We start from the raw sequence: 70,828 nt of genomic DNA on the forward strand, positions 1-70,828 counted from the left end.
ATTGCAATACATAACATACATTACACATAACTTTTTATTTACTTGAAATGTTCAGAGTAACCTAAGCCCTAAGCAGTCCTGGGTTAGCCCATAAGCAAACTAAGCAATTGCTTAGGGCATCAATGCAGTGCAATCATTACCCAAGTGGCCCCTATGTATTGAAAGATTGTGATTAACTTAAACTAACGCACTTAAATATCTATAACAATGTTTAAAGTCAGTAAAATACGTTATTTGGTGGGTTTCCCGTTGAAAAATTATAAGACACTTTCCATATGTAAGCAAGCGCGAGCGGAGCGAGCGCGAAATTTTTATTTTTAAAGGATACAAAACAAATAAAAATCACTGTAAATTAATAAAGCAAAGTCAAAAAGTAAGATATGCACAGAAGTGAAGTGCAAAAGCCGCGAGCGAAGCGAGCGCGATTTTTTCCTTATGCTCCTGCTCCACCTGCGTTAGCGTTAACGTTAATGTCAATGGCCAACTACACGTTACTTATTGCATTAAAAATGCGTGTTGGCTACACTTAGGTTACAATGCCGCAAGAGTTAATCCCTCATGAAGTAACGCGTTAACACACATTAAAGAGGTTAAACTTAGGCACACAAAATAATTCTAAAAACTAAAGCTTTCTCATTTGACCATTCCATTATCGTGCTCGTAAAATGCAGTTACCGCTTAAACAAAGTATCTACACTCGTCCTTGCATGCGTGCAATGAGATGGCATTAATGTAGCCAACATCACTAAGCGCGCTAAACTACGCACTAAAACCCTTTGATGTGTCCAAAAAACCGACACCCGAGTTATCGCTTAGCGTTTAATGCTATTAATAATGCCATTTGTATAAAATGCCATTAAAACGTTGGCCACATCTGCGTAACGCCAAAATTTTACGCGTTAAGACGCAGGTGGAGCAGGAGCATTAGAGTTTTCATGAAGTGAACATATCATAAAAAGCCATAACGGACGTGCGCGAAAAATGTTTATTCGGAATTGAATGCCTCAACAATTAAACAAAGATAAAATGCGATATCTGACATGGAGCCGCGAGCGCAGCGAGCGCGAATTTTTTTGGGGATGCAAAGGGTGAAACAGTCAAAATTGATAGGAGACGACCAAAGCTAGGGCGGCTTTTTCCGAAATTTTATTGGTTTAATTTTGCCGCCCCCTAAATAGCATTTGCCCCACGCTACGCCACTGGTTGATCTTAAATCGTTTTTAAGAATCTTTAATTTTGAAAATGTCCTTTCAACAGATGTACCTAACTGAAACCGGCAGTATAAGTAATATTCTTAGCGCTATTGCTGAGTTCGGAAATATTGAAATCAAATCATTAGTAAAAAGATATTGTATTTTTTAAATATTACGTGATAACTCGCTAGATTTGCCGCCCCCTAGGACGTGCCGCCCGCGTGCTGTGCACGCGCTGCACGCCCGCTTCCGGCGGGCCTGGGAGGATGTCTTCGTTTGTTGCTCTTCTGTCCGTTTTCCGAGTTTGTCTCTCTCTGACGTTTCTGAAGTCTTAAGTACTTCCATCTCGAGAGCGCAAGTGAGGTATAAAGAGCTAAGCACTTATCTTCAGAGACGGTACTTAGGCTCTGCTTTTTGAATAGTCGCTCGTGTACTTGGGATAGCGTTTCCGGATTACTGGAAAGGTATTCGACTACTTTTGCCAGATTCGTTTTGCCGTTGTCTTTCAATTTTGTTAAAAAAAATTACAGCCAATCAGAGACGAGCATTTTTCGATGACTAATTAGTTGTGCGCTTAGACGAGCGCACAAACAAATGAGTCATCAATCACAATCCAGGTGCCACCGATAACATGCAATAATAACAAAACCTCTGCTAGAATTACTAGTTGTGAGTACCTATGTGCCATTAAAACTATATATTTAACCTTTCTAAGTCTGTATGTACTTTCTAAGTATATCTTAGACACCATTGGCTGTGTTTCGGATGGCACGTTAAACTGTAGGTCCCGGCTGTCATTGAACATCCTTGGCAGTCGTTACGGGTAGTCAGAAGCCAGTAAGTCTGACACCAGTCTAACCAAGGGGTATCGGGTTGCCCGGGTAACTGGGTTGAGGAGGTCAGATAGGCAGTCGCTTCTTGTAAAGCACTGGTACTCAGCCGAATCCGGTTAGACTGGAAGCCGACCCCAACATGATTGGGAAAAAGGCTCGGAGGATGAGGATGAGATTTAACCAAAAATAAGGTGAAAACAGCCAGAGCAAGTGAGACAGAAAATATACTTTGAATTGATCTTAAAAGGCAAAAAATGTCATAGAAAATATTATTTTTTTACCGAATGATTACTCGCGCGGCTGCAGATGGCCGGCGCTGATATATTTTTTCTTGGATAGAGAATGACCCTAGGTATCATATACTCACGCCACAGACCTAACATATTCGTACAATTGAAGAAAAAAAAATAAACGTGATTCGCTCCATACAAAAAAATCTAATTTATTTTTTTTCAGACAAACGATCGACTTTAGAAGAAATTTCACAAGAGTAAAAGTTGTCTGGAATATCCTGTAGAATCACATAAAAAATATCGAATCGATATTGGAACTTTGTTGCCTATGTCCACTAATTTTCAATTTGGATCCACTGTGCGGCGGGGCGGTCGTAGTAGACGCAGTAAGTTTGGTTTTCGGTAATTTTGAATTGCGTAAACCGATTTGAATAATTCTTATTTATTTGAAAGAAAATACGTTAAGGAGCATACATTATATGTAAGCTAAGTTAAAAAACGTTTGCGAATGTTTAGATTACAAATTCTTTTAAAACTACGCAACGGACTTTGATCTGATTGTCTTTATTTAGATAAGAGTGATTGAAGAGGAAGGTTTACATATGTACTAGCTTCCGCCCGCGTCAAGTTCGGTTATATCGCGTTTCCAAGAGAACTCTTCAAAAGTCCGGGACACAAACTATCCTATGTTCTTTCTCAAGGTCAACTCTATCTCTGTACCAAATATTAAAATCAGTTCAGTGGTTTAGACGTGAAAGCGTAACAGACAGACAGAGTTACTTTCGCATTTATAATATTAGTAGGGATTTAGAGTATTTAATATCGACATTGTACCCGTGCGAAGTCGGAGCGGGTCGCTGGTAATATATAAAATGGACAATAATAAACAACAAATATTAAGAAAACTTAATGTTTTATTCAGAAATTGTCTAATTTTAAATTAAATACATCACTTTTCAGTCGCAACATAGATCGATATGATTGAACACGAAATCAAAATATATTAAATGCACAAAATATATCTACACCACTAATATTAATGCTACAAGAGATTATAATTGCATTAAACCATAAATACACATGAGACATCCGAAATAAAGATTTAATCTAATAAATACTCTTAGACTGTCGTCAATCATCAAATAATAAATAACTTAGCGAATAGCACATCACATAGTGGGACATCGTCACGGCGACAGTCGCCGCTGCTACCTAAATATACCATTATACTTCATGTATCAAATCTAAATATTTTCCAAAGATAAATTGCATCTATATATAAACTTATTGATAGGAAGGCCGTCCTCTGGTCTCTGTAGCCGCGGGTCAGTGCTGGCGGCTCCAGGGCGACGCCACTCGTGCCCACATTGCCCGCTCAGCTTCCAAGAGAGCAATGTCTACATGAGCCGTCCGCTGTACGCTAATTAGATAGTATCCTTTACACCAACATATTAAAGACAAAACATTTCTTGTTTGCACTCTAAAGGCTACTGGACCGATAAAACTATTATTATATACTAGCTATTTTGTCGCGGGTTCATCCGAATCTCGCAAGATCCTCTTCCTGTTCCCTATAATATAGCCTATGTCACTCGGGAATAGTCTAGCTAGCACCAGTGAATAATTTTGTGATTTTATTTACTCAAATGGGTTCAACAGTAGCCTGTAGGATACAAGAAACGATTCCTCCTCAATATATTAGTATAGATGTATATTTACTTTAATTATTTAACACCAGTATGTTCGAGTTGCACGAGTTATAATGTTAGACTTGTCGTTTTTTACGATTTACGCTTACTTTACTAGTATAACGTAAATAGCATAAACATTACTTAGGTAAACAAAATTAATTTAAAGTATAGTTATCGTGCCAAGCACCCGCCAAACCTTAGGGCGGAGGCATTTTAAAAGTTATCTACTCGGAATACTCGTGAGTTCGCGTGGGGCCGGAGTGTGTGTGTGTGTGTGTGTGTGTGCCGGCGGGTGGTGGCGGGGAGGGGGGGGGACTCATCGCGCCTCCTTGGCGGTGAGTTTCTCGATGAGTTCCTGCAGCGGCGCCAGCTCCCGTCGCTCGATCAGGTTGAATTCCTGCAAGTAAATAACAATAGTCAATACAACCTTACAACAGTAGTACATCCATGAAGACAGTTAGCCTTTAACTACTATTGTAGTACTTTTATTCACAGCTGCAAATCTAACTCGTTACACAGGAGAGTGTCACCTGCACGAAGAAGATGAAGTGCTTGAACGAGGTGTTGAGGTGCGCCTCCTCGCCGAGCTGCACCACCTCGGGGAAGTGCTGGTGGTAGATGTGCGCGTACACGCGGAACAGCCGCTTCAGGATCGTCTTCGCCATCGCCAGGAAGTTCTTGGGGAACGGCACTCCTGCAAGAGCAGACACACTGTCACACGAGTGCTGACTGCCGGCCTGGCGCAGTCTGTACCTACCTACTCACTTAGCAGTCCCCGTCTATGATCTGTCTAGTGACGATAGTTTGTTATGTACATACTTGTTAAACGATGTCTATTTTGTCTATCTCTTATTTTTGTGATACGTGATAGGTACATAACTATATCACAGACAGTACAAGACTTATATACTTCTTAGATTATATCACAGTAAGACAAAGTATTATAATCTATACTTCTATTCTAAAGAGAAAAACATTTTTGTTTGTACCCTAACTATAGGCACAGAAGATACTGGATCGATTTGAGAAATTCCTTCACTATTGGAAAAGGTACATTGTTTCCGAGTGACATAAGCTACATTTTATCCCGGTACGGACAGCAGCTCCCATGGGATGCGGGTGAATCCCCGAGGAAGCGGCGAGTGTGTAATATTGAACAACTAGACCAGTGGTTCCCAAACTTATTTTGTCTAATGCCCACTTTGAGAATAAATATTTTTTTAGCGCCCCCATTTTTTAGGGTTCCTTATCCAAGGAGTAAAACGGGACCCTATTGTTTTCGCTCCTCTGTCCCTCCGTGCGTCCGTCCGTCTGTCACCAGGCGGTATCTCAGGAACCGTGGTAGTTAGAGAGTTGAAATTTTCACAGATGATGGATTCAGTGCCTTTTTTAACTCTACCAGCGCCCTGGGCAAGATTTCTATGGCGCCCTCTAACTGCAATTCAAACCCATACGAAAAACAGACACATTATGTAGTTACCGAAAGCGCGAGCGAAGCGAGCGCAAATTTTTTTTTTATAGATAACAAGTCTTAAAAAATTACGTAAAATGTAGCTCAATCGTACATAAGTTATTGCTGGTTGGTGAATGCAAAAACACGGGAACATAGCTTCTGATAGCGCGAGCGAAGCGAGCGTGAAAATTTTTGTTATATTTTAGAATTCAAAACCAAAATTAATTAAAATGTAGCCCAAACGTACATAACTCTTTGTTGGTGTTGGCTCCTATGTATTAAAATTTTGGGACTTAATAGTACCGTTTTGGGACTAAGTTGGGACATAAAAGTAGTGTTTGTTCGAGAATTTCTCAAATTTAACGCGGAATTAAACACAAATTAAAAGAAACCCTGACGGGATCGACAGTCAGCTGTATGTCTTTGTTTCTTCGGCGCTCCAATTTTCCGAGTTTGAGCAATCTTTGAATTCATATTAGTTGATGTTCACAAGTTGTTGTTGAGAGTAAATAAAATTACAAATGACCCGCCAGGCCGCTACACAACGCCCCCATTTTCTTTCTGGGTCTCTTACCGCCCCCCTTGAGACCTGCAGCGCCCACAAGGGGGCGTTATCGCCCACTTTGGGAAAGACTGAACTAGACGGAGTCGTACCTATCTTGGAGGGGAAGAGTGTCTCGTCGTCGAGCTGGTCCTGCGCCCACGTCATGAGGTAGTCGATGTACTTGGGCGCGGAGCACTTGATGGGCTTCTTGACGGTGTGTCCGTCAGCCCAGTGGTACTCGTACTTGGGCCCCGCCGACATCACGGCGCACGAGTCCTCCGTGCAGAACTCCGTGATGGTGCCGTACAGCATGTTGATCTGGTTGAAGAAGTCCACCGCTGCACACATGCACAACCGTCACTAATTATTATCATTGATCATCTTTTAATAAAAGATAATCAGTAGAATATAATTCTTCCATATGGTTTCCAATTTGGATATAGTCTTGTCTGGTCCCTATGGAGTAACAGCTGTAGGGAGTCAGTGAGTTATTGTTGTATCATGGATAGATTGAATCCTAGCATTGTGTAAGGATACTGTGTCCAGGTGCATGACATAGTTCATTGGGAGGTGAGTTCAATCACCAATAGCAGTATGATGTTTTTCAATTATTCATTTTTATTACTGAAGGAATATTCACCAATGTGCGAAAGTCTATTGTGTATTTATAAATGCAGAACTACACATAATTAAACTCTCAAATAAGTTTTAGTGATGAATGTGAACATAGCAGCATTTAAATAAAGTTAATCTACCTATGGAGTTATATTCATGGTCAGGGCTAAACATATCTATGTAAGTTCATCTACTTGTATTGTATGTCATTCAAATAAATGTATTGTTTTCCTTGCAACAATAGACATTTAGTCATATAACATGGAAAGGAAACAGTAGAGGAAGTTGGCTCGATAGCGGCGCGAGCGGCGCGCGTGAGTCAGCCGCCCGCGGCACTGTGCACCACGTTATGTTGACACCACAGAGACAGTGCACTCACATCATATCCCACCTCCCACGTCAGCCCTCCAGGACTTACTGTCACAACATTCCTAGCCTTACTACAATGTCATGACAACAGCCACATGATGCTCATCTACACTGGAGCTGAGCTGTGTACCAGCACTCCTAAAAATAATGACTAAGGTAGCTGGTAAATATTTGATATTTTAAATTGATACGGGTATTTCCTGCATTATGACCTACCAGTTGTTACTTATTAGGAGTACAAGGCTCAGCTCTAGTGTAGATGAGGGCATCATGTGGCTGTTGTCATGTCATCATCCTCCAAGACTTTTACCCAACTATGTAACTATGTTGGGGTCCGCTTCCAGCCTCCCTATCTGACCTCTTCAACCCAGTTACCCGGGCAACCCATAACCCCTTGGTTAGAATGGTGTCAGACTTACTGGCTTCTGACTACCCCTAACGACTGCCAAGGATGTTCAATAACAGCCGGAACCTACAGTTTAACGTGCCATCGAAAACACAGTCATTGGTGTCTAAGATATACTTAGAAAAGTTGCAAGGGTACTTGCCTGACCTGGAATCAAACCTGCACACTCATACTTGAGAGGTTGGTTTGTTTCCCACTAGGCCACCACCACTTTTATCATTTATTATTAAAGTCTAAACTGGGTCCCTTGGAGACACAAAATACAATTCTGTCTGAAATGCGTTGTTCCACTTGATATTCATCATTAGCGTAATCAAAGTGAACACAGTAGGTGGTACTAACTGTTGACGGCCACCCACTCGTTGAGGTCCTCGCCCTCCGGCAGCATGACGGCCAGGCGCAGGTTGCCGGAGCCCAGCGTGGCCGCCGCGTGCCGCATCAAGTCGTACTGGTGCGTGCCTTCCGGTATGTTCTTCTTCGGTTTGAAAGTCTTGTTGGAACGACTCCCACTGCAACAGGATAGTCACCGATTGTCTTGCGGTAAACAGACCAAATTTATGCTGCATTGTTAGTCATTGTTAGCACAAAGACTACAATATAATATAGGGGTCATGCAGCAAGCTGCGCCTCGTAGGTAATGCCCCCCGGCACCTCTTATGGTCACGACGCCTAATACTAGCGCCGTAAGCGCAACGAATAAATGATCCATTTTGTAACTGCACCATGAAGGTAAACAAGACGTCAGCGCAGTACAACGGAAGACATTTAGTTATAAATAGACACACACATGACTTATTCACTGCAACCTCAGATTACTTACAATAAAAAGCTCATTTTGAAAGCGTTATTCCAGCTTTCGATGGTAATAGGTATTTTTTTCACTAGGATAGCACCGAAACATTAAAATTAGGTTATTTCTATAAAATTAAATCTTTGCAGTTGTCAAACAGTCACAAGTAGTACCTATTTCTTCTCTGTGCAATGTTATTTTTTTTATTTTAATTTTGTTATTTTTTAGCAATATTGCCAATAGAAAAAAAAAACAGAATAAGCTACATGCATGGTTTTGCGCAATTTAATTGGTCGTTCGTCTAAGGGGTACCTAACGTAAGAAAGAGTCGGTTTTGAATCGCGGGATGACACTTTATAAATTTTAATTTAAATCGCTTTTAGTATTTTTTAACTATAGTGTAAATTATCGTTGTATATCGTGTTAATTTAAGTGTTGTTAAAAAAATATTTGACTAATGAATCGACTATCTACTTATAAAAAATACTAAATTGACCGACTAACTTACTAATGTCATTGTCAGATTTTCAGCAAGAAATAAAATCGCTATTGAAAAAGGGCCTGACTGCACTGCACCAGAGTATACTTGCTTGTATTTCAGCCTTTTGGGCGTATTATTGTGATTTCTTTAATATAAAGTTACCAAAATGCAAGGTTTATCAATTGAAAGCTTGAAGAAGCACAAGGCCGTAAGTTACACGATTCTTTGTTGATCAACGTTACTTCTCGTCTTTACAGTTCTTACATTACATAATTAACCTCTTACGTTTATGTTATCAACCGTGTATTTTAATTCTCATTGTTGTTGATTACGTTCTTGAATAAATAAATTTGTGTAGTCTTGTCGGTACTTCTTGAAAATATGTGATAGTATAAAATAAAGGGCTATCAAATACCCATTGGCTGCCATTTGTAAAATCTAATCTGAGTGCTGAACGTTGCAGTAGGGTAGAGCTCGAGTACCGAAACTGTAAAAACTACAAATGTATGCCTTTTATCAGAGGCATGTGAACATTTTCTTATATATGGGATGTTGCCTTGCCAGCATTGAGCAGCTGCAACTTAGATTTATTTTATCACTCTATCAATGGAAAAATATATTAGAATCCAGATTAGATTACCAAGTCGCTATAATTATAGTATAAATAAAATAATGACAGTTTCTAAATATTGATTTAAACTACAAAATACTGTTGGACAGAACATGGCTTTCATGAGATCTTCAACTGCCGCTTAGATGTCCCACTGACTGAGATTTGTTGATTTTTTGTATGTTTTAGGTAGGATAGACATATTGTTTTAGTGTAAAGACAAGTTTTGGGCTGCACAGTAGACAACTTGGTTTAGAATTTTAGAAGAAGCTCACAACCAGCACTGTGTAGTGTTCTGTGACTATACAGAGTCTAACTAACTAAAGAAACCTGTTATCAGATACTAGAGTCTTATTTGTAAAATTATTTCAACAATGTACAATAGTTAGAGTAGTAGCTTTACTGCATAGCAGTTCTATCTGGGCTAACAATTGAATACCTGTCTCCAGCTGATCCCATTGTACGTGTGTGTGGGCATTGGGTGCGCAGGGGCAGTGTTCTACATCGGCAGGTTGGCCACACGCAACCCTGATGTCTCCTGGAATAAGAAGACCAACCCTGAGCCCTGGGAAGAATACAGGGCCAAGCAGTACAAGGTATGCAAGTTGTCCAGTTTCATGTGTGCTAGTCAACTGGTAGTCACAGTTCCACCTGCAACTCAGAGAAGTACTTCCTGTTCTGGGATAAGTTGTACCATTTGTTAATCAGTCTATAAAGAGCTTGGCAAGCTTGTTAAAGAAACTCCCCTGGTCCATGCGGGGAGCGGGATCTAGGTGACGGTGGTGATTATAGGGCATGCAGGATGGTGACATACAGCTCACAGGACAGAGGTTTACTTTAATTTTTTGTCATATTGAAAATAGTTTTATGAATGGCAATGAGAACAATGAAAGGCAATTGAAAATTCTTTCACTACTATATAGCTTGTTTATCAATATTCCTATTTATTCAGGGTGCGCACAGTAGTCCCAAAACATTAAAAGTGCTATAATTTCGACACCTCCTACGTATATTATCGTAACCATCAAAATGACGATTTTGCTTTTTTTACATAAAACGACTTATTTTTATTTCCATTTATTTATTTTTAAACATATATTTTACATTTATATTTAAAAAAATATATAACGACTTATTTTTATTTCCATAATAAATATAAAATATATATTTTAAATAAGAATTATCAGTACATTAAATAACTTCCTGTGCTTGGAATAAAAGTATTGTCCTGTGATGTCACCAGGACCAGTCAGCAGTGTACGCACATTCTGCACTGTCACAATGAACTTGTTGCTTGTTTCAGTTCTACTCGCCCATCAGAGACTACTCGAAGGAGGAGTCTCCCGCACCCAAGTACTAGCCTACTGCATACAAGCTAACTTAATCAAGTGTTAACGCGAACTTTAGATGGTATAATTTAATAAATAGCAACAATTATGTGATAAAAATAATTGTTTTATTGAGTTACCCAACTTCGGGAATAGGATAATAAACATTGGAACTTCAAATTGTTAGTTTGTTCTGTTGTTCTTGTTTAAAAAAAAAAAGACAAAATGTGTAAAAAATCAGTGGTTCTTCTGCGGGACCTGATTGACGGCAGCACAGTGGCGTACCTAGGTAAGCAAAGGCCTTGGGAAAATAAAAAAAATGGAGCCCCATCAGTCGGTGCAGTCCGCAGCTTGCTTCCAAAACTTCCCTTTAACTAGGTTTAATAGGCCTGGTCAAAATCTGTAGACATTTGAAATAACAATAATTTCCGGAAAGCCAAATTGTGGTGGAGAGCTTGGGTTTACTACCTATTTCAAATAAAATATTAAAAGTCCCCATCAATCTCATGTGTGCACAATTGAAGGGCAAAATTTACAAATCCGTCATAAGACCAGGGGCCCGATTCTCCTAATTTTACTTAAGCAAGATACGATTCACGTTCGACTGCGATCCAATCCCGACTCGATTACGATTGAAACGTATGTGGCATTCCGCTATTAACATTTAACATTATTTAATCCTAATCGAAAAGAAATTGAATCGCAATATGATCGCAATAGCAGTTTTAACCATCGGGCATTCTGCTACTAATACAAGACCAATCGTATCCAACGACATTCGTTGGTTTGCGGTTGGTCTGCTATTTTAGTGATATTGGTCTATACAGTAGTTGGCTCTACAATCATATTGCAACCGTAAATCATTTGCAGACAAAATGATTCATTATTGAATGACAGAAAAGGATAAAAATGTTTATTTTAAAGAAAAAATATAGCGGAATGCCACATACGCTTCAATCGGGATTGGATCTCAGTCGAATGTGAATCGTATATCGCTTAAGTAAAATTAGGAGAATCGGGCCCCTGTCGTCCTGTATGGATCGGAGTGTTGGGCATTGAAAAAGAGGGATGAGAAGAGAGTGCATGTAGCAGAAATGAGAATGCTGAGATGGAAGTGTGGTGTTACAAGAATGGATAAAGTGAGGAATGATTACATTAGAGCAGTGGTTCTTAACCTTTTTGACATGAGGAACCATTTTAACTAAAGTTTGTCTTGCCGGGGACCACCCCATCGGTTTACCTAAATTGAGAGTTCTTTGATAAAGAATACAAGCATACTTTATAATTAGCACTCATTTCTTTATTATTTAATGAGATTTTTGTGACTGCATTCTCTTTACTAATTTCAGAATTTTTGGTTCAGTAGGTACTACTCAAAGCTAAACTCATGTCGGCAGTTGTAGATAAGCAAATGCAAAGAAAGATAAACAAACGCCCATGTAGTTTCCAAATGCGCGAGCGAACCGAGCGCGAAATTTTGAGCGAAATATTACGTAAAATTTAGCCCAAACGTACTTAACTTTTTGTTTGTTGACAAATGCAAAAATAAGGGCATATAGTTTCTGAATACGCGAGCGCAGCGAGCGCGAAATTTCAATTATTTTTTAAGACTCAAAACCAAAATTACGTAAAATGTTGCGAAAATAAGATAAGTCGATAAAAATAAAGTTAGATAACGTATAGCAACGTTGGAATGCCTCCAGGGACCACCAGTGGTCCGCGGACCACCGGTTAAGAACCACTGCATTAGAGGAAGTCTGAAAGTAGCGCCAGTTACAGAAAAGATGAGAAGTAGAAGATTGTCGTGGTATGGGCATGTAATGTGGAGGGATGATAATGCAACAAAGTGTGTGCTAAGTAAGAATGGATGGAGAGAAAGACCTAAGAAAAGATGGATGGATTGCCTGAAAGATGACATGAATAGGATAGGAAGGGAGTGAGTGTCAGTGGTGACAGGGGAGATGGAAGAGAATGACATAGGTATTGCACCGACCTCTAATTAAATTGGGAACAGGGCAGGAGGAAGAAGATCTCATGTGTGTGTCAAAACTTATTCGAGGTCAAAAGTAAAAATATGAGGTTTTTTTTTTCAAAAAATAAGTTTTATCAAAAAAACACATCAGCCACAGTTGTAGATCTTATAATTGTCTACAAATTGTTTTTTTTTATTTTATTTATGAAAGTTACCATTCGTATTCTGAAATCGCGTTTCTTAGCGTCACACTATACATGTCATGCACAATTGCATACTCGGCGCGTTACGTACCTACTTGATTGGTTAGGTAATTGCGTCAGTCGCAGTGGCGTAGCGTGGGTATCTGCCGCCCGGGGCAGTTGTCGATTTTGCCGCCCCTTCCCGTGTATTTTTTTTAACAAGTGTTACTGGCCGTTTGTTATTTTTTACCGACTTCAAAAAAAGGGATTTTTTTTTGTATCGACGTTAAAAATCATGAAATGACCATTCCCGCTGTGGGTTAGCAGCGGTGAGGGAGTGTCAGACTCTTACTGACTAAAAACCGTCGTGTTCCGTCGAAGGCCTTTTATGTTCCAGAGCCGCGGTAATCTTTCGAACATCCCGCAGCCCCGGCAGAAGGGCAAGTAGACTATTTTATATCTTTGTTACTTGATTTCTTGAAGGTTTTAAAATTCTTTTAGGTACGCAGGCTAGCGAAGTAGGTACCTATAAGTATATATGAAATTGAAATAATTTAAAAGCGGGGCTACTTTAAACTGTTTAACTAATTAATTTAATTTACGGACTTAAACTAGTTTCCATGGAACTATACCTAAGCGTGAAATTTGGCCTGTATCTAGGTAGGTATTGCTTACCTATAGCATTCAAGTTTATCTAAACCAGTGGTTCTTAACCTTTTAGTCATGAGGGACCACCTCATTGGTTTACCTAAATTAGCACTCTGCTAAACGCATGTCGGCAGTTGTGTAGGTAAGCAAATGCAATAAAGAAAAACTTGCCTATGTAGTTTCCAAATGCGCGAGCGAAGCGAGCGCGAAATTTTTATCGGACTTAAACCAAATATTACGTAAAATGTAGCCCAAACGTACTTAACTTTTTGTTTGTTGACAGATGCAAAAATAAGGGCATATCGTTTTTAAATAGGCGAGCGAAGCGAGCGCGAAATTTTAATCGGACTTAAAACAAAAATTACGTAAAATTTAGCCCAAACGTACTTAACTTTTTGTTTGTTGACAAATGCAAACATAAGTGCATATCGTTTTTGAATACGCGAGCGAAGCGAGCGCGAAATTTTTATCGGACTTAAAACAAAAATTACGTAAAATTTAGCCCAAACGTACTTAACTTTTTGTTTGTTGACAGATGCAAAAATAAGCGTACACTGTTTCTGAATACGCGAGCGAAGCGAGCGCGAAATTTTAATTATTTTTTATTTAAGGCTCAAAACCAAAATTACGTAAAATGTAGTGTCACGTTTGTTTTAAGTACCAAATTTTAACAATAATTAATTTTAAGTTTAAAAAGTTTCAACTTTCTTGTTTAATGTTTTGTTATTGTTAGACAGTTTTATGTAGCGGCGCAGATACTAGTTGCGAACAATTTTTTTTTAATTGGTTAAATTTTGCCGCCCCCTAAAAGCTGCCGCCCGGGGAATTTGCCCCCCCTGCCCCCCCCCCCACGCTACGCCACTGGTCAGTCGTGATTGGATCTCAGTCGAATGTGAATCGTATGTCGGTTAAGTAAAATTATATTTTATTTGTAATGGTAAAGCCAAGCTCTCCATCAAAATTTGGCTTTCTGGGAATGATTGTTATTTGACCACTACTTTTGTCTAAATTGACCGGACTATATATAGCTCCATGGACCAGGTCACTTCAGCGAAGCCTGATTTATTTTTGAATTAGCAAGGGGTCCCAAAAAATAACACAATAATCTTAAAAAAATTGTCTCTTCCACATTTTATTTACGAAAATAATAACAAATATATTTTTTTACATAGTTACAAATGAGGTTGCTGTTTACCAGTGAGAAATATATTCTTATAAAGCACCAGCGTGCGCGGGCGACGTCCCGGCGCCGGCATGCGGCGGTCCACACCTTCCCGCGCGGCATATCCTTAATACTATACGTGTCTCCTTCAAAAGCATAACTTCATATCTAACATGCGTACTTTATTCCTTATTACAAACTATTACGTCGGAGTGACGACCGAGATTATACAAGTATAACAATGTTAAATAATTTATCTCATTTACATCACAATTCCCTCTCATCTCAAATTCATTTTATAATAAAAAAAAAATATAGATAAATGATATTATGATATTTGGTGGTCTGAGCCAGCCAGTGCATGCGTTTGAAATGCAAGGAGCAGGTGCGCGCGCACTACTGCGGCGGGTAGGGGTTGTAGCCGGCGGGCGGCGGCTGCGGCGCGAAGGGCGCGGGCGCGGGGTACTGGTAGGGCTGGTAGGGCTGCGGCGGCGGCATGCGCGCGTGGCTGGGGTAGGGCAGCGTGGCGTACGGGTTGTACAGCTGCGGCACGGGCGCGCCGTAGTACGGGTAGGCGGCGCCCGCGCCGTACGGCACCGGCATGCCTGCGGACCACAAGTCACTTACAGCACCCTGCCTTCTGACTGAACGACGTCATTCAATCACGTGTTTGTACTTATATCGAGTGTGTCGTACCTAATCACATTAAATCCTATCATATATACTTTATGATATTCTATGGGTATTTGCAAAAAAAACCTAATCCATTCAGTGGTTTGATCACAGGAGTATTTTTTCAGTCAGTTGACAGCTGTCAGTTTTCAAGAAAGAACTTCAGTTTGTTGTTATGACTGACTCTTATACGGTGTTCTAATTCTCGCTCATTTTTTTACTATTTACTTTAAAAAAAATCTTTTTTTTATTTTTGCGTATTTATTTTTTGACGTAACAACGTCTTATAAATTGGTTTGCGGGGTGACACTTCAAGAAACTGCGTTACGCTCCGCTCACGTTATGCGCTCACAATGAGAGCGAGTGAGAGGCACGCGTCCCTTCCACTCGGGCATGGTTAGTCCGCCTAAGAGCGAGAGAGACAGACATAAAAAGTGAAAGCCACGCGTCCCTTCCACTCGAGCACAGTTAGCCCGCCTAAGAGCGAGAGAGAGAGAGAGAGTGAGAGAGATAGGCATACACACCGGTAAATAAATGTTTTAAATTGTTACTATTATTTCATCCTTCTTCCTACTATACGAATGAATATTCACATTAAAATTATTTTACCACTCAAAGTCGTTGTCACGTAAAACTTTCGCCCGTATACCGACTTTACAGGCAACCAATTTTTTTTCTTTATGCTAATCGACATGTATCAACCCGTATATTAACGTACTAGCTTCTTCCAGCGGTTTCATCCGCATCCCGTGGAAACCTCTGCACGAACCCGGATAAATAGTATATTCTTCCTCGATAAATGGGCTATCTAACACTGAAAGAATTTTTCAAATCGGACCAGTAGTTCCTGAGATTAGCGCGTTCAAACAGACAAACTCTTCAGCTTTATAATATTAGTATAGATTAAATATAATGTGATTAGGTTGTACTTTGTATGTATTTGTATTAGGTACTATGTATTAATCAGTGAAATGTTCGGTTTGGCCACTAAGGCTGCAAGTCTGGCGGGAGTCGCTCACCTTGCGGCTGCTGCGGGTAGGGCAGTGACGCGGCGGCGGCGGCGGGGGCCGAGCCGGGGGCGGCGGCGGGGGCCGAGCCGGGGGCGGCGGCGGGGGCCGAGCCGGGCGCGGCCGCGGGGGGCGGGGGGCGCGGGGGCGGCTCGCGACGCGCGCTCGGCTGCTATATGATAAGTTTCGTCAATGCTTAAGTTAGGATATAGGCCACATCACTTTTATATTTGGAAAGTTAATAATTGCCAACCTAACTATGTGAGAAAGGAACTAATTTTTTTTTTTTTTTTTTACGACGAAAATACCACTTAAATAGACTCACACTGTATATGTAAGATTAAAATACATAATTTAAAATTGTAGGTAAGGTTGTTTTCGGCTACACATCGCACTCATTATGATATAAGGAGCGTACCTCTGCGGCGGCGTGGTGCTGCGGCGGCGCGGGCGCGGGCCGCACGGAGCCGCGCGACGCCTCCTGCGTCAGGTCCTTCAGCAGCTCGTCCTTCTCCGTCTTCCGCGCGAAGCAGAAGTCCGACACCTTGTTCTGGAACGCCACCAGCAGCTGCGGCGAGAGACACGCGTGAGTGCGGGCGGCGCGGGGCGGGGCGGGACGGGGCGGGGCGGGGCCTACCTGCGTGAGGTCGTTGTAGAACTTGATGCCCTCGTTGAGGTTGGCGGTGAGCTCCTGGAAGGCGTCGGCGGCGGCGGCGAGGCGGCCGAGCGCGGCGTCGCGGCCCGAGGCGCCGCCCCGCGCCGCCGTGAGCGCGGAGTGCGCGGCCTGCAGCGCCGCCAGCAGCTCGGCCTGGCGCGCCAGCGTGGCGGCGGCGCGGCGCTGCAGCGGCGCCAGCGCGGCGCCCAGCGCGCCGGCCGACAGCGCGGGCTCGTCCACGGCGCCGTCGGCCGCCAGCGCGGCTAGGAAGCGCTCGCGCAGGTCCACGGTGGTGTCCTTGAGCTCGGCCTCGATGGCGTCGCGCTCGGCCTTGAGCTCCTCCACGTCGGCGCAGAGCTGGCGCAGGCGCTGCACGGCGTCGGGGGCGCCGGCGTCGACACGGTCGCGCTCGGGCGCGTCGGGCACGCCGGCGCTGAGCTCCTGCTCGCTGCCGCCCAGCAGCGCGATGTTGTCGCGGTGCTGCGCCAGCTTCTGCTGCACGATGGCGTCGGCGCGCACGGCGTTGTCGATGATCTGGCGGTACTTGTCGGCGTTGGCGCGGAAGGCGTCGGTGAGCTTGGCGGACTCGGTGCGGGCCCAGCGCGCGCCGAACTGCTGCCGCAGCGCGCTGTCCGCCTCCGCCTCCTCGCGCAGCATGCGCTCCGCCTGCACAAGCCGCCCTGCGCTACACTCACGAGTCTCTACTTGCTTTGCTTCTACAAGCATTCGCACATATTTCTTACGATTACAAAATATATAAAAAGGTAGTGAAAGGCGTCTCGGGGCGTCTGCCTTTTCTCGTATTTGACATTCAAAAATACCGTATTACAGTCGAGTTTGAATAAATGATAAGTTATCTTTAAGTCAGTGAACATAATTGGTGAGTAAATATTGGGAGGTGTACATATCTGACCGGGTGTCGGTCACCTCCGGTGTAGAGCTACCTCATCGAGGATGTCGCGGTTGCGCTGCAGCAGCTCGGGCAGCTCGGCCATGAGGCGGCTGAGCTCGGGCAGGCCGCCGGCGTCGCGCACGGCCTGCGCGCGCGCGCGGATGCTGTCGGGCAGCGCGCCCGCGCCCGCGCCCTCCAGGCACGCGGGCAGGCTGAGCTCGGCCAGCACGGCGTTGAGCAGCTGCGTGGCGTCGCGCAGCGCGGCCACCTCGCGCGCCACCAGGTCGGCGCGGCGCGCGGCGGCCGCCTGCAGCGCGGCGTGCACGGCGTGCGGCACCAGCGCCGCGAACAGGTCCCGCGCGGCGCCCCAGCGCGGCGGCGGCGGCAGCGCCTTGGCCACGGCGGCGCGCGCCAGCGGCTCCAGCGCGGCGGGCTCGGGCACGCGCTCGTGGTAGATGAAGTCGTTGTCGCGCCGCGCCGCCGCCAGCGCCCGCGCGGCCCGCGCCGCCTGCTCGCCGAGCCAGCCGCCGCCCCGCGCGGCGCCGCGGAGCAGCTCCTCCGCCAGCGCGAGGCGCGCGATCTCCTCGCCCACGCTCTTGGCGGCGTGGCAGACCTGCGCCTGGTGCAGCTGCGCGAGCCCGCGGAACGCCTGCTGCTTGGACGCCATCTGCCGCACACCGCACCCTCACTACTCTCGCGAGACACCACATCGCGCATGCTTATGTCTACTTACTGACTTTTATAGATAAAGTTTTAGTTGTAAAAGCAGTACGTAGGTAAATATTATTCTGATATGTAAGCTACCTACAGTACTGCCAAATTTCATAAAAATCCGTCCAGTAGGACAAACATCCGTGAAGAATTGAACTAGTTGTACACAGACATGCTGTGTGGCACGGAGTCGATCGCACGAATGCCTCGTCTACGCTGCACTTGAAGGTGTCAAGGCCGAAGTTTTTTTATTATTATTAAAAAAAAAAAGAAGATGCACATGCATGTACTTGTAAAAAATTTGGGAGCCAGCGATTTTATTTTTATATTATCAATATTTGAGTAGATGGAGGTAGGGCGAAAGTACAGTAAGATATTGTCACTGACCACGAGCAGCCAGTCGCGCTCCCACAGCGACTTGAGCTGGTCCTTCTGCATGGCGCGCAGCGCGTCCGTGTACAGCTCCTCGCACTGCGCGCACACCTTCGCCACCATGCTGTCCTTCATCTCGTCTGCAACACACGCGACACTGTAGCCCGCGCCCGCAGTGCGCAGCACCGCCGCCCGCCGCCGGCCGTCACTCACCGCGGATACACTTGAAGGCGATCACCTCCTGCGCCTGCGCGAGCATGAGCTTGGCGAGCGCGTCCAGCGTCTCGGGGTGCAGGTCGGGCGTGGTCTCCTGGTGCACGGCCATCATGATGTTGGCCTTCAGGTACAGGAACACGCCGGCCGCTTGCTGCACAGAGAGCGAGTCGTGAGCGGCGCTGCGGCGCGGTGAGCCCCCGCCGCCCGCGACCTACCTGGAACAGCTTGGCGGCCTGCTTGAGCGACTCCTCCGTCTCGACGGGCTGCTGCGACGCGATCAGGCTCTGCATGGCGGCGATGTTGAACAGGATGCACATGCGCTCGTACGCCAGCGAGCTTATTGCTGCAACATACGTGTCCGTGAGCACACTCATACAGGACTAATAGCCCATGCTAGCTGAGAGAGAGCGGATGCAACCTATAGCTTCGTTAAGAGGGTGTATGTCATCCGCGCGCCATTTGCCCTAAATTGGAACTGTTCAAACCACTGTTTCTCATTAACTACTTATCCTATAACTATGTTAATTTTTAATAACGCCAGGCCTGTCTATAGTTAATTGAACATAAATTTCGATTTGTTTAGTTTAAATACTTAAAACCCCTATGACGTACGTGAGTGTCTATTTCGACGCTTAAATTCATGTGAAAACAGTGGCAAATCTAATCATAATGTTTTTTTTACTCATAGACAAAATCCCCATGACTATACTTAGTTAGTTAAAAACATTTTTTGATTTAGGTCCCTATCTTTCAGAAAAAATATTTTAACAATATGAAATATTGTGAATTTCAAATGTTTTTTTCACGTACCTATCTTACTTAATTTAATATAACAATTATTTACTAAAGTAATATAACTCTTTCTGTAAAACATAAACTTTACGTCATAATTTAGGGATGATTTATATTAGGCCGGGCCGTGTCTGGGGCGTGCCGTGTACGGGCGACCGTACGGGTAGGGCTGCCATCCGTCCGGGTTTCCCCGGATTTGTCCTCGTTTTGACCCCGTCCGGGGGACGTCCGGGCGGGTTTTCAAGAAGCGTCCGGGGAAAACCCGGACACTTTTCATGTAAGTAGGGCTGCCATCCGTCCGGGTTTCCCCGGATTTGTTTTAAAAAAAATCGTACTCGTTCGGGGAAAAAATGCGAATTACGCCAAATGTCCGGGTTTTTATAATGTTTGTCCGGGTTTGGCGAAATTCGAGATGGCAGCCCTACATGTAAGGAAGTACCTCATTGAATTTAAGTATATGTTAATAGTAAATGGATTTCAAATTAGGTATTATTTTGTTTAAAAAAATCGTACTCGGTCGGGAAAAAAATGCAATTTACGCCAAATGTCCGGTTTTTTTAATGTTTGTCCGGGTTTGGCGAAATTCGGGATGGCAGCCCTACGTACGGGGCACGGGCGTGAAACGTTACATACATTTTGTATGAAGTAAAAGCCCGGACACGGCCCGTCCGGGCCACAAACGACGCTCGTCATACAAAATGTATGTAACGTTTCACGTCCGTGCCCGGTACGGGCGACGTACACGGCACGCCCCGGAAACGGCCTGATTTTTTGCGTTGAATTACCAAAAGTTGACATCGCGCGCCGCGCTTGTACGCTCTTAACTAGACAGAGATTTGGCTATATACCCTATTCACTGAGCCGTGAGCCAAAATGTAAACAAAGGATTACACTTTTTGAAGATGGCGCGTATAATACGACCAATGACAAAACGTCACTATTTTATGTAAAATGTTTGCAGTATCTGTGGTCTACAATTTAGTAGGGTTCTATGTTTGACAAGTCAAGTCTTTTAGGTTGTTTTACATGTAAACGATTTAATACATATGAAATTAAAATTAAGAAAATAATTTACGGCATTTATTATATTTGATTACAAATAAGTCTGAAAGGTTAAGTTACATAAGTTCTACAGATATCGTTCTCAAATATCATTTCTAATATTGTCAGTGTCTTACTTCCATGGTTATTTTTATAAACATCGATATATATGTATTACGTACTAGATAGAACGTTCCGAACAAAAAGATTACCACACTGAACTGCAGTGCAGACTATGCAGTGCCCAAAATGGCAAATCAGAGCGATTTTGACACCTGCGTCAGATGGATGTCTATGAAACGACAATTATAAAATAGAAAATACATATCAAGGTATAAACTTACACATATAAACTAATTCGAGAGTCAAGTTAGTAAAATTACACGCTGTTCATGCTATTACAACGCTTGTATATCATACTTTTCATTTATAATTCAATTTTACAAATATGCATTAATTTGTTCCCGCCCGCCATCTTAAATTATGGATTAAGAAAATCGTGCAGAAACAGATGTGCCATAAAACTGGCAGTAGGTAAAATATCAATGAAAACAGACTTCACTTTGTCATGGTATGTTCTTACTTTCAAGAAAAAATAATTAAATTCGCGAAAATTTGTGATAGCCCTCTTAAGAAAAAAAACATCGTAATTAATATTAAAAACCCTAAAAATAAGTTCCTGGTTTTAATATATTACATGATTTTGCATTCAATTAGATATAAATAAACTTTTTGATATATTACATGATTTTGAATTCACTTAGATATAAACTTTTTGAGTAATGAAAAATGTAGGCAAAATACGAGCGACACTTCTGCAATTAACATCAATGAGGATGACTACATGTCACAATACGTCATCGAGATGTCAACAGACGACATAAGCGGGTAAATTATTTGTATGGATGTTCTTGTCTATCGCTAGAATATATGTCAATGTTTATAAACTACTTCAATTGTGAATTATACAGAACCCTTTTTATGGTTTGTTTACCATTTGGCTCATGGCTCCGTGAATAGGGTATAGTTATTATTTCATGAAACTTCACTATCTATTCACATGAAATGCAGTGAATCCTAGGCAAGTGAACATGTACAAGTGGGTGAAACATTCTACAGCACAATAGTTTTTTACAGCCGACCACGCTATTCTCTGCGAGCGTTGTGCACACCTGTAACTAACTTATTTACACAGAACTAACAATAATTGTAAACTTATACATGCGTATTGTTGGGGTGCCTTGTAAATAAATAAAAAAATGCAACAATGTTGGAATTACACCAAATTCTATAGAAAACTATCCGTCACTTGACTATGCTTACATTCATAGTGTGTCAAACTATGACTTGAGTAGACACAGAGTATCACTTCACAGTTAGTTCAATGTAAACAATCTTGATAGCACTTTCAAACAAATAAACTACTGTTTGTACTGTTTATAATTTGTTTAAAAGCGGGACATACCATGAAAACACATTGCGAGGATAATCATTAATGTTTTTTTCACATTCATGAGTCAATAAGTGACTCATCGTAAAACATAACAATATTCATGGACAAGTGCAATGGATGATATTGTCTACCTAATGGATAGTATTATTTATGTATGTAATGGTGAAAACGTTAATCCTGAACACAACTTACTGAGACTCATCCGGCCGCCGAATAAAGAGCCCTTGTCGAAGGCATCCTTCCACTTGAAGGGGATCTGCACTTCCTGCGGCGGCACCTTCGCCTCAAGAGACGCCAGCTGGTCATGGTAGCTGCAACACCGACCACACACATTAGTATCGGGCGCGCGTCGCCGCATCCTACGATATCTTTGTTTGTGTGTGCTGTGATGACATCATTTCATTAACACCTCCATCACAATCAAATACAAATCAGCCTTAACTCTTTAAAACCTTTACTAGTAGTGATTCAACCGTCTCGGATGACTCATGAGACATAAATATTGAGTTTACTTGTAGATAATATCCAGCGACGTCTTCTCGAACACTTTCCAAATGGCGTTGGCTCTCAGACGGCTTAGCTCGTTCAGCGCTTCTGTGTAATCCTCATGGTGGTCACCGGTGTTATATGTCGAATTTATCAAGTTCCGCAATGGTTTCACAATATCTACGTCTGAAGACTTTTTAAAAGGGACAAACAACAACTCCGCAGCCATTTCTACGAACGAATATGACAAATGATGACAAGCATGTGACAGTCGTGACAGCCGAGACTGTCAGTCAGTCACTGACTATTAGTGTTGCCAATGAAAACATTAGGTTTCTGACTTTGGTGTTGTTAAATGTCAGTGAGGGATTTTCTTTTTATTCTTTTGCTATCTGATGCCTAGATGCTAATTTTGGTACGGTACTGCAAGGAACGAAAAAGGAGAAAAGAAGTCAATCAGATTATTTATTATCCGAATCTCCCATGAGATTTTGAAAACAGTTTGACCAGAAATTTGACTTTCTTGAACCAAGTCACATTAATAGTAAGGTCAATTTAGACATAAAAGAAGTGGTTAAAGAACAATAATTCCCGAATAGAAAAATTTTGGTGGAGAGCTTGGGTTTACCATTACAAATAAAATGTCAAAAGCAATGAGGTCAAAAGTCTCCATCGATACCATGATGTGCGCAAGTTATCAGGGTCAAACGTCAAAATTTAAGGTTTTTTGGATTTTTCTCGAAAACGGTAAGTTTTATAAAAAAAACCGGCCAAGTGCAAGTCGGACTCGCTCTCGAAAGGCTCCGTACCATAATTAAAAAAAAAACACGTTTGTTGTATGGGAGTATTCTAGCTTTCAGTATTTGTTGTTATAGCGGCAACAGAAATACATTATCTGTGAGAATTTCAACTCTATAACTATCACGGTTCATGAGATGTCTGATGACAGATGGATGGACGGACAGAGGAGCGAAAACAATGGGGTCCCTTTTTACCCTTTGGGTACGGAACCCTAAAAAGACTTCAGACCGAAGTTGTAGACCTTAAAATTTTCTACAAAATGGTTTTGTTCAAGTGAATATGCGTACTTAGTAAATAACATCTGGGACCACTAATTTAATGCCTCTTCTTCAAACCAAGAAGAAATGACCGTTTATCACCATGCTAGCTCAAGGCGGATTGGTAATTCCAGAGTTTAGGTATCAGACGTCCAACATAGATTAGAATTCATACATTCGTACTGGAGAGGATGAGGCCAACGGAAGGATACATAAAGCATCTCTAGATCGCTAAAATAGTAAAAATCCAGTACCCATGTGTTGGGAGATATACTAAATACTGATTGTACATATTTCAGGGGCCCGATTCTCCTAATTTTACTTAAGCGACCTTCGATTGACGTTCGACTCGATTCGACTGAGATCCAATCCCGACTCGATTACTATTGAAGCGTATGTGGCATTCCGCTATTTTCTCTTTGAAATAAACGTTTTTATTCTTTTCTGTCATTCAATAATGAATCATTTTGTCTGCAAATGTTTTACGATTGCAAAATGATTGCACGGCAAACTACCGTATAGACCAAAATTACCAAAATAGCATACCAATCGCACACCAATCAAATGTCAATCGAATACGATTGGTCTTTTATTAGTAGCAGAATGCCCGATATGGTTAAAACTGCTATTACGATCGTATTGCGATTCGATTACTATTCGATTTTGACATTATTAACTTTAGGAGAATCGGGCCCCAGGTGTTACAGTCTTTTTTATGTAGTACACAACTGATTTTTATTGTTTTATTAGTCTGGTTACTGGTTATACTTGTGGATTAACAAGGGTCGGCGGGGTTGGTCTGTGAGTGGGTGACCATCTTGTCATGACGAGTTCCTCTGCGTTTCGGATGGCAGATTAACGGGTTCTGGCTGTCATACCTTTCGGTTTTAGCAGTGGTGACGAGTTGCCAAAAACCCTTCGAGGACGGGTAAAGCGCCGAGTAGGTATACTATCTCACATGTGGCTTGGAAATGTGTGCAATTGTGCATGTCATGTATAATGTGAGTCTTAGAGTCGCTATTTCTCACGAATGGTAAATCTTAGGAAAAAAATCAAAAAACAATTTTGTAGAGAATTTGAAAATCTATAACTTTGTAACTTCGATGTCGTTTTTTAATAAAACTTACCGTTTTCGAAAAAAATCCAAAAACCTTAAATTTTGACTTTTGACCTTGAATAACTTTTGACGCACACATGGCATCGATGGGGACTTTTGACATTTTATTTGTAATGGTAAACTCAAGCTCTCCACCAAAATTTGGCTGTCCGGGAATTTTTGTTATTTCAGATGTCTATTTTGACCGGACTATGAAGCATTTTGGAAAAAGGCCCAGTAGGTACCGTAGTAGGAACAACGCCATAAAAACTAGGATTTCGTTTTATTCTCGAAAAGTGATAGCTTTAATTCTTCGAAATTCCACTCTCACTCTAGTCACTAAAACAAATGTATGTGCATAAAGTCCTTAACATTAAGTTTTTCTTAAATGCCCGTTTTTTTGCAAAAGGGTTTATGTGGTGGAGACTGGGCCCCGATTCTCCTAAGTTAATAAAATAATGTCAAAATCGAATAGAAATCGAATCGCAATATGATCGTAATAGCAGTTTTAACCATATCGGGCATTCTGCTACTAATAAAAGACCAATCGTATTCGATTGACATTTGATTGGTGTGCGATTGGTCTGCTATTTTGATGATTTTGGTCTATACGGTAGTTTGCTGTACAATCATTTTGCAAACGTAAATCATTTGCAGACAAAATGATCCATTATTGAATGACAGAAAAGGATAAAAACGTTTATTTCAAAGAAAAAATAGCGGAATGCCACATACGCTTCAATCGTAATCGAGTCGGGATTGGATCTCAGTCGAATCGAGTCGAACGTCAATCGAAGGGCGCTTAAGTAAAATTAGGAGAATCGAGCCCCTGGTTGTCATAGAAGAGAAGCCGAAAATCGATCTCAGTGGCGTGCACTTGGAGACGCCTATGTCCAGCAGTGGACTGCGATAGGCTGATGATGATGATGATGGTTCTCATAGTATGGGCATGTGTATGACCATTATGTCAAATCCATGTAACGGAACCATAGCGGTAATCGGTTTACATGCAAACATAAAAAATAATACATGTATATGTAGGTATATAATCATGCAGTGCCATGAAATCGTGTATAATCATGAAGCTGAAGCAAGGGCGGATCCAGCTTCAGCGCCAGGGGGGGGTAACACAGTCGTGGTCAAGTCACAAAAAATATTATATTGTAGCGTATACTTCTTTTAATATTAAAAGTAGTAGTATCGTAGCGAGCTCGAAATTTTTACGAATGGTTTTCATGTAGAAAATGGTCCGAGCAGAGTGAGCGCAATTTCTCGTATTTATACTACACACACATGCCAAACAAAAAATAGCGAGCGAAGCGAGCGCGAATATTTTTATTCAGTTCGAGGACTAAAAGTAGATGAAAACGCTTTCCTGCTGTATAACAAATATACAGCACAAATACAAGAAAGCGCGATCATAGCAAGCGCGATAATTTTTTCAGGTTGAAGACTAAACGTTTGAAAAGTAAGTATTGTGTACGCAGAAAAGGGCGTGTACGTTTTTTATTGCAACAACAGTAAAACATTTTCTGTGAAAACTTCAATTGTCTTACTATTGGTAAGGGTTCATGAGATCAGGGCCGTCTCTAGCTCATGTAGCGCTTGGGTGCAATCATCACCCAAGCGCCACCTATGTATCTATTGAAAGATTTTGAGAAGTACATATTGATCGAAGTACTTTACAAGGAATATAAATGAGAACGTTCGAATGAAAGTCACTTTATAGGTAGGTAAAGGATTTTTATTAATTTTGGGTCACAAAGGTTCTTAAGTTTTAAAGAGCGCTGTAAAGTAACAAGCAGTCGGAAGCGCAAACTGTTTTGTTTTTGAGGACTCCATTAATATTTCTTTTGCTATATTTAAGTTATGAAGTCAACAAGGCAAAGCGAGCGCGAAATTTTTTGAGCCCACGACACAAAAGCACCTGTTTAAGGTACATTGTAAAGCAACAAGTAGCCGCGAGCGCAGCGAGCGCGAACTTTTTTAAATTATTTGTTTTAAAACTCACACATCAGACTGGGAATTTCGTACAAATAAAAAGGAACCGTAATTAGAGCGAGTGCCATTTGTGTTCGTTGATTCGGTGCGTCAATAAAAATAATCAACAATCAGAAATACAGTACAGGCATAGTCATTTACTCGCGAGCGTAGCGAGCCAGAATTTTTTCACTTAGTTGGAGGATGTTAAAGTTAAAAATAATCAAAATGATCAATCCAACAAGTCGAAGGCGACTTTTTTGTCAGTATCATGATACAATGTGGAACTTCCTTATCGAACGGGTGTAATTTCTTCGAAATTTAGAAATAAAACATCGTGTTTAACCAATTCAATTATTGGTCCTCTTAGGTCCTGAACCTGGCCCAGGGGGGGGTCATGACCTTGTGACCTACCCCCTGGATCCGCCGTTGAGCTGAAGAGTAGGTACGAATATACAGTGAAAGTAGGGGACGACCAAAAAACTATGGATAGAATTGTCGCAAAGTCGACACGACTAGAAAGAATGTTACTTGTGAGAAATAAAATTGGGATGACCATCGGTGGTACGAGTTGGTGGTGTGATGAAAGTAAACCATCTACATTAGCATGAGTACTTGTGAGCCACATTCGTAGAAATACTAGCTATGGCCCACAGGATGAAGCATTCTAATGCCGTTTAACGGGCAATGGTAAACAGTAATCTAGCAATCACTGCAATGTAAAAACGTACAGGTCAGCGTTATATCGCTGTGCCGAACCGCACAATCTTCAAAATTCTTGGTTATACCCAACAGAGGCGGGAAAACTTCAATTGTTTGAAGTCAACGAGTATATCTATGAATGAGTTTCTCAATTTAATTTTTCGTCTAGACATCGTGACGTGTGAATAGAAAATTTACAAAAATATGATAAATTGTTTGTAAACTTTGTAGGAAAAAATGGTTATTAAAACTATATCCGTACCGAAACCGTGAGTGTTAACATTAAACTTAGTTCACTATGCATTTAGCTCAAAGTTTGGTTTGTGTGCAAAAGTGTATTTATGATATCCTAGCAACATCTCAATAGGTTCGGTAGTAATAGTTGGTAAGTAGCTTGCGGTGGAAATCCTGGTGACGACTACTCACACAAGTGTATACAGCCTGCACTGTAGTCGGAGTAACGAGCTGACGAGTACAATGCATCGGCTGTGGTGTTGCACATGGTGCAGTCGAGTGATGGATGAGACAGGAGTATCGGCGACGGCGCGCGTGCGCGGCCGGGCGCAACAGTTGCTCTGCAATCAATACGGCACACTCGCTGTGCTTTTGTTTATGTCGCTGCTGCCCAACAGCTGCCCTCCGTGACTTTATGTTGCACGATCAGGCCCGAGCGCTGATCCGCCGCTCTTAATATGTGATACATTATTGTAATTCGCTTCACTACAGTGCGCAATATCTTTGAGGTGAGTACTGCTATCATGATGGGTCCCCGTTTGAGTAAATTCGTAACAATAAAAAATTAGGTAAAACAGAGTTTACTCAGATTACAGAAAACAATAATTATGTTAGTTTTGATATCGAAGCAGATATTATGGGTTGTAGTTGACTTATTGAAGTACTTCAATAGCTGAGTGTGGTCGAGTGCATCGTTCAGCATTTAATTTGTGATTCAGCTGCGGCCTGCCGGGATAGGCGGCGACATCAGTAGAATTAGCGGCTGGCTGGCCTTACTACGTCGTAGCACCGTGTAGCCTACGCGGCGCTACGACGTAGTAAGGCGAGGCAGACGTGCGGGCGCGTGCACCGTGCACTGCCACAGGCGGCTTCTACCACAAAATGAATACACGTAGTCCGCAATACAACTACATCTTATTTACATTTTAATTAGTATCTCAACATGTAAGTAGGTACATATTATTTGTATTATAAAACCACTGTACCTAGCGCTCTTCTGATGATCTTGAACGCAATTAAAAATGATATGCAGTTTTTACCAGTAAGTAGAAAGAAGGATCACGAGGAAGGTTTAAGTATACTATAATTGACATCCGCGAGTAGTCGTCGGGTCGCTGTCTGTACATGCTAATATTAGTAAGAGGAAAAAAAATAATATTTTTGTTTATTTGTAATTGATAAACTCATAAGCTACTAGATCGACTTTAAAAAATCTTTCAGCATTAGAAAGCTACGTTATCTATTTATAAGTAACGTAGGCTATATTTTAACTCGGTACAGGCAGTAGTTCCCACGAGACGCCATTTTACATAAATCATTCATCATTCGTTAGTAAATCTAAAATAAAAAGCTTGGGTGCATCGGTCGTGGAGTCAGTGTCTAGAATAGGCGTAGCTACTAGGAGGTGACCAGCAAGGGCCCTGGGGCAAATAAAAAAAATGCTTAGATTTTATCAGGTAAACAATATTAAATAGAAATACTTTTAAAATGCTGTTTGATAGGGTATATCTCCCCGGTGATCCCATAATTAGGTCAGGATCTGATGACGGAAACCCTGAGAAATTGAGGGCAACTTTCAAAAATTGTAGGCATGCATAGGTTAAAAACTTGACAATGAGGTGTACGTCTGATAACACTAGTGAAGGTTTGGAGCTGACCTGATGATGGAGACTAGAGAAGGTCGAGGGAACTCGACAGCTGAATGTGTAAACTACCTCGTGTTTGGGCTCATTCATATTGATGAGAACTTCTTACTAGTGCGGATAGTGACAACTAACTATGCTTGTAACTAAAAAGCAAAAATAAAAAACTTTTTACAAAAAAATAAAACCGACTCCCAAAAAACACTGAAAACCAAAACAAAACTATTGTAAGGTGCATCGGCGTAGAAGTCGGTGGCGAAACAAATCACCATCCAATACAATACACACATCAGCACATCATAGCTATCCAATCATCGCGTCGAACTAAACTCAAATAAAATTGAACCACTATATTGATTGATCAGTCACATTAGCATTAGACATTAGCTTACTTACTGCTGATTGACATCATTTTGAGATTCCGACACGTATAATAGATCGTCTGCATAAATAATCTCAACAATCTGTGCACACGATACTTTAGCGCTAAAACCTTACAACGCGAACTGTGTGGGCGCAAGAACATATTCTTGGAGAGCGCTTTATAGATTAGCAGATTTTTTTCGAGTTTGTTATTTTATGCCATACTCTTGTATTTGTCACAGGTCGAAACGTGAGGTGGAATCAGAACCTGGGGACGTGATCGACTTGGGCGCGCCCCGGCGCACCCGCCGCGCGGCGCCCGCGCGAGCCAAGCCGCGCGCCGCCCGGCCCCGCCCGCCATACACGCCCAACCCGCGCCTGTGAGTAAGCGTCGCCGGCCCGCCTCTAGCTGCTCGCGCCTCGACTGACGCCCAGGCCGCCGCAGGTACCCCGGCCCCCGCCCCAAGCCCAAGCCGCGAGCCAAGCGCGCCGAGCCCCGCGGCGGCGACGCGCGCGGCCGCCGCCGAGTGCTGCGCCGCGCCGTGCCCAACGCGCGCCTGTACCGGCCCGCGCCGCCGCGGCCCGCGCCGCCGCCCGCCTGGCCGCGCGCCGCCTGGCCGCCGCCCGCGCCCGGCGCGCGCCTCGACACCGCCTCGCGCGCCGCGCTGCGCCTCGCCGAGCAGCGCCGCGCCCGCCCCGCGCGCTCCCCGCGCCGCCTCGTCGTCACGCTGCCCGCGCCGCCCGCGCCGCCCGTCGACCCGGCGCCGCGCTACCGCCCCGCCAGCGACCACTTCCGTCTGCGCTCGCTGGACACGGACTCCGGCGCGTCCACGCCGCTGGCGGGCCGCCCGCCCGCTCGCGCGTCGCGCCCCGCCCCCGCGCCCGCCATGGACGCCGACAACCGCCACTCGACCAGCCCGGAGGACTGCTCCGAAGGCAACGAGACCCTGTCGGCACCCAGCGAGTTCCTCGCAGAGGTAAGCCTGACGAGCGAGGGTCTGCGGGCGCGGGTGAGGAGTGATGCGTGACACGAGCTCTGCTCAATTTCAGTTCCTGTCGGCTATAATGCGTCGGCAGTACGCAGAGGCGCTGAAGTACTGCCGGCTGATCCTGCAGTACGAGCCGCACAACGCGACGGCCCGCGGCTTCTTCCCGCTGCTGCAGCACAAGGTGGCGGCGCGCTCCGCCAGCCCGCGCGACAGCTCCAGCGAGGACGCCAGCGCGCGCCGGCCGCCGCCCGCCGTTGTGAGTGCCGCGCCGGCCCCGGTAGCCCCGGCAGCACGGCAGCGGGCACGAGGTAAGCGTGGTGGTGTGCGCAGGAGCTGATGGAGCAGGGCGCGGACTCGTCGCGCTCGGGCTCGCGCTCGTCGTCGCGCGGCTCGTGCGCGTCGCAGTCGTCGCTGGAGCTGGACTCGTCGGGCAGCGCGCCGCTGTCGCAGCGCTCGGACAGCGCGGCCGTGAGCTCGGGCGCGTCGCGCTCGGAGCCCGACGACAATGGCAACGAGCCGGCGCTGGCGCGGGACCCGGCCGCCGAGCTGCGCCGCCTGCGCGCGCGCTTCACCTGCTCCATCAAGTGATCGTTCCGTGTCCTTGTCTACTATTACAAGCGTCCATTTTTAGTTTCGAGCCTGTTTTCTTTTATTTCGTTGTTATTTCATTTGTTAGGACAAAAATTAGGCGGTCACATAAAATCTTTTGGCCTTACTACAAAAACTTAAACGTCTGTTTTACACTTGTCTAAAATAATTGTGGCTGCAAAATGAACCAAGGTCAACGTCATAATCTGACATTTACGTTTAAAAGGTTTTGTGGTAAGACGGCTTATGTCATACCTTGTAGGACCAAAAGTGGAGCATATCTGTTACTACCACGGAGGAAGGAAAGATAGCGGAGATGTCATAAGGAAGGTAGGTCGGGCGCTTTCTTGGATCAGTTAATCAAAAGGCGAGGCGTTTGAGTTTCTTCTTTGATTATGATTTTGATGAAAGATTAGCCTAGGTGTTGATTGATTGGTCATTTTATTTTGAAAAAAGTGGGCGGGTTCTAATACATGCGTGGGAATAGTATGTAATGCTCCTCGTCCCCCGCCACATTTTTCCGCGTTTTCTTGGGAGATATTGGCTATTGCGTTGTGACATCTTCGCTCGTCAGTTTGTCCTCCATGGTTACTACGTATTGTAGTTGTTTAGTAGTTGTCGTGTGCATGAGCACGACTCGAGCACTTGTAGGCCTATAGGTACATACAAACTTGGTGTGGATAGCAAACGTCACATTTAGTTGTAACTTGTCCAAGTCGTACGTACCTACTTGGCACTCTCATAGTCCACGCGGGATGGCGTGGTTTCGACTGAAATCAAAACATCCTTTTTGTTGATGTACTACGTATGCATATAATAAGCAATTTGTTTAAACGGTCTAATATATATAAATATCTATAACATACAGGGTTTCCAGTGTAGTTAACAGGAAGACATACTCACTGGGCACGTATGTAAACGTCTAATATAGAATAAATATTTTAGGGGGCTCCTATACATACCTACAACAAACCGAGATGTTTGAGCTTGTTCCAAAAATAATGACATGCGCGACTTGGCTTAGCGCATTTCGCTACCATTTTTATGAGTATGATCCATCAATCCACTTGAAATAAGTACAGGGGGGTGGGGGGCTTGTTGGCGGAAAAGATATGGGCAAACATTGCGCGTCGGTCTGCAGCGGCCGCCGCGTCGCGTCGCTGCACTCTGCAGCCTGCCTAGACGCGCACTGCGTGTGAGTCGCGCCTCCACCGCTCTCCGTAGGCCCTAACTTCCAAATTCAAATGCGGTATATTTTTTACTGTTTTCGCACGTTTTTGTTAAAATATGAACTTAGAGGTGCATTTTACCATAATGATACAATTATTAATTAAGAAATATTTTAATAAAATAAGTAGGTACCTAACATGAATTGTGACGATGAGTAATATTTTTTATTTAAACTATTAAAAACGTATTTTTTATTATATCTACTTAAGTACAGTTATCGGCACGGATATCGAGCCATGACCTTCACCTGCGCAGAAGCGATTTACTGCCTTATTGCCTTATGCGTACGGGTGCGCAAAGCGATCCCCACTCTTCCGCCGAGAGCCCAATATCCGTGCCGGTATCTGTAATGAACTAAAAGGGTAAAACGGTAAAACGGGACCTTATTACTAAGACTTTGTTGTCCGTCTGTCGGTCTTTCTGTCCGTCTGTCACCATTCTGTAGGTATCTCATTACCCGTGGTAGTTAAGGCTTTAAATTTTCACCGATGATATATTTCTGTTACCGCTATAACTAAAGATACTGGGGCACGATTCCACTAATTTTACTTAAGCGACATACTTACAATTCACATCCGACTGAGATCCAATCACGACTCAATTACGCTTGAAGCGTACCTATGTTGTATTTCGCAATTTTTTCTTTTAAATAAACGTTTTTATCCGTTTCTGTGATTCAATAATGAATCATATTGTCTGTAAACTATTTACGATTGCAATATGATTGTAGAGCATATCTACTACCGTATTAGACCAAATGGCAGACCAATCTCAAACCAATCGAATGTCATTAGAATACGATTGGCCTTAAATTAGTTATATTAGTAGCGGGCCCGATTCTCCTAAGTTAATAATGTCAAAATTGAATCGCAATAGCAGTTTTACCATATCGGGCATTCTGCTACTAATATAAGATCAATCGTATTCCAATGACATTCGATTGGTTTGCCATTTTGGCCTATAGGTACGGTAGTTTGCTCTACAATCACACGACATAATGGCTGCTAGATGTAGTAGCAGCGTGCAGTTCAGCAGCGCCGGCGTGACATAGGTATTCGCCTTTTTCACGAGCGTTTACAGCCAAGAATGCATTTGCCACCGTGAGATTACAAACATCGTTAGATTACAATCTATCTCGAGAGATTGTAAACTGTCGAATTATTGTGAACCGTAACATCTGATTGCAATTTAACGTATTATTTTTCGCTATATTATAATCTATCAATGTAGAGCGGTCAAATTGTCAAAGGGAGCATTGTCCTTTGTCACATTATTTTAATTTGTGTTTGAGGTTTTTATGTTTTTAATTTTAATTTGTGTTACAAGACAAAGTAATTGTTTTTTTTTTAACTTTTTTTTTATAAATTGTCCAATTTAAATTGTCTGAGGCCAAAATTACCTTTTTTACATAAGAGGCTTTTAAATGCAGATGAGGGAACAACTTGGGAACAACTTGTGACCCTCGTATTCCCCTTAAACTTAAGGGGAAAATTTACAAGAGTATGGTCAGACCTGCTGTCTTGTATGGATCAGAGTGCTGGCCCACAAAAGCGACGAATGAAAGACAATTGCATGCGGCAGAGATGAGAATGTTAAGAGGTATGTGTGGGGTTACGCGAATGGATAGAGTGAGGAATGAGTATAATAAGAGGAAGTTTGAAAGTGGCGCCGGTATCAGAAAAACTGCGTGGAAACCGGCTGTCGTGGTATGGGCATGTGATGCGGAGGAATGAGAGTCATGTTGTGAGGAAGGTGATGAGTATGAACGTGGACGGATATAGTGGAAGAGGAAGACCAAAAAAACGATGGATGGATTGTGTGAAAGTAGATATGGTAAGAAAGAATGTTACTTGTGAGATGACGGCAGATAGAAGAGTATGGAAGAAGAAAACATGCTGCGCCGACCCCAAATGAAATTGGGATAAGGGCAGGAGGATGATGAGGCTTTTAGATGCATTCCGTTCTACGCCAGTTGACAATTTGACCGCTCTACATTGATAGATTATAATATAGCGAAAAATAATACGTTAAATTGCAATCAGATGTTACGGTTCACAATAATTCGACAGTTTACAATCTCTCGAGATAGATTGTAATCTAACGATGTTTGTAATCTTACGGTGACACATTCAAACTGGAGTCTAAACAGGGTAATTAAAATGAAAACAAATTACTAATTAGAAGGCATTCATTCAAAAGTGAGAATATTTTCTGTGTAAGAAATGTGGTACCTATTTAGCTTGTTTGTCCGTGCTTGTTTCTAAGGAAAAATTTAAAAATAATTTCTGGTTTGACCGTACTACTTTCAATTTTTTTTTAAACTTTATTTATACTACGCGCGGCGAATCATGATCCATGACGTTTCGAGTTGTAATAGTATATTATACATATATGTATACTAGCTTTCTGCCCGCGGTTTCACCCGCGTCCCGAGATAATTGCTTCCCGTAGCCGGATGGTGACAAAAACTCAAAATCCTATGTCCTTCTCCTGGCTCTAAATTACCTCCCTGCTAATTATCAGCTAAATCGGTTCAGCCGTTCTTGAGTTATAAGTGGTGTAACTAACACGACTTTCTTTTATATAATATATAGATTATTATTTTTACTCAAAGCATTTGTTATTTTTTTCCTACAAATTATCGATATTTTGTTTATCGATGTGTCCCTTTTTTTCGATAACAGCTTGGCGACGTAACTTTTGCAGGACGTACCATGTACATTTGCTTTGATTTTTTTCCGTTATTTCTGAACTACGTAATAATTTCATAATATTCATTTTTATAATTTATAAAAGTACACAATTATGATTTTTTCGAATTTTTAATGGGCCTGTAAAGGATTTGTTGTGACAGGACGTCACTACAATGTTAAGCGCTAACGAACTGTCACAGGGATCATCATTCGCCGCGCGTAGTATAGGTAGGTAACGTATTTTATAGTAATGATCGTATCTTCTTTCGCAGATCGTACCTATCTTTTTTTACGCAATCCAAAATTACCAGTCTATCCAACATACCTACCTATCCCATCTAGTATAATTACGGATGAGTTACCCAATTTCCTGAGAGATGTCGCTGTACTTTGGGAAGGCTTGATGGGGTCGGGACGCTTAGGTTAACTATAGATAGTGCAACTATGATGAGCTAACTACGGAACCCTACACACCCGATACGCTCTTGGAGGTGCCTGTTTGCGTATTGTCTACTACACGTTTTTGAAGGTTTCCATTATAAAATTCCGTTCGTGCGAGTTGCCTACATAAAAAATATTGTTTTAAAATGTCGCAATCCGCCATCCCTTCGTGTCAGTCAAATTCGTGCGAATTAACTACTAACCCTTTGGATCCTAATTTAGTTTCATAACAAGATCCCTCAATCCAGATATTGAGTCACCTTGGCGATAGCGAGTACCTAGTCGCGATCGTACGACTCCGACTTGGCTCGATCGTCCACTCCAATTCATATCATAATATTTATGTAGATACTGGAGTGTAAGTTCTGTGTGAGCTGAGTGTAACGAGAAGACTGAATGAAGGGTTGACTAACATGTTGTCACTGCACCTACTTATTATACCTAAGTAGATCTTTCATGTAATATACGGTGTATGTGAAGCATATAAATCTTTGGTATGAAGACACGACACGAAGTACCGGGTTTCGGTTCAGAACATAGGTACAATACCTACATAGGTACAAGTATACCTAGTTATCGGCACGAATCTTGAGCTCTGACCTTCACCTGGGCATAAGTAATTTATTGGGTCCCTTTTGTGGTATGAAGTGAGGCGCGGGGGCGGGCTAAAGCGGTGATTGGCCCGCAGTGCATCGCGTCATAGCCGTCACTCGGGATTGGTTCTTTCCTACGACCGCCGCCGACAAAAAAAGGTGCTCAGAAACGGCCATAATTATTAATCGTTAGGTTTACTGTAGGTACTCAACTATTTTTGTATACCTACTTAGGTTTTTACTTTTTAACTTTTTGATGTGCATCGTAGGTACAGTCGGCAAAACGGGTAGGTATGCAGGCCACACGAAAAGAGCGGATCTAGCTTCGCGAAAGGAGAGGGTCACACACTCGTTGGCCGTTGATTGTGTTTGTGAAGCAGCACTTATATTAGGTATAAATATGCGAAGTAAAACACGTTTTGCTTTACGCACACTAACACTGTATGTTTGTGTGTGTGGCCTGCATACCTATCCGTTTTGCCGACTGAACATACTTCCTACGTTTGAATACCTACCTGCCTATCTCTTAGTTACCTAGGTATTGTAGATAAATTGTGTACATAGGTAGACATACCTCGTCTGGTTTTACAGTCACGCTGACCGTCAGCGCCGACGCGCGAGGCCGCAATAATACCTATACTTACCTAGTAGGTAGTATGAAAAACATGAGAAGAGTTTTAAATGGCACGTACCTAGCTATCAGCTTAGAGCATGCAGACGATGTTCAGACAGGCTATTAGCTGCCTGTGCGCTCAGCTGTCTGCGACGACTATCCGACAAACGGTCAGTGCGACTGCAAAACCTGTCCAGGGGCCCGATTCTCCTAATTTTACTAAAGCAACATACGATTCACGTTCGACTCGATTCGACTGAGATCCAATCCCCCGAGGCCCCGACTCGATTACGATTGAAGCGTGTGTGGCATTCCGCTATTTTTTCTTTGAAATAAACGTTTTTATCCTTTTCTGTCATTCAATAATGAATCATTTTGTCTGCAAATGATTTACGATTGCAAAATGATTGTAAAGCAAACTACCGTATGGACCAAAATCACCAAAATAGCAGACCAATCGCACACCAATCAAATGTCAATCGAATACGATTGGTCTTTTATTAGTAGCAGAATGCCCGTTATGATTAAAACTGCTATTGCGATTCGATTTCTATTCGATACAATTCACATTCGACTGCGATCCAATCACGACTCAATTACGATTGAACCGTATGTGGCATTCCGCAATTTTTCTTTGAAATAAACGTTTTTATCCTTTTCTGTCATTTAATAATGAACCGACCAAAATCACCAAAATGGCAGACCAATCGCAAACCAATCGAATGTCGTTGGAATACGATTGGTCTTATATTAGTAGCAGAATGCCCGTAGGTAGAGGTTCAAAATTGCTATTGCGATTCAATTTCTATTCAATTTTGACATTTTTAACTTGGGAGAATCGGGCCCCTGCTTTCGAATTTGCATCCATTATACTCACATTTGGCATTCATCATGCCTAGTTTTGGTGATGCAACCGGCTGTCAATCTATACTAACTCGTAATAAATATAACGATATCTGTTTGTATGGAAATATAAAACTGTTATAATATATATTTAGAATATTATTGGCCACCCTAGCATCCCTTCCCCGTTTCTCTGGCGGCCTCTTAACAAAAATACCCGTTACTGTCTGTCACAAATAATTATTATCAGTCAGTATTATCAAGGTATAATATTATCCCATAATAGTATCCCTGTTAGAGAATAATATCCTCCCTAAACGTCAAACTTTCATAACGAGCTGTGTATCGTAGCTGTAGTCTACTCAACTCCTTCTCGGCAGCTGTTCTCATATTAAGGTAAGCGAACTGCGCAAGCATGCACGAGCATTTGCGCAGTCACAGGTGCATTCTCATAGCCCGATGGGACGGAACTAGTCTAAGACGAAAAAAACGGCACGACCGGAGAGCGATCAAGGACCGACCGACGCGACGTTTACGTGCCTCTCCGATGCACGAGTGTACCTATCATTTACCAAATTCCAGACAAGGGTCGATTTATACTAGCGCAGAGTCGAAGCGCATCGAAGAGTCAATTTTTTTTACAACTAAAGTGAAGCCGAGCGAATGCGTGCGTGTTCGCCGGAATACGCGAAATCGACCCTAAGGGCGGCCTTGTGAAAGTTTCTGAAACCCAGCTATGGCTTTCAGCTCGACCCGTAAGTATATGTAGGTAAACAGGGTGTGTCGTACCTACCTAATCACATTAAATCCTATCATATATACTTTATAATATTCTATGGCGAATTTTAAAATAAATTTTCTAATCCATTCAGGGGTTTAGCCACAGCAGTCATTTTTCGTTTTTTATATTTACATTTATGTACAACATCGTGTCAGCAGCGCGATCGATCACAGCTGCGCGCGGCCTACGAATGTCGTCGATCGCTCGCGACAATAGTCAAACTTTGAGGCCTCTGCCTCGAATTTTGCGGGCAGCGGGGCGGCAGCGGCGGCGGCGCGGGAGCGGCAGGATCTTACGCGTATATTCATATGGACCGGCCCTCGAATACAGCGGCGCGGGAGCGGCGCGGCGGCGGGCAACGAGCGGTGCGCTCCAGTCAAGCGGTGACCGCCCGCGTTGGGCATCTGCATTGTAGGCATAGTGTTATACATTTTTTTTGTGACGTATCAAAATGTGTTCGGACGTGCAAGAGCTAATTATTTCGGCCATCTTTGAGAGGACACCCATATGGAACAGCAAACACAACAGAACACAACACTACACTGCTATAGTGCCGCGCGATCTGCCCGCTAGTTTCGAGAACAGGTATCCGTTGCCCGCCCCGCTCCCGCGCCGCCGCCGCTGCCGCCCCGCTGCCCGCAAAATTCGAGGCAGAGGCCTGAAAATGTACGGCACCGCTGCCGATGCTCGCGACAGTCGCGCGCGGCCGTACGCATCAACATGGCCTAGCGCTTAATAACATCTAGGGTATAATTTAGGCGGTCACCAAAAATATTTTCAAGACTCTAAGCTGAGGCACCAAATAAAATAAACAACTCCAAAAAAAATAAATTGACTTTATTAAAAGGGCACTAAAGTATATAATGTTATGATCCAAAAAAAATAAAATAACATCAGAAAAATCGCAAATCTCGCACAAATATTATTTTTGGTTCCCAAAATGGATTAATGGTCACCAAATTCTATCCAACTAAAAGATTAATATTACTACCAAAAAGTTAGTGACGAAAACGAATCGCTGCAAAACCGACTCCACGTAGTCTTGTCTGCCCTACCCCTAGAGTGCAATTCAAAACCGCGTAGGCGCGGAGGGGCGAGGCGGCCTGCGAGCTGAGGCGCAGGTAGTTTTAAGGCTCGCCGCCGGGGCTGAGGCTGGCCGGCGAGCCGGCCAGCAAGCCGAAGCTGCGGCGGTGAGCGTGAAAACCATCTGCGACGATAAGCTCGCATGGGACCGCCGGAGACCCGCAGCGCCGGAGCCGTGACAGAAGCCATGCTTGCTGCATGTTGCGTGCTTACATTTTTAACGCACTGAGTTACACACAAATTCATATAACAATAAATAAGCGACGTACGTTTGGGAACCCTAATATATTAATTGGTATTTAGGAAATATTCTAGCGATCGTTAGCTTTTTTAGTCTAACAAAAATGACCAAATTAGGAGTCATGGTATTACATAATTGGTAACACCTAAGTAGTGACAATATATAATATTTGGTCTAAAGTGTATTTTAAAGGCGTCCATATATTTTTTTAGTAGTCAATAATACGAAAAAATGGTTTTATCTAATAATATTTTTGGAAACGTTATTTGGTGACCATTTATCCATTTTGGTAACCGTTTAGAATTTTTTTGGTAGTAAAATAGGTACTTTTTTGGGTGGTGTTTAAACACAAGCCTAACATCTATAGGATCTTAGTAAACTCAGAATTGAAAATTAAAAAAAATATATATAATTATAATAGGTACTAATTTGAGGTGCATCGGCCTAGAAGTCGGTGTCTAATGGATGTAGGGCTGCCATTTCGAATTTCGCTAAACCCGGACAAACATTAAAAAACCCTTACATTTGGCGTAGATAAATCGCATTTTTTCCCCGGACGAGTCAGATTTTTTTTTAAACAAAACAAGACCAAATGTTCAATATTACCATATAGGTACTTAAATTCAATGAGGTGCTTCCTTACATGTAGGGCTGCCATCTCGAATTTCGCCAAACCCGGACAAAGATTAAAAAAAACCCGGACATTTGACGTAAATCGCATTTTTTCCCCGGACGGGTACTCTTACACCGAATGAGGTTAGTGTTTTGTATCATAATGCCGATAAATATGGAAATACAGTTAGGTGCTTTCTTACATGAAAAGTGTCCGGGTTTTCCCCGGACGCTTTTTGAAAACCCGCCCGGACGTCCCCCGGACGGGGTCAAAACGAGGACAAATCCGGGGAAACCCGGACGGATGGCAGCCCTACTTACATGAAAAGTCGTGTCCATTTCGACCGCGCGGACAACTCATAATATTTGATGAAACTTTGCCAGGAATTAGTAGTAATTTGTTAATTTTCACTCCTCTTTTCCTGAATTTGTTACAAAAAAAAACCAAGACGCTATGACAAAGAATAGTTGGCCGCTAGAACCGCCACTTGCCGTAGTCATCGCCCGTGATTAGGTACACAGAAACTATACAATGCAGATAGACGAATGATACATCAAAAGAAAGGTCTTAATTTGTATAATTTGTTACAAAAATAAAAAAAGACAAAACGTAGATAAACAAAAAGTTATGCAATGTTTAGTTTTCGGATTATGAGTTTCGGAATATGTAGGTATATCACCTTTTTTTAACGACGTCAAAAATCATCAAATGACTCCTCCCGCTGTGGGTTAGCAGCGGTGAGGGAGTGTCAGACTCTTAGGCGTCGTCCTAATTGGCAGCGATCGCGCGATGGCGCGATGCGTTTTTCATCTCACGATCTCACTTGCGAGGTTCCGAGGTTCAAATAGGACACTCTGATGAAATCTGGGGCCCGATTCTCCTAATTTTACTTAAGCAACATACGATTCACATTCGACTACGATCCGATCACGACTCGATTACGATTGACGCGTATGTGGCATTCCGCTATTTTTTCTTTGAAATAAACGTTTTTATCCTTTTCTGTCATCCAATAATGAATCATTTTGTCTGCAAATGATTTACGATTGCAAAATGATTGTACAGCAAACTACCGTATAGACCAAAATCACCAACATAGCAGACCAATCGCACACCAATCAAATGTCAATCGAATACGATTGGTCTTTTATTAGTAGCAGAATGCCCGATATGGTTAAAACTGCTATTACGATCATATTGCAATTCGATTTCTATTCGATTTTGACATTATTAACTTAGGAGAATCGGGCCCCTGTATGTTTGAACTCATCGCATGACGAGAACGCATCGTGTCATCGTGCGATCGCTGTCAATTGGGACGACGTCTTAGATGAAAAACGCATCGCACCATCGCGCGATCGCTGCCAATTAGGACGACGCCTTACTGACTAAAAACCGTCGTGTTCCGTCATAGGCCTTTTATGTACCAGGGCCGCGGTATCTCTTTCGAACAACCCGCAGCCCCGGCAGGCCTTGGCCCTGCTGGGCCCCGCTGTAGGTATATCACCTTAGGTATCAAATTAATAGAAGCTAATGTGTATAGACAATTAGTCTTTAATTTGTTACAGCGAAAAAAGACAAAAAAAATACTAAAAAGTAGGTTCAATAATATGTTAGAGTCGATTTTAGTTGGCCGCTCGGACGGCAATATGCCTAAAATACAATTTCGTTTATCTCGTTATTAAAAGTAGGTTTTAGCTTAATTAGAGTACTAGTCGATGGGTAACGTAACCTAGTTTGAATAAATATAGCGAATATTTATTTATTTATTTATTTATTTATTTAACACTTTTGTACACATAGAACACAAACAATAATAAATAATAGGAAAAAATTGTACAAGGGCACAGCTTATCTCTAATGAAATTTCTTCCAGCAGGCCCGTTATGGGAGAGTTAGAAATAGAAGAGATAGGTACAGATAGACAGTGTAAAAAGAAAGAAGATATAACCAATATATAATCACTAACATAAACTACTTAAATACATATACAGGGTTACTGGTAAGTAGACCGCATCCTTTCAGGAGGTGATAGTATAGGTCAATACGGACAAATTTGACCCTGGGATACACTGGGCAAAAGTTAACCCATTTCAAGATAATCGAATTTTAAGATCTTTTCTTTACAAGTCGTCTAGGTACATGTATACATTTTTATTACTAGTTAAAAGTCTTGTTTTTGCAGATTTTTGTGTGTTTTGTGGCTGTTTGGATAGCTAGATAAATGTAGATGTTTTTTAAGTATTCTGCACAAAAAAATGAAGAGTAATATTTTTGAGAAAATATCTACTAAAAAAGTAATTGCTGTTCGCTATAATTTCCTCTGTGATTTGTGCAGTTTTATGGTTTGTTATTATGTAATGATTCATCTTCTATCCAAAAACACACAAAAATCCACAAAAACGAGACTTTTGACTAATAATGAAAATTTATACGTGTACCTAGACGACTGATCTTGAAACTTGATTATCTTGAAACGGGTTAACTTTTGCCCAGTGTATCCCAGGGTCAAATTTGTCCGTATTGACCTATACTATCACCTCCTGAAAGGATGCGGTCTACTTACCAGTAACCCTGTATATATATAAATATAAAATAAATACTATATACATCTATGACAGAGAGGAAAGATAGTGTTCTTTCAACTTGCGTTTAAACACAGCAACAGTCTGGCAGCTCCTCACCTCAGGCGGCAACTTATTCCACAGCCGTACAGCGTGCACGGTGAAGGAGTAGGAGTAGAAGTCAGTGGAGTGGGAAGGGAATTTAAGAAGGGATTTGAGATGTGTCCTGCAGGACGCATCAGGTGAGCGAAGAAAGGAGAAACGTTCCCGCAGGTACGAAGGAGATTTAGGATTAAAGAGGATATTAAAAAGAAGACACAAAATGCGAGTGTTCCTGCGAAGACGAATTGGGAGCCACTTGAGTTCCTTGCGAAAGTGTGAGACATGATCATACTTTTTAAGATTGAAAACAAAACGTATACAAAGATTTTGCAAGCGCTCAAGTTTATTTAAAAGCTCCTCAGTGGCATCCAGATAACAGGCATCGGCGTAATCTATGATGGGTTGGATGAGAGTCTGAGCAAGAGATATTATGGTTTTCAAGGGTAAAAAGTATTGAAGGCATTTCAGCGCATGGAAAGTGCAGTAAACTTTACGACTAACTTCATTGACTTGAGCTGTCCACGATAAGTTTATATCAAGTGTAATACCCAGGTTTTTTGCTGTATTAGCGTAGTCAATCTGAACCCCATTCAAACTTAGAGGTGGTAGTGATGCAACATCTAACCTGCTACGCATGTATCTGCTGCCAATGATCATAGCCTGAGACTTCCTGGGATTAATTTGCAGCCCAAAGGACTGCGCCCAATCACCAATCGCATCCAGGTCATGATTCATGGCAGTAACAGCAGCTGCTGCATCTGCACAAGGAAAATGTCTGTAGAGCTGCAAGTCGTCTGCATAGAGATGGAAGTGGGAAGAAATGACCTTTGTGACAGAGTCAATGAAAATAGAAAACAGGAGAGGAGAGAGAACGCCACCTTGAGGTACACCCGCAGTGAGATTGCACCAGCCAGAGGTCAAGTTATCGAGGCGAACACTTTGTGAACGGCCTTTTAAATAAGAATCAAACCAACTTAGGGTGGAAGGGGAAATATTTATAGATTTAAGAATACCAAGTAGAATATCAAAGTCAACAGAGTTAAAGGCACTGCTAAAATCAAGAATGATGAGTAAAGTGAGAGATTTGTTCTCCATCGCGAGGCGAATGTCATCAGTGACCTTCAACAATGCCGTTGATGTACTGTGACCAGGCCGAAAGCCAGATTGAAACGGACTCAGCAGATCCATTCTGTCTATATACTCAGTCAGTTGACGGTGAACTAGATGCTCAAGAACTTTAGAAAGGAATGGGAGTATGGAGATGGGTCTAAAATCTGTCAAAGCTATAGGATTTGAAATTTTGGGCAAAGGAAGAACAATAGCTGCTTTCCATAGATCGGGAAAGGAGCCGGAGGACAATGAAAAATTAAAAATGTGAGTCAATACAGGAAGGACAGAGGAAAGAGTGAGGGAAATCATTCTTGAGCATATGTCGTCGTTGCCAACTGCATTAGACGAAATCGAAAGAATAGACTTTTTCACATCATCTAAAGTCACAGCACACCATTCGAAAGGAGGGCAATCAGGCAACGGCACACTAGCCAGCCTGCTCAGAGTATTGGCCCTGACGTGCGCACCCAAACGAACAGGAGGAGAGGAGAAGTGATTGTTAAGAGCACACACGTCAGTGTCACCACTGGGAGCAGCCGCAGTTTTACCGATACCGATAGTTTTTAAAAATTTCCAAACCTCAGAAGGATTACGGTTATCAAGAGAATTGTGGAAGTAGCGTCTCTTAGCATCTCTGCACATTCGACTGCAGCGGTTACGTAAAGTTTTGTACGCTGTGAGGTTGCGCTCAGACGGACTACGCTTCAGCCTCCTCTTCGCCCTGTCACGACTGGCCATCAATTCCTTGATAGCAGGCGTGAGCCAAGGAGCCGGAATAGTCCTTACTTTAACTCGACGAATAGGGGCGTGGCTGTCGAACAAATTTAGCAATTTAGCGTTGAAGCAGTTAACCATATCGTTGATGCTGTCGTTCTCAAAAATACAGGACCAGTCAATGAGATCTGCATCACGCTTCAACGCCTCCAAGTCAATGCCCTTGTAATTCCGAAGGAAAAGGTACTGTGGCTTTCGCTTAGGAGGACGAATCCTGTAAGACAGAAAGATGAAATCGTGGTAGGAAAAACAAGCAGTAAGCTGTCCGTGAAAAGAAACATTGCTGATCTTAGATACAATCATAAGATCTAACAAGGAAGGAGTACAATTGGGAAAGTGGTGAGTAGCAGAAAGAGGTAAAATACTAAGATTGAAAGAAGAAAGGAGAGATTTAAGTTTATACGCTCGACTGTCATCCTTAAGCAAACAAGTGTTAAAGTCACCCATGATAACTACATGCTCGTACAAGGGACAATAATCATATAACAGAGAGTCTAACATGTCAAAGTAATTTACATTAAGATTAGGACTATATAATACTCCAAGAAGTATCTTGGTGTGATTGAGGAGAATTTCAAGAAATAGATGCTCTGCTGATTCCGAGTACAATGAAGGCGAAGCACTGACGATCTTAAACGGGACATCGGCCCGCAAGTACATGGCGACGCCCCCACCTCCCTTTCCAGTTCTGTCATTTCGAACCAGAACGAAACCAGGGAGGGCATAGTGAGTAGATAGAAGTGAAGGTTTTAAAAAAGACTCGGAAATCAACAAAGCATCGAGGTGCGCACTGTCAATAGATGCCAGAAGGTCGGAGTAGTGACCAGGAACACTTTGAGCATTTATGTGGGCTATGTTGAAATTGTTGGGATAAGGAGCCAGAAGTGAGGAGATCTGATCACCCAATGTCAGAGGGGCAGACGAGTCGCTATCCACACTGACAAAACTGTCGGAAGTAGAAGAGCAAGAGAAAAAACTATCATCCAAGCTGAAATCATCCATAGATATACAATAAAGATAATATTTTAAAAAAATAATAATAAATAAAATAAAAAATAAAGTATCAATAACTCTCGGCTATTTTAACTCACCACACAACAGTCACAAAAAGCAAGAGACTTAAACAAACAGTACAATACACGCTACATTGACTAAGAATATACAAATAAATAATAGAAAAAAAAAAAAAACAAACAAGACGAGAATAACAGTAGAAAAATAAATAAAGAAAAGTGGCAACACAAATAAAAGGACAGACGTCGGTAAGCTAAGCGAGAATAGCAATAAAATAATGTCAAATGGAACTGTCATTGTCAAACAGAACCACTTGTCATTGTTGTCATACAATGGAAACAAAATTAACACAATTTAGAAAAAAAAATAAAGAAAAACTATATAGCTACCGACATTAAATGAAAACAAGAAACTACTTAGTACCGACGTTACACGCACAAAAAGTATGACACACAAAAAGGAACTATAAAATTAAAAGGTTAAAGCGGAAAGTAGAAAGTGATAATTAAAACAACATTTAGCGACGCGTCTTCCTCAGCACCTTCGCCTTCTTTGCATCAGGTTTTGGAGAAATGCTAGCCACTGAAGGCAACGCACTACCTCCAGCAGTCACTGTACCAACACTAGCGGGAAACAATGCAATGAGATCGTCTAGCTCACCCATACTGGAGATCTTGCGACGAGATTTATCTGCCGCTTGAACGATGATCTTTCCCTCCGCCGACCAGCAGCTACTGATCCCGAAGTGTTTCCGAGCAGCAACAAAAACCTGATGACGGGTCTTAGTCAGAAACTCGGATATAGTAATACCCGAGCCTTTGAGTGAAGTTTTGTTGTCCCAAAGAACTCGACGATGCTCCATGTCCTTAAAGCGCACGAGCACAGGCCTGGTTTTACCCTGCGAGGCTCCAAGTCTATGGCACACCTCAAACATGTCCAGGCAGGCATCGTCCAACTTCATGCGCTTAACAACAATGTCCAGAACAGTCTCGTTGAGCTTTTCATTGGCCTTCTCCGGAATACCATGGAACAGCAGGATCTTCCTTCGCATGGCGGTTTCGTGTTTGTCAAGAGCACGGGAAACAAGCTCAATCTGTGCTTTCAGGAGAGTCAGAGATTGACACACAAAACTTTTAAATTCAATGAATTCAAGAGAAAGTGAAGCCAAGTCAGGGTGCTTTGGAGCACTGCCAGCAGCAATCTTCAGCAGCTTGTCTTCATAGTCTTGCATACGGGAACCAAAGAGTTTCTCCAAGTCAGCCATGCTCTGTGCAAGTTTGTTGTCCATATTGAAGTTGTAGTGTTGTTAAACGGAGTGTTTATAATAGAAAAGTGATGAAAGGTGAGTTAAAGAGCCAAATCAATACATGTAATTATCAAAATACTGGAATTTCTAATTTTAAATAAATAATAAATATAAGCAGCAAAAAACACGTCTAACTGTCACTCCTACCCACATGGGAAAAAGAATATAACTACAGCATTCATATTTTAGAAGATATTTACAAAAACACAGTGGTATGAAACTGTAGAGTGCATACTAGTAGATGCATGATTACATTAGTACAAAGGCATGTTGTTAATTTTGTATTCTGAGCGAATATGCGGTTCCTTTTGCGGTCTTTAAAGAACCCATTTACTGATAAAAATTTCGTTTCATTGACTTTCCGCAGGTGTTTTATTATGGGAACGATTCCAGAAAAAATATTTCTTTGTTTTCAATCTATTGTTAAAAATATTTGTCGCAAGCTGTTTAAAAAGCGATAATTTTTTGATGCAAATAATTAGTAGCGGCGTAAGGGGAGGGGGGGGGGGCGGTCCGCCCCGGGTACCACATCTTGGGGGGGATGCCATCTCGGTCGGCACATATGTGCATGACCAGGATGGCGCAGGCAGATGGGACAAGTCACTAACAGCCAGTTTCTTCATCAAAAGTAAAAGTCAAAGTAAGCTTACTTTTTGAGTCCTCAATCTAACAAAAAGCTAAAGCACCGAAGTAGCAAAAACAACTGACGCTAGCTTCAGTCACGGTTTCTTTACGCCGCCACTGCAAATATTACCATTGAAATTACATTAAAATGTGGCAGAGACTTCATGAATTTCATGTCATTTTATATATAGGTACTTAATAATTATAAGGACGTACTACAGTTTATTACTTTATACAAGTCATCATAAAATGGTTAAAAATAAACTTACCGCAGTCGATTTGGATCCCTCTGCAATACACTTTTTGGTGGTGAGTTGAGTTCCAACAAACAGTGGGCACAACTGATAACTACCTAAGCACTTTTGGACACTTCTGGATTTGGAATGATAAGTAAGCGAGGGAATCGGATCGGAAAAGAGCACGAGGTGAAAAATCTTTGCACTCGAGTGCAACACGTAACTTTTCATCCCACCTCATCGAGGAAATTTCTAAACTCAAAAACAGAAAATGGCATGCACGTTACACAAATATTATGTCTATGGTTACACATGGCAAATTAAAAAGATGTACCTATTAAAATTTATTTATGCAAAAACTCAGTTTAAAAAAACTTTTTACAAAAAAATAAAACCGACTCCCAAAAACACTGAAAAGCAAAAAAAAACTATTCTTAGGTGCATCGGCCTAGAAGTCGGTGTCTAATGGATGTAACTAAGTTTATAACGCCACCGACTTCTAGGCCGATGCACCTAAGAATAGTTTTTTTTTGCTTTTCAGTGTTTTTGGGAGTCGGTTTTATTTTTTTGTAAAAAGTTTTTTATTTTTAGCTTTTCAGTGACAAGCATAGTTGTCACTATCCGCATGTCATATCCGCAGTGGAAAGTTCTCATCAATACGAACAATATAAGCCCAAGCACGAGGTAGTTTACATATTCAATTGTCGAGTTCCCTCGACCTTCGCTGGTCTCCATCATCAGGTCAGCTTCAAACCTTCACTGTTGCAAAGGTCTCGTCAATACGAACAAAATAAGCCCAAACACGAGGTAGTTTTTTACACATTCATTGTTCAAGTTCCCTCGACCTTCTCTGGTCTTCATCATCAGGTCAGCTCCAAGCCTTCACCATTGCATAGTGTTATCAGACATGCGCCTTAGTGTCAAGTTTTTACCCTACGTATGCCTACGATTTTCGAAAGTTGCCCTCGATTTCTCAGGGTTTCCATCATCAGATCCTGACCTGGTGACTATGGGACCACCTGGGAGGTAAACCCTATCAAACAAAAAAAAAATTTTGCAAATCGGTCGAAGCGTCTCTGAGTAATCGGTGAACATACATAAAAAATAAAAAAAAAAAAAAAAAAAAAAAAAAGATCCCGACGAATTGAGAACCTCCTCCTTTTTGGGAAGTCGGTTAAAAATGTAATGAGGTTTAAAATCACCTCAAAACAATAAAAAATAAAAATTCCATCCCACTTCATCAAGGAAATTACTAAATGCAAAAAAAACAAAATGGCGCGTACATATGAGTATCAAATTAAAAAGTAGTACCTATTAAAGTTCATTTAATTGAAAACTCAGTTTAAAAATGAAACGAGGTTAAAAATATACGTAAAAACAATAATAAAAATTACTGAATTAATTGAATAATTCTTTTAAGCAGTATTTTATTTGTTTAATATTGTATTTGTTTGAAGTCTTATCAAGATTGTCACAAATGGAGTATTGCACACGATATTCTAAATTCAAATCACTTTGCCGCTCTAGAGGATAAAAACGGCTTTTGCGCTCAGATAAAAAAGGGTAAAACTACTCCTTCCGAGATGGTGGGATGAAAATAGTTATTTGTTATACAAGAGTGCAAAGTTGCTTTTTAACCGCGGGCTCAATTTTGATGACCGAGCAAGCGAAGGATTCTAAAATTGAAACACGAGCGTAGCGAGTGTTTCAATAATTAGAACCCTGAGCGATAGCGAGGGAATCAAAAGAGCACAAGGTGAAAAATCTTTGCACTCGAGTGCAACACGTAACTTTTCATCCCACCTCATCGAGGAAATTACTAAATGCAAAAAATAAAATGGCGCGCACATAAGAGTATCAAATTAAAAAGAAGTAGTACCTATTAAAGTTCATTTATTTGAAAACTCAGTTTAAAAATGAAACGAGATTAAAAATCGATGTAAAAACAATAATAAAAAATACTTAATTTATTGAATAATTCTTTTAAGCAGTATTTTATTTGCTTAACTTTTCAAACAAATACATATTGTTTGAAAAGTCTTATCAAGATTGTCACAAATGTAGATTATACACGATGTTCTAATCTAAATTCAAATCACTTTGCCGCTCTAGAGGATAAAAACGACTTTTGCGCTCAGATATCAAAGGGTAAAACTACTCTTTCCGAGATGGTGGGATGAAAATGAATTTGACCGTTACTTTTGCTTTAGACATTACTTTGACTTTTACTTTTGATGAAGAAACTGGCTGTTAGTGACTTGTCCCATCTGCATGCGCCATCCTGGTCATGCACATATGTGCCGACCGAGATGGCATCCCCCCCAAGATGTGGTACCCGGGGCGGACCGCCCCCCCTCCCCTTACGCCGCTACTGATTATTTGCATCAAAAAATTATCGCTTTTTAAACAGCTTGCGACAAATATTTTTAACAATAGATTGAAAACAAAGAAATATTTTTTCTGGAATCGTTCCCATAATAAAACACCTGCGGAAAGTCAATGAAACGAAATTTTTATCAGTAAATGGGTTCTTTAAAGACCGCAAAAGGAACCGCATATTCGCTCAGAATACAAAATTAACAACTTGCCTTTGTACTAATGTAATCATGCATCTACTAGTATGCACTCCACAGTTTCATACCAGTGTTTTTGGAAATATCTTCTGAAATATGAATGCTGTAGTTATATTCGCTATATTTATTCAAACTAGGTTACGTAACCCATCGACTAGTACTCTAATTAAGCTAAAACCTACTTTTAATAACGAGATAAACGAAATTGTATTTTAGGCATATTGCCGTCCGAGCGGCCAACTAAAATCGACTCTAACATATTATTGAACCTACTTTTTAGTATTTTTTTTGTCTTTTTTCGCTGTAACAAATTAAAGACTAATTGTCTATACACATTAGCTTCTATTAATTTGATACCTAAGGTGATATACCTACATACTCATAACCTGAAAACTAAACATTGCATAACTTTTTGTTTATCTACGTTTTGTCCTTTTTTTATTTTTGTAGCAAATTATACAAATTAAGACCTTTCTTTTGATGTATCATTCGTCTATCTGCATTGTATAGTTTCTGTGTACCTAATCACGGGCGATGACTACGGCAAGTGGCGGTTCTAGCGGCCAACTATTCTTTGTCATAGCGTCTTGGTTTTTTTTGTAACAAATTCAGGAAAAGAGGAGTGAAAAGTAACAAATTACTACTAATTCCTGGCAAAGTTTCATCAAATATTATGAGTTGGCCGCGCGGTAGAAATGGACACGAAAAGTCAGGGCCGTCTCTAGCTCATGTAGTACAAAGATTGTGTATTTCGAAGGTCATAAATAAGAAAGTTCATATGGAAACTAGGAGTTACCTTCTGTAACAGGACTTTAAAAAGGCGCTACCTTTTTGATAGGTTAGAAAAAAACATGTTAAAAAAACAACTGTAACTGAAGTTGCCGCGACCGCGAAAATGTTTCGAGTTTTGGGTCACTAAAGCACCTAAACTTGTACCTATAATAAAAATAATCCGCAAAGTGAAGAAGCCGCAAGCGAAGCGAGCGCAAAATTTTTTGAATATTGGGATATTAAAGTAGTTAAACGTAAAAAAAAATTGTGGTAAGAAAAGAGCGAGCGAAGCGAGCGCGAAAATTTTTGAGTTTTGGGAAACTTCGACTTCTGCAGCAAATGCTTGTCTATTACATTTTACAAGGTTAAACTTCCGTACAAGGCAAGCAATCTCATGTATATTATGTTTTCAACTCGTAGTTGATGAAGGCGAGGCAGGCTAGGAATTGGCTTGGTTGGTGGATTTAACGATTGTTATTGAAAAACCTGTTTGACTTCTTATCCTCTCAAATCGAGTGATCGTCCTCTGAAATCTGCTGGCCCTAGGCCTGTACGGCGTAGGCGTGGGCGCTCTGCGGCTATTTTGCAAATATAGGTACACAAAAGTTCTTCGATGCCCTCGATTTCTCAGGCTTTCCATCATCAGATCCTGACCTGATGATAATGGGACCACCTCGAAGGTATACGCTATCAAACAAAAAAAGAATTATCAAACTCGATTAATAGATGGCTGAGTAATCGCCTAACAAACATACAAAAAAATAAAAAAATACGATTGAATTGAGAACCTCCGCTTTTTGGGAAGTCGGTTATAAATAGCGGAATGCCACATACGCTTCAATCGTAATTTAGTCGTGATTGGATCTCAGTCGAATGTGAATCGTATGTCGCTTAAGTAAAATTAGTAGAATCTATCAATTATACCTTTGTATATGTTGTGTAATAATTATATACAATTATTATATAGCTGGTAAGTATATAACAAAAAAGGAAGAAATAACACGCTTCTATTTTATAGTCGGGAAAATAAAATAAATACTAACTTCTCATTTTTGTGTTTTTATTAAAAACGTTAAAACCTTTGCATTTTTTGTTCGTCGAAAAACGTAACATTGCATTTGATTCAACAAAAATGTATTGTTAGTGGAAGAGCGACGGCGGCGGCATGCGGCAGAGCGATGAGAGCGATGAGAGCGACGCGAGCCGCTGCGCCGTCGCCGTCACTTCACAAACGGCGTCAACACCAATATAATTTATCTATTACAGTAGAGTCTGTAGCGCTGAGCCACCGGGACCTCTCGCCATTCCTGCACTCGACACACAGACCACTCATGCAACACTACATACTTAAAAACTAATTCAATCTATTTAATGAGATATAAAAATCATTTCAAAAATGCCAAACTTCACTATGTACGTACCTAAGTATTAAAGTTAACATCGCCGAGGTACTCCCCCGAATTAATTATAATGGATGTACATAATTATTATTATTTAAAGCGTATGATCCATTCAGTACCTTTACATAGTCTATTGCGGAATGTGTGTTGGGCGGGACGCGGGCGAGGTGCGACTCCGCCGCTTCTCATTCCTGCGCTCTAGTCAAGTCTCGCCGGCTTAGCCGCAGGGACAACCTGGGGCGCAGACCACCAGGCCCCATTTCTACATGATACCGCATCACTTAAGCGAGCTTATGACGGGGACAAAGATTTTGTTGATGGGCGCCAACAAGATCTCTGATAGCGCGCTCACGCGTTATTGGAAGAGTCGGCTATACAGATACTAAGGCACTGATAAATAATATTAACAATCAAGCAGCATCGCACTGTGGCAGCGCGGCGGGCCCCGCACCCCGCACCCCGCGCCCCGCGCCTCGCGCCTCGCCGCTCGTGACTGCTCGGCGCCGACCGTGCTGAGCGGTTGCGCGTGTAACGCTCGATAGTTTCACTTCGCTCATCCGTTGGTTGTTGCGATTTGCTTTATGATCAGAAAAGTGTGACATAATACATGTCATCGGAAAATAACCAGCTCTGCTGAGTTTATATACATTTCATAGGAAATTATAAACCTTCGTAGGATTCTAAATGAGAGATAAATTGTATTATTTTCGGACATATTACCTTAAGGATTCATGTACAAAAGAAAGTCGTATTTATAAGTCAATGCGGCTGAACGATTGGCTTGACATAGTTGAGGAGGACGCTTACAGCCAGGACATGGAAATACATATATTGAACTTTATAATCCCATCCGGGTACTGCATTGCTTTGCAGTTTTGCATGGATTTAGATTTTAACACGACAGCCACGAGCAAAATATGTGTACTTTCACAATTACAATTCACTTTAACAAAATGAAAAGCAAGTTGCATTGATTACCGCTTAATGTTTTCTCTAGCATTATATTTTAGAAGCCACAATATTACAAAATAGCTGTCGTCTCTTACTGACTTTCTGACTTTACGACACATAATGTACATGTCAGGAAAACTGCACCGGCGCCGACCACTACTCGCGACTTCGTGGAAAGTGTACAACAGCAACGACAAACATAACACTATATAGTATATCGGTATTGCATCAATACAGTAAACGCACTCGCCAACATTACATCATCATGTGTGCACATCACCGAGCACAGTCTGCTTGGAGTTTGACAACAAAGTGTAAAGTTGCGCAACGACATTATTATTAATTACAACTAGTTAGTGACGACACTCTGAGTAACTGCTCCGCGGACATGCGGCGGACATGCGGCGGACATGCGGCGGACCGGCGGCGGACGCGCGGCCGACAGGCGGCACACCCGTGTCTCTGTGAGATTGCCACTCCACATATTATCACTCGAAATAAACATAGAGCAGCTGCCATTGCTGCTACGAATTGCTGTTTCGTAGTTTGAAAAAAATCATCTTTTAAAGTCGGCAGAGTTTCTGTAGTAGTAGTTTTTGAGTCGTTTACAAATAGGTAGTCGGGATGATATGGGGAGCGACAGTCATTCTGATGCACAGCCGTGCTCGAGTACAACGTGTCGGCTGCCCTGGAGCCAGCCGTCGTTATCGTATTACTGCTGCTCGACAATATTTCTACCGAAGTCCTGATGACGGACCATACTCGTCGATTCACTTAAATTAAGAGAGCACTTGAGACCTTTTCTGATCGAACAGTGAACAAACAGCCTTGAGCTGCGAGCAGCGCCGCGACGTCAGCCGCCGTCTGCCCGCACTCGCTAACATCACTTATCAACTATGTTTAGTTATTGGCACCTGCTACTTACTTTGGCTTTTTATCGGTTGCAAGCCGAGGCCCGAGGCACACAGCTGCGCCGACTAGTCTACCTAATAATACTTAGCTTACTGGCCCACTCAACGAACGAGCCGCACGGCTTGCATTGTCAGTGTATAGCGATGCCGGAGGTGTAGCTAGCGGGGACGGCCGCAGATAGTCCCTTCTCAAGTTTATCTTACGGAATTAGTCAACGGTGGTTCAAAGCAAAACGCGCTTGGTGTTCGTTGAGTGAGCTATACAACTGTTAGACGTTAGGGGCGCCTACCACTAGTGTTACAACTAAGTCGTCCGACGTCCGCTAGCTACCGTATCATAAGATCCTAGTGTGGGGTTATCCTAGTACATTAAGAACACGTCGGTGTGCGAGCACGCTGCTCTCAGCGGTATTGTCTGCGGTGCTGCGGTGCTGCGGTGCCGCGGTGCCGGAGCCGCGGTGCTGCTACACGAGCACGTCCATGCGCGAGCCGCGGCGCAGCAGGCGCGCGCCCGCCGCGTCGCCGCCCAGCGCGTGGAACGACAGCGTCACCAGCTGCTGCCCGAAGTTGGCCTCGAACCTGCGCAGAGCTCGGTCACCCTCCGTGCGTCCCCGCACCCCGCACCCCGCGTCCCGCGACCCGCGCTACTCACTCGGTGGCGATGTTGACGTGCGGCGGCGCGCCCACCGCGTTCTGCACCACCAGGAACAGCTTGGTGGCCAGCTCGAGCACGTGACACGTGCGCACCACCACGTCGCCGCGCCGCCGCCACGCGCCCTCGCCCTGCACACGCGCTCGTCAGCTCCGCGCCGGGGCCAGCCCCCCACCCCGCCCCGTACTCACCCCGAAGAGACAGCCGGGCGCGTCGGCGGCGTCGCGCTCGGAGCACTGCGACAGCTCGTCGGCGGCGTCGAGCGCGGCGGCGCGCACGTGCACCACCAGCAGGTCGTCGCGGTGCGGCGACAGCGACAGGCGCCACACGGCGTGCGCGGGCACGCGGCGCTTGAGGCGCAGCGAGCGCGCCTCCAGCAGCAGCAGCGCGCCGGTCGACAGCACCGCCAGGCACCGCGCCACGCGCCCGCTCGAGCGCGCCACCTTGCCCACCACGTCCGCGAACACCACGTAGCGGTCCCCGGCCGCGCCCAGCCCGCGCCGCCACGCCGCCGACGCGCGCAGCCGCACGTAGTCGCCCACGAACGGGTGCGCCACGCTGCACGCGTAGTTGGCCTTGCGGTCCTTGAACAGCACGCTGGCCGTGACCTTCTCGCGCATGCGGTTGCGCGCCGTCTGGTCGAAGGCGGCGCGGTACAGCCGGCAGCGCCAGGCGTGGTGCAGGCGGCGCAGCAGCGCGTCGGCGCGGCCCAGCAGGCGCGGCGCCGGGCACGCGGGCCAGGCGGCGCACGCGGGCGACAGGTGGCGCGGCGGCAGGCGGCGCCACAGGCGCAGCAGGTAGCGGCGCCGCGCGGCCGCCGCCCAGGCGCGCCACAGCACGGCGGCGGCGCGGCGGCGGCGCGGCGCGGCGCGGCGGCGGCGCCAGGCGCGCGCCAGCACGGCCTGCGCGGCGGCGCGGCGGCGGGCGCGGTGGCGGCGCCAGGCGCGCTGCGCGGCCGCCACGAGCGCCGCCACGCGCGCCGCCCGCAGCGCCTCCAGCTCCCACACGGTGCGCGGGCTGCGCACGAACACGCGCGTGCGGCCGTACGCGAACTCGGCGCTGGGGATGGGCAGCTGGCGCAGCAGCGCGCGCGCGGCGCGCACGGGGTCGTCGCGCGCGGGCGAGGCGCGGGGCGAGTGGGGCGGGCGGGGCGGGTGGGGCGGGCGGGGCGCGAGCACGCCGTAGCGCGCGAGGGCGGCGCGGGCGCACATGGACTCGCACCAGCCGAGGCGCCGCAGCTGCGCCATGTCCATGATCCTGCGCACGTGTGCCGTACAGACCGCGCGCCTCCACCGGGTGCGTCCGATGTTATCCAAGTCATTTCATGTATTTAAAATTAAATTTAAAAATGGCTCATCGACAAATGTTTTTATTCAATATATGAATTCATATCATGTACTACAATAAATATACAGGAATAAATTTTAAGCAGTGCAAAAAGATATCTGAAAAGATATATCCAGAATCATTAACAGAACATATCTGCATCATCAGTAAAAAAAATTTTTCTTTGTTTCATCCGCCCTAAAATCGGCACGGATGTCGAGCCCTGACTTTCACCTGCGCAGAAGCGATTTTTTGGGTCCCTTTGGTGGTATGAAGTGAGCGCGGGGCCGCGGTAAAGCGGTGATTTATTTATGAAATGAAAAAAAAATGATTTTCATTTCATTTCATTTCATAAATAAATAAATGAAATTCGAGGTCAAAAATGTTAACAAGAAAAGTACCAAGGTACGTAATAGTTTTTTTTTTATCAAACTAGAAAATTTAATCTATTCTATACATAAAATAAATCTGTAAAAAAACTGTGTCTGTACATTGACTATATTAAAAAAAATAATAATTGGGTGGGGTTTAGAAACAGTAATGGAGCACAAATCCAAAAAAAAAAATTGTCTGTATGTCTGTTTGTTTGTACACGCTAATCTTCCGAACTACTGAACGGATTTCAATGATTTTTTCTTTGTTGTATCAGTATTAGGCCTGGTCAACATATAGGCTATAATTTATCTTCGAAACTTGAAGACCTGATCCAGAACTCCAACAGACCAATAAAACTATAAGAGATACAAATATGGTGCCGTGGCAAAAATTGTTTCATTTGATGAGCATTTTCAGCTGAGATAATAAATTTTAGGATCTGGAACACCTGATGTGGAACCCCAAGAGCCCAGCTTCTCTGTACCATATACAGGTATGCCGTTTTAGCAAAAGTTGTTCAATTTGATAAGCACTTTCTATTGACTTATATAAATTGAAGATCTAAAACACCTGATGTGGAACTCCAGGGGCCCAGCTAGACTATAGCATATAGAGGTATGACGTTTTAGCACTCTATTGTCGTATAAACATCGAAGATCTGGAACACCTGATGTGGAACTTCAAGAGCAATACTACACTTGAAATGTATAGAAATGAATGTTATGAAATAGGTATGGTGAATCAAAAAAAGTAATTATTCCGTCTTTTAGATAACCCTAAAAGAATAGACACGCATTTTTCTTTTCTCTCTCTCACAAACAAATAACAACGAAGATACAACAACGCTTGAATTTCGTGTTAAGTCACTGCTTAGTACAAATTTTACATACCTAGACGTGGCGTCACGAGACCCCACTCTCTAACTTTGTTAATTAATTTATTTAAACTTTATGCAACAAAAATATTACATAGGCGGACTTAATGCCATAGGCATTCTTTCCATTCAACCTTAGGGTGATGCAGAGAAAAACATGGTAGGTGCATTAGAAAATAAAACGAAAACTTAATGATGAATAAAACACTAAATACTAATTAAATACAACAATATTAATACAAATAACAATAAATACATACATACATACATATATACATATTATATACCAATAAATTATTATGATGATGATTCTGCCAACGATTTCTTAAGCAAGTACTTCCGCACAGCACTCTTGAAAGATTGTTTGCTGGGTGACTTCCTGGTTTCTGAGGGCAGCGCATTCCACAGAAGAATAGCTTGAATGTGAAAAGAAGAGTGGATAGTGTCAGAGGTATGAGAAGGACAGTGAAGAAGAAGATTGTGAGAAGAGCGAAGATTTTTGGAATGACCGGAGCAACGGTATTGAAAATGAGGAATTAGATACGAGGGGGGAGTAGGAGAGTTAAGTAAAGAGTAAAGGGTCGTCAAGGCACGCATCGATCTTCTCTGACGAATGGACATCCATTTCAATTGCGTCCTATAGTCAGAAACATGATCGTACTTCCGCAGGTTGAAGACGAATCTTATGCAGTTGTTGATGAGCCGATCAAGTTTGTTGAGCAAGTCCGCATTGAGGTCGTAGTAACTCACGTCACCATAGTCGATAATAGGAAATATTAGGGACTGCACAAGCATTGCTTTGGTTTTCGGCGGCAAAAAGTTTCTTAACCGATTTAGATGACGTAAGGTTCCAATTACACGCTTACTCACACTAGCGACCTGAGTTTGCCAACTAAGCGTACTGTCCATATAAAGACCCAGGTTCTTCACATTGAGATTTGTTGCATTATATCTCTTGAAAAAATTAATAATAAAAGGGTGTGTGTTTTTTCTTGCCATAAGTGTACGATGCGCAAAGCGATCCCCACTCTTCCGCCGAGGGCTCGATATCCGTGCCGGTAACTGTACTAACTATTCTCACGCGCTTGGAGCAGCGCTCGCGTCAGTAAACCGGTTTCGCGTTGCCGCCGTGCCTACAATGACGTCTGTGATCGTACAATCGGTATAATTATTATTCTTTGTACTAAAACACAACAAAATAAAAATATACATATCTATAAAACTTATTTAACTATACCTGGACAAATTTTAGAAAATTTCAAATTAATTAAAAACGAAGTACTAATTAAAGTTAGTATTGATATATTTTGTACTATTTGAAAAGATAATTAATAGGCCATGTTATCTCACAAAAATCTAAAAACCTTAGATCTTATGAGGGAAAATCGATCAATAGTCTCTTAAACGAGATAACAGTTTTTGGGACAGTATGCAAACGAAAATATCTCAGATTTGAAATTTGATTTTAAACTATAAATATTTATGGGTGCTAATTAAACCGGCTTCTTTTTAATATCATTATTCGCCCCCAAAAATGTATGTTGCCTTCTAAATTACTAAGTCAGCCACAATTAATAAAGCGTCGAGCATCTAAATAATACTATCTTAGCCACGAGTTATCTTCCACTCTAAATACAACTCAGCATGATGGTTATTTTTTTGCATCTAAATTTGTAGCATGTATTCTAACAGTAAACTTCTTAAATACTATTAAGTGACATCATAAAAATATTTATTTAGCTTCTAATTTTTTAACTCGTACTAAGTTTTTTGTTTAAAATATAACACATCCCATATTAATTGACCCAGCATGGAAGTAAGCATGCAACATGCAGCAAGCATGGCTTCTGTCACGGCTCCGGCGGTCCCATGCGAGCTTATCGTCGCAGATGGTTTTCAAGCTCACCACCGTAGCTTCGGCTTTCTGGCCGGCCCTGCCGGCCAGCCTCAGCCGCGGCAGCGAGCGCTGAAACTACCTGCGCCTCAGCTCGCAGGCCGCCTCGCCCCTCCGCGCCTACGCGGTTTTGAATTGCACTCTAGGGGTAGGGCAGACAAGACTACGTGGAGTCGGTTTTGCAGCGATTCGTTTTCGTCACTAACTTAAATTTTTAATACAATGTTTTTTAATTGAAGGTTATAAATGGCAATATGCTAAATAAAATGAATCCAAATTAAATTCTACCAGCAAAAAAAACGAGCCAAGAAAATAGCTGATCTCGTTTTTCTTGGCTCGTTTTTGGAAAAATGAGGCCGAGTTAGTAAATTAGATGACAATGTATAAATAAGAAGGACAAGTTACAATAATTGATGATCTTTTATTGAAGCTTTCTAGTAGATGGCGTTGTAAAAAAGACGAATTAGTTTATTAGAGGCATATGTCATTTCCCCGTTGCTTAGTTATAAAATTTGAAGTTTAATCATGTGTCCAATAAATAATTTTGTGGCTACACTTATAATTTCCCAATATTTATTATTTCCCTATAATTGTGATTACAAATACACAGGACATAATAAGACTTTACGTTCATATCCTTAGATGTAATCATATGGGGTGAGATCAAGTTAAAAAAAAAATGGTCTGGGACATTACAATTTCGCATAGGTACACTTTTTCTCAAAAATGCCCTAATAATATGAAATAGTTTTAAATTGTAATTCCACATTATGATTATGGCCATATAAAACTTGCATGTCGGTTAAACGGCGAGACATGTGAAACACTTATATCTACCATGTTTCTAGGAAATAAATTTTCTTATTCTTATGTCAAACACATAGGTATTGTACGGGACGTCACGCGGCAATGAGGCACCAGATGCGGAGCCGTGCGCTGTGCCTGCTCACCACTCAAACCCTGATAGCACTGTTCGGAAATATTCTAACCTTATTTAAACCAATGTTACTTAGCAGCATTGGAAATGTCAAATATTAGTCCAACGAAAACAACAATAACAGACTGTCGTCAATAAATGTCTTTGGTCTCGTAACAGCATAGCATCTGTTGAACATGGGGTCTCAAATTCGATTCCCCATCGGGCCGAAACTAAGCCCGTGGTCGAATGGGAGTATGAGAAAGCGGGCGCGTCGCTCACCCCTGGTCCTGGATCTGTCGGCGCAGCAGCGCGGCGTCGAAGCGGTGCGGGCGCAGCGCGGCGTCGGGGCGCAGACAGCGCACGAGGCGCGGCGCGGGCGGCAGGCGCCGCACCAGCGCGCCCACCAGCGCGCGCTGCCGCGTGCCCAGCGCCGCCGGCCGCCGCGGCGACGCGCCGCCCGCGAACAGCGCGCCCAGCAGCGCCGACCCCGCGCCGCCCAGCACCGCGCAGCAGCGCGCGCACACCGCGTCGCGGTCCTTCGCCACGATGCCGCGCGCCGAGTACGCCACGCCGCCGCCGAAGTGCACCACCCTGCGCGTGCAGCGCCGTCAGTCGCCGTGCCGTGTGCCGTGTGCCCGTGCGTGTGCGGCTACTCACTGGAAGTGGTCGGGCGGCAGCACGAGCAGGCGCGGGTGGCGGCGGCGCTTGAGGCGCGCGAGGAAGGCGGCGTCGGAGGCGGCGTCGGCCAGCGCGCCCAGCACGGAGTCGGGCCCCGCGTCCAGCAGGTCGGCGGCCGCCTCGTGGTCGGCGTAGCGCAGCGGGCGCCAGGCCAGGCCCTCGCGCGCGTACTCCTCCTGCTCGCGGCGCAGCGTGAGCGCGGTGACGGCGGCCTGCACGCGCTCGGCCGCGTAGTTGATGAGCAGCCGCTCCAGCCCGTTGTGCGCCAGCGCCTCGAAGCCGTACACGTCGAGGATGCCGAGCGCGCAGCGGCGCCCCGCCTCCGCCGGCTTGAGGTGCTCGTTGACGGCGTTGATGAGCCACGTGAAGAGGCGCGAGTACAGCACGCGCAGCAGCTGGTCGCGCCGCGCCGCCGGCCACGCGGGCGCCGGGCCCTCGTCCGCCGCGCCCAGCGCCGCGCCCAGCGCCTCCGCGTCCACGCCCACCAGCGCGCACGCCTCCACCAGCTCTGCGGCACACGCGGCACGTCAGCCCGCTCGCCTGTCACTGTCCGCCGTCACACACCACACCTACCGTATCGGTGGTGCAGGCGCGTGCCGATGCTGCCGTCGATGTTGTGCTGCGGCTCGAACTCCACGTTGCCCAGCTTGAGCAGGAAGGCCAGCACGCGCAGCACGCCCTCGCACGCGCCGCCGCTGAAGCCCAGCGCGCGCATCGCCTCCTGCCACACGCGCTACGTGTCAGCCACGTCGTGTCGCTCGGGGCGGCGGTGTGTGAGTGAGGGCGAGGGTGGGTACCGTGGTGAAGGCGAAGTGGTCGCGGTCGTGCAGCGCGGCGGCGGCGGGCGGCGCGGACGGCGGGGGCGGCGGCGCGCGGCGCGGGGAGGCGGGCGGCGGGGCGGCGCCGCGCAGCACGCGGTACTGCTCCCAGCCGCGCTGCAGCCGCAGCCGCTCTGCAAAGCCTCACGCTACACGAGACGACTACCTCCGACACACTACTACCTAATTACCTACACCTCGTTTACAATAATGCCGGCTAAATGCACGAATATAACATAGAATGCAAATCAAAATGTCGCCTAAAACAAAGGATTTATCGTTTGTGTTACATTTTTCTGTAATGATAATTTTGATAATCAAGTGCAATATGTAATTAGTGTGCGAGACAGAAGGCTCGATGTGACTCACTGAGCAGCGCGGCGTCGGCGCCGGCCAGCAGCTGGTACAGCACGTGGAAGTTGCGCTCGCCGTCGGCGGCGCCGCTGACGCGCTCCTGCAACAAGCCGCGCTACAGTACCCGCCGCGCGCTACTCACCGCTCGCCGGCGTTACCTTCTCCAGCAGGTCTGCAACACAAAGCAAGCGTCAGCTCTCAGCCTCGCTGACACTACACTACCTAGCGCGCGACACTCACAGTGCGTCAGGTGCCCGCCCACCGGCTCGCCCTTGAAGTCAAACTCGATCTCCAGCAGCTTGCCCTGCAACACCGCGCCGCTTAGCTGTCTCTGCCGCGAGCCTCAGTACAATGTTCAAGTAGCGGGAACAATATGGAAAGTGCTTTTATGACATGTCACGTAGATTAGGTACATCAGATACGAGGGGTGATCTTTTCATTTGTGCTAATATTACTAATGGGCAATATTTAAATAACGTTTTATTATAAAAAGAGTTGATCTAGGTTGTGATACTGAACTTGTCACTGTTCTTCCAATCCGAAATAAACATTTATAATGTTTAAAGTTCGAACAATTCCGCAGCCTACAGTACCTACTTAGTTCAAAGTGACTTATGAAGTCTTTGTTAAACTAAAACCTACATAGCGATTTCGGCCCGCCCCGGGTACCGAACCCGAGACCTCGAGCACAGAAGTCGGACTTGTAACCAAGATACCAACGAGACAGCCCCCAACAGAGTCAGCAAAAGGCTAGGCAGATAAACTTGAAAACTTGTTTCAATTGGATTTTGATAAAACTTGGTTGTACTACCTTCGAGTATAATAGCTGATGAGCCTATCTTAACAAAACCTTGGCCTGATGATATCTAAGCACTTAACAGCAATAACAGAATGTAAAAGCGAACGAATGAAAGTTAGACGTATGCAGTGGAGTGAGGAGTGTGTCGTGTGGGAAACAGTACAAATCTGCTGGCGTTGTGGTTGAGCGCGGTGGCGGCGTTGCCGAAGGCCTCGAGCAGCGTGCCGGCCGCCGTGAGCGCGCCCGCCGCGCCGCGCTCCTCGCCCGCCACGGCCGCGCACTGCAGGCACACGCGCGCCGCCTCCGTCTTGCCGGCGCCGCTCTCGCCTGCAACCGCACACCCAACTTTCATGTTGCATCAAAAAAAGATATCTTGAAACAATCAATAACAGTTGCTAGTTGACGCATCGCTAATGGCGCCGCGGTCCGCGGTGGTTCTATCAGCTGTAGCGTTGAGAGTACGGTTACAACAGCGAGTATTGAAGTGCGTTGTTCAGTCAACGAGTTGTTGTTGCTGGTGAGTCGAGTGCGACATATGAGTTGTCCTCACCGGTAATGACGATGCACTGAGTCTCGTTCCTGTCGCGCACCCAGCGGTAGGCGGTCGCCGTGATGGCGTAGAGGTGCGGCGGCAGCTGGTAAGGCGGCCGCGCCAGGTAGGCGCGCACCAGCTCGGCCGAGTAGAGCGGCAGCGCGCGGCACGGGTTCACCGACACCAGCGCGTTGCCCACGTACGTCTGCAAGAGCGGCGCGTCAGCGAGGGCGAGCGGCCCACGCCGCGCGGGCTCGCCGGCGCACACTCACGTATATGATGTCGCGCTTGTAGCGCACGTGCAGGTTGTGCAGGAACGTGTCCTCGGACAGCGGCGCCAGCAGCACCGCGTCCGCCTGCCCCGCGGCCTCGGCGTCCGCCATGCCGGCCCGGCGCCCGTCACCGAGCGCCGCGCCGCGTCGCCGCTCGCGCCATGCTCAACACCCGCCGCTCTGCACGTCACATATCATTCTTATCTCCGTGTTGCAGTTATTCATATCGAGCAAAAACATTACCGGTTTTCAATTTTCACCTTAATAAATGGTATTTACTTTAAACTTAGTTTTTAACTCGTGGGTAAGTCATACCATGCACTTGGAGAGGCCTATGTCCAGCAGTGGACTGCGATAGGCTGATGATGATGATGGAGTCACATCATAAGGTAAAGCAACGCTTGGCACAGTCGGTTCGTGGATGGGTGACCATCTTGTCATAACGAGTTCTTCCGTGTTTCGGAAGGCAAGAGTAAACTGGTGAGTCCCTGCTGTCATTTGAACATCTTTGGTAGTCGCAAAAGTCTACTGCTGGTTTTACAAAGTTTGTAATTTAATTGTATTAGCAAACACTGACTACAGAACCCTACAAAAATCAAATATCAAATCAAGAATTAACAAATGGGCGTCCCACGAACTCAATGAATGCTAGCGCGAAGTGCGCGTCGAGACGTGCCTTGCACTGCTCAACAGATGCACAAATTAATGAATTTTTCCATCGTCTGCTAGTCACCAGACCTTGTGCCCACACACAACAACTTTTTCCAGAATTTGGATAATTTTTTGTCGGGTAAAAAATTCAATACCCAAGAGGCAGTACAAAATGCCTTTGAACAAATGGTTGCCTCCCCTTCAGCTAATTTCTCTAAGAAGGGCATCAATTCACTGCCACTGCGTTGGCAAAGAAGCATTGATTGCATGAGTAATTACTTTGATAAATACAAATAACACCTACATGAAAAAAAAAAACATTTAAATTTTTTCATACAAAACGGCAATTTCATAGGTAAAGACCTATTATTATTATGTTTGTTTGTTTGACTGCGCTAATCTCAGGAACTACTGGGCCGATTTGAAAATTTATTTCAGTGTTAGATAGCCCATTTATCAAGGAAGGCTATAGGCTACTTTTTATCCCGGTACGGGAAGTAGTTCCCACGGGATGCGGGTGAAACCGCTGGCAAAAGCTAGTTTATGATATTTTCATGTTCTAACACTATTAATGTGTGTTTTTATTAGCATTCTTTAAATGTTTCAATAAAACAAAAAATAAAATAAGTTAACATTCTGACTCTGTTTTAAGAAAATATATTCCTTGAGTTGGTTCTTCAAGTAACATGTCCATCTAACATTTAGTGTTGTTCACTACATAGAGGTTCACCAAACGCAGGTGATTTTGAGCAGCACCAATGTCAATGTATTATCACGTACAGCCTTGTCATCTTACGTAGCATTATTGTGTGAACATACAAATCTGTATATATGTTGCTAAAGAACTTTCCCAATATTGCATGACACTGATTCACTACAGGCATACTGACAACTGAGCCAATATGCATCATTACAATATCAAAGACATTGATCATTGTTAGAAGGAATATTGTTCTTGAACACCTGAGCCTACCCACTGACCCATTTACTTTAATTCACCAAAAAGCCTAATGCTATAAAAGGTATACATAAAATATTCAAACACCAGGTTTGTTGATCAAATTAGGGAGGCAGGTAGAGAAACATACCTGGACAAAAATATCCAAAGTACATCTTTAATTCTGAACACTTTCAACGAACTGTAATCATTTTATCTGTAAAAAGATCAAGCAGAAGAAGTAATCAGTCCACTGTCTTACGTTAACTTGTAATACACCAATAAATTGAAGCTGTCCTATATCGTTGCTACCGCGGTGCACATATAGACCTTACAGATACTATACAAACAATACGTCACGATCGAAACTATTTCAAAAATAGATTCTATTCAGCGAACGTTTAATTAAAGGCACCATACCATTTGTGATTAGATAGAGGTTTTTCTACTACGGATACTACAGGGTACGACCGACGTACGATTATGCTTAATGGACTTTTGACAAATATAACTTTGACGTACGAAGCTTCGTACTTCAAACTCATTTTGACATTTATATTCATGATAACAACACACAAAAAAGGCTAGTGATAAAAGCTCCGACAAAAAAGAAGAATTTACCTTACTCAAAATACTAACTTTCCGACTACTTATGTCCGAATAAAAATGACGAAACGACCGAATTACATACTGAAATTCTCGACAAGTAAACATGACTGTTTATTGCGGTACCTAATGTACAAATACATACTATCATAGGACTTGCATCCGACGCAAAAAACAGTAGGTACTTTACCTTTTACCTCTATTTCCCCCTCTAGTGAGCAAAAACCGACATAAGGAAGGCCCACGAATCAAAAATCTTCAAGTCCCTAACTTCTGTCTGAAAAAGCAAATATTTCGAATTTGCTTGCTATTTCAAATTTTTTTATACATACCTATTTACTTAGATGAAAATATAATAACTAAATCCCGTGCGCAAAAATTCTGTTGACCAGGGGCACGATTCTCCTAATTTTAATTAAGCGGCATACGATTCACGTTCGACTCGTTTCAACTGAGATCCAATCCCGACTCGATTACGATTGAAGCGTATGTGGCATTCCGCTATTTTTTCTTTGAAATAAACGTTTTTATCCTTTTCTGTCATTAAATAATGAATCATTTTGTCTGCAAATGATTAACTATTGCAATATGATTGTAGAGCAAACTACCGTATAGACCAAGATCACCAAAAAAGCAGACCAATCGCACACCAATCAATTAATGTCAATCGAATACGATTGGTCTTTTTTTAGTAGTAGAATGCCTGGGGCCCGATTCTCCTAATTTTACTTAAGCGCCATTCGATTGACGTTCGACTCGATTCGACTGAGCTCCAATCCCGACTCGATTACGATTGAAGCGTATGTGGCATTCCGCTATTTTTTCTTTGAAATAAACGTTTTTATCCTTTTCTGTCATTCAACAATGAATCATTTTGTCTGTAATTGATTTACGATTGGAAAATGATTGTACAGCAAACTACCGTATAGACCAAAATCATCCAAATAGCAGACCAATCGCACACAAATCAAATGTCAATCGAATACGATTGGTCGATTCTCCTAAGTTAATAATGTCAAAATCGAATAGAAATCGAATCGCAATATGATCGCAATAGCAGTTTTAACCATATCGGGCATTCTGCTACTAATAAAGACCAATCGTATTCGATTGACATTTGATTGGTGTGCGATTGGTCTGCTATTTCGGTGATTTTGGTCTATACGGTAGTTTGCTGTACAATCACTTTGCAATCGTAAATCATTTGCAGATAAAATGATTCATTATTTAATGACAGAAAAGGATAAAAACGTTTATTTCAAAGAAAAAATAGCGGAATGCCACATACGCTTCAATCGTAATCGATTCGGTCGGGATCGGATCTCAGTCGAATCGAGTCGAACGTGAATCGTATGTTGCTTAAGTAAAATTAGGAGAATCGGGCCCCAGACTCGCTCGCCCTGCAACCACAGCGGGACGACAACATTTGATGATTATAAAGAAAAAAGAAGGCCTATTTTCAACAACTATTTACCTACCTACAATGATTTTATTCGATCAATTTTCTTAGTCAACAGTTACCTATGTACCTATATTTACTTATGCTGTCGGTGTACTTGGGCCTAAGAAGAGTAAGAAACAAGCAACAAATACAAACCTAAACCATCAGGATCGCGCTAATTCCTGACTGCGAGTCTCGGCAACAATTAGCTTAGGTAGGTATATATTAAACTACCTACCTACATATCCTAGATTGCTAGTAGGTACAGACTAGTAACAAAGCTACAACTTCTAGTCCATGATTGTTATACCTACTCCTTAATTAAAACTCTTTTCTTCAAACGAGTACGGTACCTATAATTAACTCAAAAAGTAATAATTTATGTCAAGCGCTCGAATCTTGCTGTCGAGTTGAAACTACATTTCAACATTGCTGAATTATTATACTATATAAGGTTGTAGGCTTGCTTGTAGGTACCTAAATCGAAACGCCAACTTGTTTGTATTTTCGTTCTCATCCTCCTAGTACTTGTGTAATACTTAATTATTTATAAATAAGTACCTAAGTCATTGTTAAGTAATGGATTCGCTTTTGTATAGTACTAAACGTAAGAAGCGGAAAACACGCAAATGTCTCGACGAACTCAGAAAAAGGTCTCGCCGCACGGGACGAATTATTTTTGAGAATGATAGTAATAAATTATGTGGCGATAATGATAATAAGTATCTTATAACAAATAATCGTTTAACATTGAGGATGTTTCCAAAAGCGGTTCGATCTGAAACAATAACAAGACCAGTGTTAGAAAATTTAAAACAAAAATCTAATTTGAATTTGGATATATTGATTAAGGATACTAAAGTCCTTCGGGCATTAACTTCAACCAAAGTAAGTAAATTGCCCGGATTTATCGATAGTAACGTTGAATATTTGGACGAAGAAAATTTGAGATTTAAAGTGATGTCCCATAATTGTACTCTTGAAGACTCTAATAATGGCGAAGAATTGGATGTGATAAATATGAAGCCTCAAGAAAAGTTATCTGGCAATCTAGATCTGTTAACTTCCATTGATTCAGAAATAACCGATAAATCTCCAGACAGTATAGGAGCGCAATCAGTGTCCACTGTCACATCGGACCAATGTTTTCTCAATGATTATGGTTACGATTTGTATGAGGAGTTTATGTCTGAAATACCAAATTATTTAAAAATAAATTCACATGCCACATTTTTAGAAAATGATTTTATGAAGAAAACTAAAATATTTCTACAAAATCTCTATTTAGAAAATTGTTATCAACAACGTGAAGATAATTTGTTGAAATGCGTGAAAACTAACAACACAAGAAACATTTTCTGTTCTACTAGTGAGAGGATAGTTCATAATCCAATGGACTATATCAGGCTAGGTCATGTTAAACAACAGAACCTGTTGCATCAAACATCCAAAATAGAAGAAATTACCGATGGAAGCAGTAGTATCCCTCAATCTCCCCTAGCGGCCCCGTCGTCTTCTGCGGCGTCTCCAGACCTGAGTGTGATCGTACACGACACGCCAGATTATGCCTACTATCCGCATATACTCAATTAGCATTACCGCTTAATACTCATTTGCAATGTCAGCAAATTACTCAACGACTATCTTTATGATTATCAGATAAATGTAGGCATTCTTCTGTGCCACTTGTTATGAATTTAAACAACATCGAAACAATAATTATACATTTTTATTTAATTATAAACCAATATTTTCCAGCTGTGCTATAAGATCCATGTGCTTAAAGGTATCCGGGTTCTTTGTGAATGTCTGGAGCAACTGCAACTTGGCAGCATCTTTGCCGCTATAGTACATTTGAAATTGGTTTGCCAGGCATTGAGCTTCTTGGCCATCCAACACGTTCTGAAATAAAAATAGATATTTGATTATAGAAATTATTCTGATTTGATAAGGATTGTGCATGATAAATAATTCGCATACCCTTATTAATAAAAGGGAAATTATAAGTAAAGCCACAAAATTATTTATTGGACACATGATTAAACTTCTAATTTTATAACTAAGCAACGGGGAAATGACATAGCCTCTAATAAAATAATTCGTCTTTTTTACAACGCCAACTAAATATTCTATAGAAAGCTTCAAGTAAAGGTCATCAATTATTGTGACTTGTCCTTCTTATTTATACATTGTCATCTAATTTACTAACTCGGCCTCGTTTTGAGCATACTGCCATTTATAACCTTCAATTAAAAAACATTGTATTAAAAATTGAAGTTAGTGACGAAAACGAATCGCTGCAAAACCGACTCCACGTAGTCTTGTTTGCCCTACCCCTAGAGTGCAATCAAAACCGCCTAGGCGCGGAGTTTACTGTTAGAATGCATGCTACAAAAGATTCTAAAAAATAACCATCATGCTGAGTTATATTTAGAGTGGTTTCCTGAAGAAGATAACGAGTGGCTAAGATAGTATTATTTAGATGCTCGTTAATTGTGGCTGACTTAGTAATTTAGAAGGCAAAATAGGTGCATTTTTGGGGGCGAATAATGATATTAAAAAGAAGCCTGTTTAATTAGCACCCTTAATAAAATAAGATACAAAATTTTGTTTGTTTAGCTCTTCAAGTTAAACGTCTCAATCGATCGAGATATAATTGGATTGACTAAGAGCTGATCTAGGAAGGGTGAATTCGCCGCGAAACGTTTCTTGCATTACTGAGATACTATGCACATTGCACATGACAGATTCAGTAAGATATGCAATCATAATT

At 43.0% G+C, this 70,828-nt stretch overlaps 6 protein-coding genes across 11 annotated transcripts in view; 2 read left to right on the forward strand and 4 right to left on the reverse strand.

Moving 5' to 3' along the window:
- Positions 1-3,155: 3,155 nt before the first annotated feature.
- On the reverse strand, positions 3,156-8,326 carry LOC124634340 (MOB kinase activator-like 1). 2 transcript variants are annotated; one of them, XM_047169887.1, is made up of 5 exons: positions 8,158-8,326; positions 7,680-7,846; positions 6,058-6,285; positions 4,434-4,644; positions 3,156-4,347 (listed from the first exon to the last, which is right to left on the reverse strand). In XM_047169887.1, exons 1-4 carry the CDS (start codon positions 8,169-8,171, stop codon positions 4,454-4,456), a joined length of 600 nt encoding a protein of 199 aa, XP_047025843.1. In that variant the 5' UTR covers positions 8,172-8,326; the 3' UTR covers positions 3,156-4,347; positions 4,434-4,453. The 2 variants fall into 2 exon arrangements, with proteins under 2 accessions (XP_047025843.1, XP_047025842.1); XM_047169886.1 differs by having other exon boundaries at positions 4,481-4,644; positions 8,158-8,325.
- Positions 8,327-8,649: 323 nt separating this feature from the next.
- Positions 8,650-10,666, forward strand: LOC124634341 (cytochrome c oxidase subunit NDUFA4-like). Its single transcript, XM_047169888.1, has 3 exons — positions 8,650-8,816; positions 9,668-9,814; positions 10,522-10,666. Exons 1-3 carry the CDS (start codon positions 8,775-8,777, stop codon positions 10,576-10,578), a joined length of 246 nt encoding a protein of 81 aa, XP_047025844.1. The 5' UTR covers positions 8,650-8,774; the 3' UTR covers positions 10,579-10,666.
- Positions 10,667-14,455: 3,789 nt separating this feature from the next.
- LOC124634429 (programmed cell death 6-interacting protein) lies at positions 14,456-23,100 on the reverse strand. Of its 2 annotated transcripts, none has more exons than XM_047170009.1 (10): positions 22,834-23,100; positions 22,514-22,632; positions 19,251-19,378; positions 19,033-19,186; positions 18,835-18,959; positions 17,789-18,403; positions 16,827-17,510; positions 16,608-16,757; positions 16,202-16,358; positions 14,456-15,115 (listed from the first exon to the last, which is right to left on the reverse strand). In XM_047170009.1, the coding sequence occupies exons 1-10, from the start codon at positions 23,034-23,036 to the stop codon at positions 14,907-14,909; spliced, it is 2,544 nt and encodes an 847-aa protein (XP_047025965.1). In that variant the 5' UTR covers positions 23,037-23,100; the 3' UTR covers positions 14,456-14,906. The 2 variants fall into 2 exon arrangements, with proteins under 2 accessions (XP_047025965.1, XP_047025964.1); XM_047170008.1 differs by having other exon boundaries at positions 16,202-16,361.
- Positions 23,101-30,428: 7,328 nt separating this feature from the next.
- On the forward strand, positions 30,429-31,509 carry LOC124634721 (serine/arginine repetitive matrix protein 1; the record flags this gene model as incomplete). Its single annotated transcript, XM_047170383.1, has 3 exons — positions 30,429-30,860; positions 30,934-31,128; positions 31,203-31,509. Coding segments are annotated over 3 exons (885 nt in total), but the record flags the coding sequence as incomplete, so codon positions are not given.
- Positions 31,510-52,708: 21,199 nt separating this feature from the next.
- LOC124634300 (unconventional myosin-Ia) lies at positions 52,709-66,800 on the reverse strand. Of its 4 annotated transcripts, XM_047169828.1 has the most exons (15): positions 66,429-66,800; positions 66,160-66,225; positions 64,421-64,600; positions 64,167-64,353; positions 63,780-63,943; positions 63,058-63,121; positions 62,976-62,989; positions 62,833-62,917; positions 62,443-62,597; positions 62,219-62,366; positions 61,625-62,153; positions 61,247-61,558; positions 55,771-56,836; positions 55,580-55,710; positions 52,709-55,506 (listed from the first exon to the last, which is right to left on the reverse strand). In XM_047169828.1, the coding sequence occupies exons 3-15, from the start codon at positions 64,529-64,531 to the stop codon at positions 55,392-55,394; spliced, it is 3,081 nt and encodes a 1,026-aa protein (XP_047025784.1). In that variant the 5' UTR covers positions 64,532-64,600; positions 66,160-66,225; positions 66,429-66,800; the 3' UTR covers positions 52,709-55,391. The 4 variants fall into 4 exon arrangements, with proteins under 4 accessions (XP_047025784.1, XP_047025783.1, XP_047025785.1 ...); XM_047169827.1 differs by lacking the exon at positions 66,160-66,225; XM_047169829.1 differs by lacking the exon at positions 66,160-66,225 and having other exon boundaries at positions 66,271-66,800.
- A 2,965-nt stretch (positions 66,801-69,765) lies between these two features.
- LOC124634500 (ATP synthase mitochondrial F1 complex assembly factor 1) overlaps positions 69,766-70,828 on the reverse strand; it is a 6,187-nt gene continuing 5,124 nt past the window's right edge. Inside the window, exon 4 of the mRNA XM_047170098.1 lies at positions 69,766-69,957. Within this exon, the coding sequence (XP_047026054.1) occupies positions 69,793-69,957 (165 nt within the window). The 3' untranslated portion in view covers positions 69,766-69,792. The remainder of the gene's footprint in view (positions 69,958-70,828) is intronic.

The sequence above is a fragment of the Helicoverpa zea genome, chromosome 11 (assembly GCF_022581195.2).
Source record: "Helicoverpa zea isolate HzStark_Cry1AcR chromosome 11, ilHelZeax1.1, whole genome shotgun sequence".
Taxonomy (NCBI): Eukaryota; Metazoa; Arthropoda; class Insecta; order Lepidoptera; family Noctuidae; genus Helicoverpa; species Helicoverpa zea.

Excerpts from the sequence above, each read along its gene's own strand:
- LOC124634340 (XM_047169886.1), bottom strand. Across the intron at positions 4,645-6,057 it reads ACTCTTCCCCTCCAAGATAG|GAGTGCCGTTCCCCAAGAAC; the intron begins GTACGACTCCGT and ends CTGCTCTTGCAG. Across the intron at positions 4,348-4,480 it reads ACTTCATCTTCTTCGTGCAG|GAATTCAACCTGATCGAGCG; the intron begins GTGACACTCTCC and ends ATTTACTTGCAG.
- LOC124634341 (XM_047169888.1), top strand. The coding sequence starts at position 8,775 with ATGCAAGGTTTATCAATTGAAAGCTTGAAGAAGCACAAGGCC. Across the intron at positions 8,817-9,667 it reads GCTTGAAGAAGCACAAGGCC|CTGATCCCATTGTACGTGTG; the intron begins GTAAGTTACACG and ends ACCTGTCTCCAG. Across the intron at positions 9,815-10,521 it reads ACAGGGCCAAGCAGTACAAG|TTCTACTCGCCCATCAGAGA; the intron begins GTATGCAAGTTG and ends TGCTTGTTTCAG.
- LOC124634429 (XM_047170008.1), bottom strand. The coding sequence starts at position 23,036 with ATGGCTGCGGAGTTGTTGTTTGTCCCTTTTAAAAAGTCTTCAGACGTA. Across the intron at positions 22,633-22,833 it reads TCGCTGGATATTATCTACAA|CTACCATGACCAGCTGGCGT; the intron begins GTAAACTCAATA and ends TCGGTGTTGCAG. Across the intron at positions 16,758-16,826 it reads TCTACAACGACCTCACGCAG|CTGCTGGTGGCGTTCCAGAA; the intron begins GTAGGCCCCGCC and ends CTCTCGCCGCAG.
- LOC124634300 (XM_047169827.1), bottom strand. The coding sequence starts at position 64,531 with ATGGCGGACGCCGAGGCCGCGGGGCAGGCGGACGCGGTGCTGCTGGCG. Across the intron at positions 62,367-62,442 it reads ACCACTTCGCCTTCACCACG|GAGGCGATGCGCGCGCTGGG; the intron begins GTACCCACCCTC and ends CGCGTGTGGCAG. Across the intron at positions 56,837-61,246 it reads CGACAGATCCAGGACCAGGG|GATCATGGACATGGCGCAGC; the intron begins GTGAGCGACGCG and ends ACACGTGCGCAG.